Source organism: Arachis ipaensis, chromosome B9 (assembly GCF_059453495.1).
Source record: "Arachis ipaensis isolate K30076 ecotype BB chromosome B9, ASM5945349v1, whole genome shotgun sequence".
NCBI classification, from domain to species: domain Eukaryota; kingdom Viridiplantae; phylum Streptophyta; class Magnoliopsida; order Fabales; family Fabaceae; genus Arachis; species Arachis ipaensis.
In genome coordinates, this window is record NC_142444.1 from 19,172,026 (window position 1) to 19,244,114 (window position 72,089).

Sequence of the window (72,089 nt, forward strand, 5' to 3'; positions counted from 1 at the left end):
AAACCCAGGCTGATTCAGGTAACACAATCATCTTTAAATGCATTTTATTTACGTTAAAATAAATTTTAACCTATAATTGTGTACCTTTCATACCAGCCCACCAATGCTGCTCATTCAATCACATCTTCTGCGGCACCTGATCAACCAATTCTGCAACAATATCACGATCCGGGGCACTCCACCTCCCATGATTCAATTCAAGCTACAGGGTCTACTCAGCCACTCCGGACTATTTTTCCACCTCCTCATGTAACACCGGTGGTTGATCTGACAACAGATCCTTTGCAGTATTCTCCAATAGACACTCAAATACTTGAGTCACACTCACCAAATAATCAGGCTGCACTCTCTGCAGAAAATCAAGTGGTTCCAGACTCCGACTCTGCTTCTAGAGTTGCTGACACCATCTATTCAGATTTTTCTAGGTCTCGAGTCTTAGAGACCCCTCCAAAACTGCCTAGTCTTCCTCAACAGGCTGATTTTCAAACTCCCCCTAGACAAGGATCTGAAACACTAGATGCCTCCACTACTCCTACGAGTGCTACATTGGCCAGCCTGATCTCCGTTCTTGACCAAGTTATTTGAGAGGATGAAGTACCTGTACCAGTGCCAACACTCCCAAGGTCCACTACATCAAGACCTTTATTCGAATTAAGTGCTGACACTCGAGAACAACTTCGATCACTCATAAAGCTTTTGGATCATCCACCTGCCACCTGGGTTAATGATACAATCCTTAACCAACTCTTATCTGATCTTTTGAATTCCTCCTTTAAACTCCCGGCTACCTTGCCACATTCTGCTTCAATTCAGGAATTCAAACAACTTCTCAACGAGAGCGTAGCTTTTCAATTTCAACTCCAGAAAACTGAAACTGAAGAGGCTAAGATCAAATCTAATATAGAAGGATGTTTTGCAACCTTCGACCAATCCAAGCTTTTCGTGAGGAATTCGATTTGAGAATTTTTCATGCTATTTCCATTCAAGCTTTTTATGACCAAGAAGAAGCAAAAATTGAAACGGAATTGGCTCGAATCAATGAAAAACTTGCCAAAATTCGTCAGAGACAAGCTATCATAGCCAAACCTCTGGCCACTATCCAACAAGAGCAACAAAACCTCATCCAAGAACTTATTTCGATTGAGACTAAACGAGAAGAATACGAAAAATAACTCGAGAAAGTCCAATTCGACAAATTCAAAAAGCTGAAACGTTTTCAACTCTGGACAGCAGAAGGGCAAAGCTACGCTCTGATTTAGCACAACTATTGGCACCTTGAATTTCTTTTCATTTCAAATTTCTCTATGTATTTTTAATATCTTTCCTGGATTTGTGCATGTTAAACTCTAATTCTGCCAACAATAGAACCGCTTCAAGTATTTTCCATTGATCGAGTTAACTACTTTTTCTGACTCGATATCTTTAATCTGATAAGCATTTTCAGAATATATCTCTATTACTTGAAAAGGGCCCTCCCAAGCATGGGACCATTTGCTCAGAAATTTCAATTTCTTTTTCATTGGCAAAATAACTTTCAACACTAACTCACCTATACCAAAAGACTTCTCCTTAATTCGACGATTATAACTTCGAGCAATACTCTCTTTTTGTCGAACTATATTTTCAAGTGCCAAGATTCGCTCCGAATCTAATTCATTCAACTCATCAAACATCGCATTCCAGTAATCATTAACTGGCAAATCATTCTGCTTCAATATTCTTAAAGTATTTAGATTTATTTCTAATGGCAACACTGCGTCATGTCCATACACCAATTTGTATGGCGAAGTACCTATAGAACCCCTTGGTGAGTTTCGATAAGCCCACAATAATTGGCTTATAGTCTCATGCCACGTTCAGGTTTATTCCCGATATGCTTTTTGATCAATCTTATTAAAATTTCATTCGCTGCCTCTACTTTCCCATTAGCCTGCGCATAATAAGGAGTCGAAGTAACCATATTGATACTCCTTGAGGCTGCAAAATTTTTAATTCGCTGACCAGTAAACATTGTTCCTTGATCAGTACTCAGTGTTTGAGGAATTCCAAATCAATGGATAATATGCTCCTCAATAAAATCTATTATCTCACTTTGACTTACTTCTATCAGGGGAATCGCTTCGACCCATTTTGTGAAATAATCAATTGCTACCAGGATAAATTTGTGCTGTTTTGATGAAGGAGGGTGAATTAACCCAATTAAGTCTAAAGCCCAACCCATAAATGGCCATGGTTTTATTACCGAATGTAACTCCGATGCTGGGATTTGATGTATTGAACCATGCTTCTGGCATTCTTGACATGCTTTTGCATAATCAATGTAATCTTTTACCATAGATGGCCAATATACATGATTGTGATATAACACCCATCTCATTTTCTTTTCAGCCTGATGAGCACCGTATATCCCATTGTAGACTGCACCCAAGGTAATATTCTGGTCATTTTGGCCTAAACACCTCAATAAACTCCCATCGATACCTTTCTTATACAACTCATCAGCCATTAAGACAAAATTCATTGCCCGTAATTCATCTTTCTATCAACTGGAATATTAGGATCCTTTAAATACTGAGCAATAGGCTTCCTCCAATCAATATCTTCCCATTCATCCATGCACAAAACTTCTTTCTCACTCGCAGGTACTAGAATCTGATGAATACTAGCCAATTTCTCAAGAGTTCCTGGACCGATTTTATATTTCGAAGCAATTTGGGCTAATTCGTTAGCAATTTCATTGTGAATTCTTGGAATGTGAACCAAAGAAACTCTTCGAAAAGAAGTTAACAACTCCCAAGCAGTTGTCAAATACTCCTGCAACCTCTCATTATTGCACTTAAATTCCTTTGATAACTGCTTCAAAACCAATTAGGAGTCTCCTAATATTTAAACTTCCAAAACTCCCTTATTTATTAATATTTTAAGGCCCAAAATCAAAGCTTCATATTCTGCCTCATTATTCGAATAAGGATATTTTAATTCGAATAGAAATTTCGATGGATTTCCCTCTGGTGAAACAATTAGAATCCTAACTCCTGCACCATCTTTATGCTTCGATCCATCAAGATATAACTTCCAATAATCGATTTTCACCTCAACTACATTTGCCCCCTAGTCATTCAGATCTTTCGAATTATCCACAAGAAAGTCTACAATGACCTGACCTTTCATGGCCTTAGTCGGGACATAGTGTAGATCAAACTCTGTTAATGCTAGCATCCACTTACCTAATCGCCCACGTAACATTGGGAAGCTTAACATATATTTTATTAAATCGGTTTGTGCAATGACTTTTACCGATTTAGCCACCATATAACACTTCAATTTCATACAAGCATGATATAGAGACAAACACAATTTCTCTATCGGAGAATACCTTGTTTCGATATCAGTCAGAACTCGACTAAGGTAGTAAACTGCCCGCTCATGCCCGTCTTCATCATCTTGGGCTAACATGCACCCAATTGTGCTCTCAAATACTGCAATATATAGTTTCAAAGGCTCATGTGGACGAACATTTGCCATAATCGGAGCCTTAGACAAATAAGCCTTAATCGAATCAAACGCTAACTAATGCTCCTTTGTCCATTCAAACTGTGAATTATTTTTTAACTTTACCAAAGAAGCAAACACTCGAGCTCGATCTGAAAGGTTTGAAATGAATCTTCGAAGAAATTTACCTTACCCAAGAAAGACTGCACTTCTTTCTTCGATTTGGGTGCGGATAATGCCAATATTGCATCTGCCTTATTTTTATCAATTGTAATTCCTTTCTTATGAACGACAAAGCCTAAAAAATTTCCAGCCGATACGCCAAAAGCACATTTTAAAGGATTCATTTTTAATCCCTTCTTCCTCATGGTAACAAATGCCTGTCTCAAGTGGTCGATGTGTTGACTCACCGAAATCGATTTAACCATGACGTCATAAATATAAACTTCCATAAATTTTCCAATAAACTCATAGAAAATAGCATTCATTGCCCGCTGATACGTTGCACCAGCATTTTTCAAACCAAAAGGCATAACCACACATTCATAAGTACCTAACCCCCCAGGACAACGAAAAGTAGTTTTAGACACGTCATCTTCCGCAATGAAGATCTGGTTATATCCCAAATAACCGTCCATAAAATTAAGGATTTCATTTTCTGCTGCAAAATCAATTAACATATCTGCATTATTCAAATCTCGAAAATCAATGCATACTCTTAACTTGCCGTTTTTCTTCATTACTGGAACAATATTCGAAACCCATTCAACATATCGTGCAGTTCGAATAAACTTCACTTTAATCAAGCGTTCTATTTCTTCTTTAATTTTTTCATTGATTTGCGGAGAAAAACGTCTTGGAGTTTGCTTTACAGGTCTAGCATTCGGTTTTAATGCTAATCGATGTTCCACAAGTGAACGATCGAGACCAGGCATCTCATGATAACCCCAAGCAAAACAATCTTTAAACTCATGTAGAAGATTATAGAGTTCAGTTCGAAAAGGATCGACAAGACCTTTACATATATATGTAATTTGAACATCATCTGGAGTTCCCAGATTTACTTCCTCTAAAGGATCTTGAGATTCGAACCCTTTATAATGATCATCATCCTTTACCGAATATTTTTCGAAACCTAGTGGTTCTAAATCATAGATGCAATCGAAAGTGAAATCAATAATGTCATCAGAAATAGAAGGAACTGAATTATTTATTTTATTAACATTACTTCGATTTTCAACACAATGAGCTTCCGCTATCAAGTCATCCATTGGATTCGAAGCATTACTTTCATTACATATATTTGAAATATCTAAACCAAAACAAGACTCGACTGAAGAAATCGAGTTGATACAATGATAATTAGAAAAACGACTAACCCTGTGTGATTCAACTTCATCAGATGAACCATCTTTATTTTCTACAGAATAAGAATTACTTAAATAATTACTTAAAGTTACCAGGTAATCGGAAACTCCCTCAACCTGGTCCATAATCTAACCTTCAAAGGATCTTCAAGATAGACAGTCCCAACCAGTTGGTTCAAACCCCAACTCTGGGTAGCGCAACTTCACTGATAAGCCCTCTGAGGACAAGTAGCAACCTTCACAATTATAAGAATTTAGTGTCCGATCAACATTCAAAGGCTTCAATTTAGGATTGTACATCCTGAAATCAACGTGCAGTTGTTTGACATAAAGGTTCGAATCTGCCTTGATGACTTCAGGTTTGCCATCCTTTGTCCATAGAAAAACACTTTGATGCACAGTGGAGGGGACTGCACCTACACCATGAATCCAATCTCGCCCCAACAAAGTATTATAGCTTGCTCTCAATGGAACCCCCACAAACACAGTGTTGCGCTCAGATGAGCCAACTTTCACAGTCAAAGTAACCAGGCCTCTAGCTGGAGTCGAGGTTCCACTAAAATCTGTCACAGTAATATTCGTGGGGACCAAATCATCAGGATGTTTTCCCACTTTCAATAACATCCTCTCAGGCAAAAGACTAATTGTCGCACCACCATCAATCAAGACCTTGTTCACCTTGATCCCACTCAATGTAGTAGTGATATGAAGCGGGCGGAGATGTGACATTTGCTTTTCAGTAGGCCAAAGGAAATACCGTGGCTCATCTTCAATTCAAATGAAGGAAAAAGCTTCTTCATCCTCCATATCGTAATCTTCATCTGGGTCACCTTCATATTCCCCCAGATATTCAGTTGGAATGATTGAAATTGTCCCAATCATGTCATCATCTCCTTCATCAAAATACTCTTAATCAACATCAACCTCTTTGTTTTTATCAACTCCTAAAGTTTGAGCAAGTGCCTTGCCCTTTTCCATCTTTATGGGAGATGGAATTCCTTTTGGACAAGTCTCTCCATCAGACGGAAAGACAATTCGAGAATGCACAGAAGGCATTGTCCCCTTGTTCACTTCCACCTGAGGCTTCTTATGCTGATTAGAATTTCTTCTGCCTCCTCTGCCTCTCTGATACCCTCTCACCCGACCCTGAGAATAAGGGTACTGGTTTTGAGGAGGACCCCGATGCCCCCATTGCGGGTTACGTCGATACAAATGATCTCTTTTATGAAATTTCTGACAATTTTAAATCCACTGTACACCTATGGCCTGGGATCGGCTTAAAGGTGCAGCAGAACTTTGTTAAGGGGTCTTAGAACACTGACCCTCAATGCGCCGAATTGGTTGCCTCTGGCGCGCCTTCTCTTCTCTATGAGCTAATTCTTTTTTCATTTCTCTTTCTCAAAAATTGCCGCTACTTCGGCATCAAAAACAACATTACACCGCGGACACAGAGATACGTCCCGGTCTTTAATCTTTTGTTGAACCAGAAAATCCAACAAATCGTCCCCTGCCCTAGGATATATAGATCTTACATGTGACTCAAAATCATCTAGAGTCACGTCAAAATCATATGACATTCCAACCATATTCACTCAAAAACAAGGTTCTATAAAGCTAGCATCTGCTTCGAAGGGATCAGTATCAACCTTCATCTCCTTCTTGCCATCATCAAATTTCAACCGTCCTTCCATTATTGCTTCCTGAATTAAATCCCTGAAACGAACACAGCTGTTAGTTGAATGACTTGTTGCTTGGTAAAACTTACAATAAGGCTTTCCTTTCAAATCTTTCACCGAAAGTCAAGTTCTACCCTCAGGCAGAATTAACTGTTTATCTTTAAGCAACACATCGAAAATCTGATCAGACTTCAAAATATCAAAACTATATTTCTTTCCGCTTTTTAGTTTTGAATCATTCGACTTTTCATTTACAGGAAGCTTTTTGAGTAAAGAACAAACATATGGAGGGCCTTTCTTAAGTTCGGCCAAATCGACCTCTGTTTCAAAATCGATCTCTTCCTCTGAGGACTCCATAGTTACATAGGCAACTTTTTATTTTCGAGTAAAAGGTTTACTCTTCGATCGTTGCTCACTCCTATACTTTTCTTTCTCCTTTTTCATGAGTTCGGTCTGACAAACTTTCTCAGCCAAATGGGCTAAATCGGGGATATGCACATAAAGCATCTTTCTACGCATATAAAACCCTAGCCCCATAGTTGTTATTTTCACTATCTCGTTTTCGGGTAATGACACATAACACCTACTTCTACCGTTTTTGAAACGTATTAAATAATCATCGATGGTTTCACCATCTTCACGTTTCAAAGCCACTAAATCAGTAACTGCCACATTCATTTCCCCTCGATAAAACTGAGCGTGAAAAGCAGTTTCTAACTGATTCCATGTAGTTATTGAATTTGGCCTGAGATTAAAAAACCAAGTAAATACATTATTCGTTAACAAAGAAGGAAAAAACTTCATTTTCAAATTTTTATCATTGGCTAGATTTCCAATCTCAACCAAATATCGAGCCACATATTCAGTAGTTGATTCTCCGACTTCCCTAGCAAAATTTGTGACTATCTTTGGATTTTTTACTCCTCTTGGCACTTCAGCCATTTGAACAACCTGGGAAAAAGCAGACACAAAGTGGGGTTGATTCATGAAACCAACATTCAGGCCAACTTGATTCAACACTTCTTCCACAATTCTGGTGACTTGATAACGTTCACCGCCATGATTATTACATAATCTGGCTAGAAAGTCATCAGCATTTTGATTCCGGGGAACTACATGAGGAATTTCTCTATTAGCAACATCATTTTCATTTTGAAAAATATTTTTGAACCCCTCATTATTTTTCTTGGAATTATGCCTTTCACCTTCCTCATAATCCACGATTCGAGCAATACGTTCGACTTGCCTAGCAAGACGTTCGAATTTCGATTCGTGATCAGCCATCATTGGATTTAGAATTGTAGTTATTTGTTGAGTCAACAAATTGACTAAGTCATGATGACTTTCCTCTACTTGTTGTCGATAAACTGCCATTGAATTCGCAGCATTCGAAGTAGAGCTCACATTAAAATCACGAGAATACTCGGAATGCTGTTGTGGATTTTGAGAGTTACTCCCTCCATTTGTATTCCCAAAACGAATAGGTGGAACGAAACCACCCACTGGTGGGGTATAACCAGGAGGAAGACCATATGGAGGCCAACCAACGGTTAGTGGAGGCTGGAATGGTGGCAAAGTGTCACGTGGACGAGTATTACGCCCAGCATTTTCAGTTTGAACAGTTGTAACTGCTATACTCTCTGTTCCAATTGCACCTTCCGAACGTGACATCACGTTCGCTTGTTGCACAGACACTGGTATGCTATCATTGGTGGATAAACCACCATTCACATTTGACATTTCATCAGCCATGTGAATGATCTTTTCACTTCGTAATCTCATACACTAAATGACACCACAAAATGTTTATTTGACACACTTCGAAGTTTTAAAACTGTCCCACCGGACATGCCAATTTGTTTTGTCGATTTTTAGCAAATTGATGGTGGTTTGATATCTAGTGGTCTGGGAGCGAAACCTACTCCTCTTTGCAAGTACCAATTTTCTAAAAGTGCATCAAAGTGTCTTCGATTAGACTAGGATTGGGAATAAAAATAAATTAAAATTAATAATTCAAAAAAAGGAATGAAAAAGTAAAGCTTAAAGGGAAAATGCTGGAAATAGAAAGTTTGCATTGAAATTAAAGAAAACAGTAAAGTGGCTTTGACTGAGTCGAAGGGCTTTGACATGAAAATTTAAAGTGCAGGAATGTAAATCAACGATGAAGATAAAGAGAATTGAAAGATAAATTTGCTTGAAAAAATAAAGTTTGCAGAAAGATAAATTAAAAAGATAAAAACATGGAAGGAACCCTACAGAAAAAGAACTCGATCGCAGACTCAGGAATTGGCTGGGGATGTGAGTGTGTTTGAGTGTTTTCTGAGTTAAAGTTCCAACCCTAATTCTCTGGGCCCATTTGGGAAGTAGCAGAAGCTACTTTTTTTTACTTTTGGATTATGAAAAGTTATACTATACGTGTTTGGCACCACTTTAAAAAAAGCTTTTAACTTTTCGAAAAGTTAATGCATAACTTTTTGAAGAAGTAGAAATATATAACTTCTCTACTTCTCGATAAGTCATTCTACCACTTCCTTAAAAAAAATTAACTTCAAACAAAAAAAAATCTACTTTTCCTCCACCACCATTTTCACGTAAGGTCTGCTAGAAGCACTGGTCTTCCACCATCATTCTCACGTAATGTTCCATCAGCTGGAAGTAAGGGTCCTCCATCACCATTTTCATGTAATGATTCATCTGCTGGAAGTATTGATCTTCCACCACCATTTTCAGACAATATTCCATCTGAATAATCTACTGTATATATTTTTTCTAGGTATTTTTTATCATTTTATCACTCTATTTTTATTATTAAATTTGTATTTAATTATGGTATGAAATTTCAGTTTTAATTTTATTTTTTTTACATGTGCTTGCTATTATTTTCATAGTTAATTATAGCAAGTTCTTGACCTCAATAAAGGAGAAGGGAGTTCTAATAGGAGTATAAAAAAAATAAAAAACAACAACAAAATATATATTGACACACATTTTATATTTATTTTTTATTTTCACCTACCATATCATACACAATATTAGTGATTAGGTTATGTAAAATCAACATTCAATATTGGAAAGTATTTGTTATCATCGTTATCCCTTATTTTAATATTCATTCTCTTGTGTAAAAAAAATTGTATTTTTTGAGTTATTTATCCAAACGCTACAACTTTAAAATAAGTACTTTTATAACTAAAAATCCAAACACGAAATAACTTATTTATAAGTTACTATTAATAAAAGTCCTTATGCTTTAAATTTTTTTTTTCAAAAGAGCTTATTTAAGTTATTTACCCAAACTGGACCTAAGACTTCCAAGTATTTATAATCTATTTTCGGTAACTGACAGTTAATTACAATTAATTACAAATTTACAACTTTGATGCTTTCTCTTTAGTAACCGTTCCCGCCTTTTAATTGTACACATTTCTCATGATTTCCTCGCGTGATGAAAGCCTTTAACTTTTTTACTATTATAATTATTCGAATCACTTATTTGAATAACTTATTTCGATTGCCTAACTCGAATATCTTATTCGATCTGACTTACGAAAAATATTTTTCAATCAACACCGTATATAAATTTTTTTTTAGCACAGAGACTAATCAATTTCATAAAAATAAAGATCATAGACTAAATTAAATACTTTTTTTGTTTGATCTCGTAATTCTTTTAAAATAATTATCAAATACCAGATTGAGTATTAACTCTTTCGATTATATACCAAAAATAATCAATGCACATCTACGTATAATATCGAATTAGCGCATAGTCGGTGCAATGCGCAAGGCCACTAATTCATTGTTAATGCGATGGTTCCAAACAGGAATGGGTGCACAATCCACTTGTCAAATATATGGTAATTTCGAACTTCAAATTATAGTATTAGTACTTAATTTTTGTCCACTAATAATATAACACGTTATACACGGTTATCGAATTATTTTTTATCGCAATATCAATGTAAAATATAATTAATTATTGTTACATAATTAGATACACAATTAAAACTGTTCTAAACTAAGACCGTTATTAAATAAATATTCTATATTGGATCAAAACAATACTAACAAATTCTCACAAGAATCTACACAAATAAATTTATTTATCGACTTTATTATTAGGTAAATAATGATTTTTGTGAATAATATGAACAATAAATTTTAAAATTAGTCTAATAAAATAAAAACACACTACACCCTTAAATTATTTACCTAAATTTTAATAGGTTTAATTACTCTGCAGGTCCCTATAATTTTACCGAATTTTTAATTAGATCCCTATACTTTTTTTCTTTTCAATTGGGTCCCTATACGTTAATTTTTTTTTTCAATTAAGTCCCTGCCGTGAGAATACCGTCTAAGATAACAGAATATTCTGTTTAAAAAACGAATATTCTTCTGTTTGGATTAGGTATACTAACCAGATATATCTCTATTTTTTCAAAATACCCAAAAACCCTTTGACATTTTGTCCCAAAAGAAAAAAAAAACCCTAGCCAGCCCCCAATTTGCTCCCTGAAAATCGTGTGCGGTGCGTTCTCCTCCGTCGGTCCATCGTCTTCATCCATAGCTGTTGATCCGTCATCTTCATCCATAGCTTCTGTCGGTCTGTCGGTCTCTGAGGATCTGCACTGATTGATCCGTCGAAGCCCTGTCCGCCACTCGACGCGCCTCGCCTTATCTCGCCGCACCTTGCCTCACCTTGCTGCCTGCACACTCGATCTGCCAGAACAGGTAAGTTAGTTTCTTCATTTTTATTTCGTTTTGGTTGTTAAATGTATAAGATTTTGAATTTTATGCTGCTATTTGTTTGGTATCAAGTCATTCATGTCTTCATAGTTGTGTTTTATTTTTTGGCATTGATAATCTATTCACTGTAATTGCGTAATTCATGGGAAAGGTTTTAGACTAGTTACAAATGTGTATGGGAGCACTAAAGTATGGCTTCCTCAATTTTTTTTATGCCGTGTAACTGTATTAATTGTAGGCATTGTGGTTCTGTTATATTCACATTGAGTACCTAGTGTTTCGAAGCAAAAATGTTTCTCACCCTGGTGATTCTCTCAATTCAATTACTATATTGTTTTTATTTCTTGAGACAGATTGCGATTCTTGGAGTTGGAAGCCCGGCTCCGGGAGTGGTGTCCGAGGGTGCAAATACCATGGATGTAGGTAGGGCTGTGTTGGTTTAGATAGAGCCCAGGACTAGGTTGGATGCAGGGACTTGGGAGACTATAGGGGTTGGTCTCAGTGCAATTCGGCTGCAGTGGCTTGTCCAGATTGACTTGTTGTTGCAGTTGAAGGGAATTTTAGATTCGGATTTAGTGCCATTGAAGTTGAGGTATATACTGCTGAACCCATACTTATGTTTATCTATTTAATTGCCCTTTCATTGTGTTATGTAGATTGATACTCTTATCTTTAGTTGTATTTTTATCATCATATAATGGAATGATTTTTATTGTAGTCTATACATTATTGAAAAAATGATAACATTTTGAGAATGGGATCAGTCGGGATAAAACTAAGAAAATTTCACTTTGTTAGACCTAATAAACTCTTTCACTGCTTGCAATTTCACCATTCCAAGGGGAGATGTAGTAGTAGTTTTAATACCTTGAACATCTTCAATTGGATTATCACTGCTGAGGTATAATCTCTGATTTGCTTTTATATCTAGGCCTTCAACTATGGCAAACTCCTTCAATAAATGACCTACAAGCTAACATTATATGCAAACATACTTGTCTTATCACAAGCATCTTGGATGGCTAGGTATTGGATGCTTTGCTTAGTGGAGGTGGGTTCTGCAGTAGTAACCATTTGGATGTAAATTCTAATTGAATATAAGGTGCAAAAAATAAAAGGGTAATGCTTCAATATTGTTCATGCGAGATGAAGCTTAATATGTTTAGCAATAAATTCTGGTTCACATATTAAGTTTTATGCTTAGTAGGATTCATTCTTAAGGTACTTTAAGTCAATTCGATCAGAACCTAGGAACTGGAATATTTATTTATTTCCTTTGTGGTGCTTTGGAGTTGTAATTCGATATTTGGTTCTATTCCCTGTAAGGTTAGCATATTGCTTTTACCATATTTGCTTACATGTGATGCATCATATGGTATTACTAATGAAATGTTACTATTTGCCTAGCTAATTTTAGATGATACTTATCCTTATAGGGATATGCTTTGATGCTGACATTATCGAAAAGAAAAAAAAAGATTTAAAAGGACATGATTTAAATTAAAATTTGATGTAACATGTTTATGCCTATGTCAATTTTTTAGAAATATGGCATTAGTTGAATACCTAAGGGTTTTTGTACAGGAATTTTGTTCTTAGAAAGGACTTTCTCAAACGTAGAGACTTGCAAAGTGCAAGGTTTTATGTTCATGTGCAGCCGGTACTTGGTGGAACTTTCACATACATTGCAATGTGAATTTTCTGTCCATTCAATGGACCAACTACTCTTAAAATTGGAATGAAAAACATACCTTTTGAGAATTGGCTTTTAATTAAGATTTGGTGCTATTCATTTGATATTATTTGTTGTTGTTGATTTAGGTTTTCATTAAAATCTTAGTGTGTTTTCTGATGTTACAATTTATCATATCTTCTAGGAAAATATTTTGTTGTGGCAAAGACGGTGTGATGATGCGTTGTATTCCCTGCTCACTTTTGGTGTTCGACGGCCTGTGCGTCACTTGGCATTAGTTGCAATGGCAAAGATCATATTTAAGGGAGATGGAATATCGGTTTATGCTAGAGCAAGCAGCCTTTAGGGATTTCTTTCTGATGGTTCTTGTTACTATAAGGAAAATTCTTTTCTTCAATATACTTGTTTTTGAGTTTTTGTGAGCTAAATTGGTTCTCTTGTTTGAGGAACTATATAGAACTCAATTTTTGTAAACAATTTTAGTTATTATTCGATCAATGATTCTTGTTACCATATGCCATATGTAAGTTCTTTCATTATGTTGGTCATAATAAATACTTGAGTGATGAAAATTGAATTTTATATTATACTTATTACTACTATTTTTCTGTTTTATTTTATCCATTATTTTTTTTTGTATATTCTTAAGATAAGGTATTTTGAAAGTCAAAAAAATAAAAAAATGGTATTTTTGGTACAATTTGTATATAAATAAGAAAAAAATGATAGTGATAAAATAAAAGGGATTATAGAAATATTTTTTATGTCATAGAATTATTAAATATGGATTATAGGAATATCTTTCATTGAATATTTATAATTTCTCTAAATTTTCAATTAGGTACCTATACTTTTTTTCTTTTCAATTAAGTCCCTAGGGGTATACAAGTAATTTCACAATTCACTAACATTTTTTTAACGTTTAACGTTAACAAGGACTAAATTGAAAAAAAAAATGTATAGGGATCCAATTGAAAAGAAAAAAAGTATAGGGACCTAATTGAAAATTCAGTGAAACTATAGGGACCTGCAGAGTAATTAAACCATTTTAATATTAAGATAATTATCTACATACCTAATAAATTAAACATCTAATATACCTATTGAAAAAGTCTAGAAGGTCAGCAACTTTATTAAATTCTGGCCAGTATGTAACTATTAAAAGAAAAGTGAATAATTCTATACCATTAGATAAAATCTCATACCATTAAAAATATTATTGATGGCTACTTAATGACTACAAATCATAAAAATTATTAGCCCCTAATACTCCTCATATTTATTATTCACATTATTTAGTATTTTTATTGTCTACCTATATTTTTTCTTTTATCATTTTTTGAGGTGAATGTATCTATCTGAACTCTTGTGAGAATTTATTGGTGTTATCTTATCCAATATAAAATATGTTTTAATAGCCGCAAAAAACATTCCAAATTTCAGTTTTTAGTGCATCACAAATTCCTAAGATACCGTCTTAATTTTCTTGTAAACTTGTTTCTCTTTTCTGTGCATCAATTATTCTGGGCCTTAATCGAAAAAAGTATCATTGTTATCTCAATGGCGGCGTTCCGATAATAATTAGATGAATCTCAAAGCGGTATGCTAGTAAATGGGCGAATTCATGTAACTCCATTGTTATCTTGATGTATTTTCAAAGAGAAAAGAAAAATAACCGAATAATGATTAGAATTACATACGGGTTATGATAATTAGTGCCTTGCTGTGTGACTAGCTGTGGTAATAAGGGAGAATCTTGCACTACCGGAAAATGACCTTTTCATAGCAATTGGGCCCCTGAATACAGAATGCAAGAGATGTTTTCTCTTACAGCTGCAGGACTTACTGCTTCTTTGATCTCCACGAGATCTGTATCTGCTCTTTGATGACGAAGACGACGAGGAGAATGAGTGGGGGTCCATAGAAACTGACTTCCTGATAGTTTTATTAATGGACTGATCATCATCATGACCCCCTACTTGAAGTTGATCATCTCTTATTATATCAATTATTCTGTGCAGGCTGTTGTTATCAACGTTACCGTTATTATGTATGCTTTCTTCTTCTTCTTCTTCGGTAGTAGTGTCAGTTCCTGCAGGGAGAGGGAGGTCCTCCACCACCGCGTACGGCGGAGCTACGGGGGCAGTGGCACGACGACAAAGAGGGCAGCTGGAGTGAGATTTGAGCCATGTCTCAATGCAAAGAGGATGAAAAGCATGGGTGCAGTTCGGCAAAGCCCTAACACTGTCTCCCTCATCAAATTCATTCAAACAAACACAACAGCTATCGGCTCTGCTTTTGCCACTCTTGTACTTCCACACTGCCATCCACTTTAACGCATCCTCATCTAAGTCGCCGCCAATTCTGGTTGTGGTGGTTGTTGAGACGTAGTATTGATGCCACCAGGTTTCGGCTTCATGGACTGAGTCGTCATCGTCATCGTTGGGGTTCTCTCTGCGGCGGCTATAGTAGTAACTTGCAAGAATAAAAGCCGTGGCCAAGATCCCCGCCATGGCAATTATAAGAGGGGAAAAATTTGGCCTTGAATTAGGTGGTGCTGTTGACGGTGGAGGATACAATTTATGTTTGTGACACCACTCTAATGAACAATCTTTGCTGTTCATATATGAAATCCAACTTCTTGGATCTCCAAGAGAACCCATATCATCATATGGTGAATAATAGCACTTTTCAGGGGTATATATACACCCGGTGGAGTTTATGCTCAACATGTGGCTATATACAATCTTTATATGTTTCTACAACGCTTTATTTTTATTATTTTTATTAAGTATTATTAATAATAAATTAAGATTTTTGTTCTTAATATTTAGAGTAAATTTTATTTGTGTTTTTAATATTTAAATCGTCTTATTTTTATTTCTAACATTTAGGAATATAAATAAGATGATTTAAACGTTAAAAATACAAATAAAATTTATTCTAAAATTAGAGACAAAAATTATACTTTATTCTATTATTAAAGTAAGGTAGAGAAAATTGAGATTTTACGTGAAATCGAAAAAGTAAATAAAAAACGTAAAACGTAAAATCTTAATAAGATTTAAATCGTAAAATCATCAGATTTAGTACAAATTTCGTAAAATTGATAAACTCATTTAAAATCTTAATATCGAAAGATTTTAAGAGTTAAATCGAGATTCTACCTACAATCGATGTATAGCTATAGTTTGGCTTAACTCGACCTGTATAGCTATAGTTTGGCTTAACTCGACCCCACGTTGGAAATAAGTTAAACGCTCCTCCAACTACTTTGGTTTACCTCGACGAGGTGTGGTAAACATCCGTTGTTATCACATAGCCTTTTTTTTATAGATGACCAGTCATCATTCCATTATATAACTACTTTTAATACTTCAAATATTTTTCATCTAACTTACACATTAAAATTTTTACTAATTTAAACATCAAAATCTCTTGAAAGTATTTTTATCACCATTCAGACGAAGACGAAGGAACACTCACAAAATCGTTTGGATCGTGACGTCCAAGTCCATTTTCATTATATTTTGTTTTCAGATAACACTTCGGAACAATATAAATGTTATTATACTAAATTAAAAGCAGATACTTTTTAAACCTACTTAGTTTGTGTTTTGCTTTTTAATGATTTTTGTTTTTAAATTTTATGAAAAAAAATTGCAGCAAAATTTTTACATAATTTATACTAGGGGTGTGCATAGGCGGGGTGAAATCGGGTTTGATGTGACCCAAACCCGACCCGAAATATATACCGGATCTATTTGTTAGACCCGAACCCGACCCTAGACCCGATGAAACTTATACACTTTCGGGCCACAATTATACCGGGTAAAAACCGGGTGAAAACCGGGCCGTTAACATTATATTACCTTGATACCTTCTTGTAAGTTAGCATGTAAAAATATCTAAATTTCCAAGACTCCAATCATTATTTGACATGGTAAAATTCACTTAGAAAAATATAATAAGAACCAACTCTTCTCTAAAATTAAAGCATAACCATAATCAATACTAATATTATCTAATAACACCAAATATTTAAATCAATACAAATAATACAAGATTATGCATTAGTCTAAAGTCTTATGTATTTTAAACATAAAATATTAACTTATAGTCTTATATATAATGACTAATAACACAAAATATTAAGGTTTACAACACTTAAATTTCACATAATAATAGCCATCATCCATCACTAATAACACAAAATATTAATTATGTATGATGACCGGGCCACCGGGCCGATTTCGGGTGACCCGAGTTATGGCCCGGACCCGACCCGAAACAATAACCGGGTCTATTTTTGAGACTCATACCCGATCCTAGACCTGATGAAATCACACCAAATTAGCCTCTAAAGTGTTCGGGATCGGGCCGAATCTTCGGGCCGGGTCGGGCCATGCACACCCCTAATTTATACGAATGATAAATTTGCTAAATCAGCAGCTATTTTGATATTTTTAGTAGTGTACTTTTATCATTTTACGATTTTCTTTCCTCCATGAGTTATTTTTAACAACTTAGAAATAAATATAAAAAATAAAAACGCAAATCATACAGAACTAAACTTCATAGCTTTTTTTATTTCTAATTTTTTTTTTCCTTGGTTAAAAAATGCATTGTTTTCGTTGACGGAAGGACCAGTATTGATGTTGTTGGTTGTGAAATTTATTAATATAATTAGTAGACATAAGCCATTCATGAATTATGATGAACAAGTAGCTATATGCGGAGCAATAATTTGGCCATCAAGTTAGTTGTAGGTGGAGTGATGATGCTACAAAGTTGATAATGACCACTTTCCTCTTCAATATGTCCCACTTACTTAGGGAATGCATGATCCAAATATGATTTTATTTTGTGAAAATCATATGGTTCGTCTTGACAAGTCGTGAAAGTGCTCTTTAAATAAGTCACAGAAGAGAATAGTCAAAGGACGACGCTGGACTTTTGCTATATTCAATGAAGTATAGTGCTCCGATCCATTCTTATCTGTGCATCATAAACTTTTAATATTCTCTACATGGTTGTCTCTTTCTCTCCTCCCCACAACTTATATATATATATCGAATGGGAAAGTACGAGGAGTCAATGAAATATTTAAATGGAGGTTTAAAGAGTATTAAAAATATAATCATTAGTATTACCTTTTTCCATCAGCTCAAATTTATAAGTTTACCCATCTATCATAGATGGTTTATATGTTGATATTATTTCGAGTTAAAATAAAAAAGAAGGGAAAATGTTACATAGAAAGATCCAGTAAAGTTGATAATAGATATTCAACATCAAAAACTAACTACATGAAGGAGCTCCAATCCTAGAGGAAGAGTGCTTAATTTAAAGCTGTACAACTTGCTGGTCCATGACCTGATCAACAAAGTTAACATACGATAAAACCACCGGGTAGACTTGGCTATATAAATTAAAGGGTTAACCACCAAAAATGTCTCTAAATTATTTAAACGTTGACAAAAATGTAGCGACTTTTAGTTTTAAAAATATAAATATAAATAAGTTATAATTTATTTTATAAAATTAGAATTCCTTATTTTTAGAAAAATTATTTTTATTATCGGTAATTGAACTAATTTTATAATAATTTAAATTTAATCAAATCCATATTATTATTATTATTATTATTATTATTATTATTATTATAAACATTAGATATAATTGTCATGAGTATTATATGTATTATGAGTTTATATAGTTTTAAACCCTAGTATTATGTATTCATTATTGTTATTATATTCACTATGTTATTATTATTATTACTATTATTACTATTACTATTATTATTATTATTATTATATGATCATCATTGCTATTATTAGTATTATTATTACTATTATTAATTATAAAGGATGGAAATCAAAGGCGGTTTATATTTTGGATTAAGTTACATATATATTATCATTATCATTATGCATATATAATAATAATAATAATAATAATAATAATAATAATAAAAAAGAAAGCCAAGGCGGCTTATAAGCCTTCATAAATCATACGTGTATATATATATATATATATATATATATATATATGAACATCGTAAGGAAAAAAAAAGAGAGAGAGAATAGCGTAACGAAGAGAAAAAGAAATAACGTAAATCTCTTCGAATTTTCGGCTTCGATTTCTTGCAATCCGTAACTCCAATCAAAAATCTAATCCAGTAAGAGTATTCGTAACCTCATCCTCTATACGTTGGCACTATTTTTTATTAGTGGAAGTTGACAGTGACGTAGCTCCTTTATCTCTTGGGTTTGGCCAACGGAAATTTTAGGAGGCACAGACGATTCTGGACGTTTTCTTCTTCGATAGATCGGTCAGAAAGCTTCTCCGGAGCTTTGAATATTTTGATTCCGTACGAAGGTATGGTTTTGGTTTCTCGTAGTTAATGTTTAATGTCACGTGAAAACTTAGGCTAGAAGACCTTAAGATAGGAATGAAATGAATGAATAATTGATGGATTGTGTATATGGTATAAAATGTGAGGTTTAGCTGTTGTCAATAATTTGCTGTTGAAGTTGGTCGGTTTGGAAAAAGATTTAATGTTGGTATTTGTTTGATTTTGAAATAATTTGTTACTGGAAATGATTTGAAGGACTGAGAGGTGTTGGATTTGATAGTTGGGACCTTTGAAGGGGGGCAGAAATTCGAGCTTTAGAGGAGATACTGCCAAAACTTCTATAAGAATTGAAGTTTTGATTTGAGGTGGTATTTAAAAAAGAAAGAGATTATTATGTGGCTTGTGTATTTGAGACTATTTGTTGACCCTCTATCGCAAGATGTGACCGGGCACTTTAACTCCCCGGATTCCCCCATGGGCATGCATATATATGGATATTGAATATTATATTTGAGCTTGGAGTTCGAATCCATGGAATATTATATTGTTGAGCTTGGAGTTCGACTCCATGGAATACTATATTATTGAGCTTGGAGTGTGACTCCATGGAATATTATATTTGAGCTTGGAGACTGACTCCATGGAATATTATTGAGCTTGGGATGCGCGCACAGATGGATTGTCCAATGGTTAACTACCAGGACATGTCGGGTTGGTTGTATAACCGACAGATGAGACTCATCAGCTATAGGACAGGCATACATCATATGCATTTGTTTGCTTTATTTGAGTGTGCATTGTTTTAGTTTGCTTAACTGTTTAATTCTGCCTATCTGCTACTTGTTCTATTTGCTGTAAATACTTCTCTATCTGTGTTTCCTTGCTTGAATTGTATGTGTATGTTTTCTGAGAAACTCCTCTTGGCGGAGGAGTGAAGAGAGTTGTCCCACGGGTGATTCAGAGGATTAGAGGAGACAGAAAGTGGAATGTTAGGTTAAATTTAGATTCAGAACGTGAATATCTTAGATAACTTACCTAATTTCTGGTTTAGTCGAATCCTTAAGCTGAAATCTGAGTGTCGAAGTTCTAGGAATGCCTCTGGCTTTCCCGGGACCTTTTATATTAACTATGCGGGCACCTTTACCATATTGAGAACCTCCGGTTCTCATCCTATACTATGTTGTTGTTTTTCAGATGTAGGTCGAGAGACACCTCGTTGAGCGTCTGGATATCCTCCTTTCAAGCGAAGAACTACCTTTTTGACTGTCATATCTTGATTTTGGGCTATGTATACATGTTTATAGAATCTCCACATGTACATATTTGTGTTTTGTCCCTCCTAGAGGTTAACTTGGAGATACAGGTGTTTATTTTGTGGTTTGAGTTTTATTTTGGATTGTATATAGATATATATAATCATATACTCTGGCCGGCCTTAACTTCACAGGTCGAGTCTAGAGCTTGCTATCTGTATTTTGAAACTCTGATATGTATATATTTTCAGTTTTCTTTTGATCTTACCTATCCATTTTATGAATATCCATGCGAGAGTCACACGATTTTCTGTTTATCGTTCTTGTTTAGCTTATCCTTCAAGGCACCTAGATATAATTTCTTTCAACTATATTTATATGTCTTTTCTTTTAGAGGTCGTAATACCTTGTCACCTCTGCTTTACGACTTAAGCGTAAGGCTCTGTGTAATATGGTGTTACATTATGGTATTAGAGCAGTTCGTTCCTATAGAGCTTGAGGGATGGACTGATTATGCTTTTGGACATACTCTGGGTGTGTGTATGTGCTATTAGGATATCTGATTGATATATGTGGCATAAACATTCATGAGCATGCATTTGGAACTTGAAGCATTAGACTTGCGATATTGAGACTGATCAACTTAATATCACTTGTTTGGTGTGTGAAGAGTCCAGATGTCAACTCACGGACGCGGTCGCGGGCGAGGTAGAGGTAGGATAGGCACCATTACTCCTGGCCCGGCAGGGAATGATCCAGTAGACTTCATGGCTGCCCTGGGAAATATGGCTGCGGATATGTAGGCGACAGCCGAGGTACTGGGTAATCAGATAAACCAGGATAATCACGGGAACAATAATGATGAGGACGGTCCTATGACACTTGCTACATTTCTAAAAGTTCACCCTCCGACCTTCAGGGGAACCTCAAATCCCACTGATGCAGACAATTGGATTCAGGCTATGGAACAGGCACTGTAGGCTCAACAGATTCCTGAGGAGCAATGGGTTGAGTTTGGAACTTATCAGCTACAGGGGAGGCTCAGCATTGGTGGCAGGGGACACGACGCATCCTGCAGCCAGATGGCGCTGTGATTCCTTGGGAGATTTTCTGCAAGGTTGTCAAACTCACGAGTCTAGGTAAACTCGTGGAGCTGACCTAGACTCGACTTGTAAACTCGACTCGTAGACTCGTACGAGTTTACCTGTTATATATATATATATATATATATATATATATATATATATATATATATATATATATATATATATATATATATATCATGTATAATATATATGTTTACTCAAATATAGGCACTCAAACTTAACAATTTTAACATAAAAAAACATAATAAATTAACATAATACTACAATTATAACAAGTACTCTAGATCACACATTCAAATCCTTCACAAATCACAAATATGCATCTAGTTCAACATAAAACACACAATCACACAATCAAAACTTCATATAACACAACCAAAAAACAAAAGAAAATAACAAAGCAACAATTAAATGTTCTAATAAAGTAAAAGACTAAAACTGAAATCCTCCAACATCTTCATCTTCCATGGCATCAACATCATCACCTTCACCATCTTCATCAGACATTTTGTATTTTTGTCCCTAAATCAACATTCAGATTCAGTTGCAAAGTTATCAAAGTTGATAAAATGAATAAAAGATAAATAACAAATTCAGATTTCAGGATTCAATTGCCAAGTTATCCACTAATCCACTATCAAAGTTGATAAATTTATAACCAACACAGCTATTAAAAATAAACTACACTACAAATTAAATATAATACAATTGATGTTAGCTGAAACTATCTCATTTCTTTTAAGTATTGTAATATAATACAATTCATGTTAGCTTCCTTCCAATCATTAACTACCAACAATTGATGCTTATATGGATTAGCATCTGCATCTATGTGAGGCATGTGCACTGACAACCTGCAATACAAGCATAGCATAGCATATCAATTCACAAGAAAAAAGAAAAGAGAAGCTTCAAAAATAAATAAATCCCATAACAGAAGGAACAAAGTCATATAAAACTTGGTATATTTTTAAGGTAGAAACTTACAAACAGTTATTTTCATGTGAAATTAATAGTTGAGAACCAGTAAATAAAAATTTAGTTAAACTTGTCAAATTATCTAACAATTCTTAGTTATGAATTTTATATGAAAATAAATGCACGTGAGCCTTCATATTTTAGTATGCTTTTGTAAAACTGATTCTACGTAGAATCAGTTATATGAGTTACACAAACATGCTTTGATTGGGAATGAGTAATGACAAGTAAAAAGATTGAGCAACTGTACTTAAAGCAAACTGGCATCTAAACTCTAAACACGAATCTATGCATCCTCCAAATAAAGTTCTTCTTTCCACCTCATTTTCCATAAAAGCAAAGCAAATTCAGCAACTAGAAGCATGATGAGTGCAATGATAAGGAATATGAGACAAACATTATCTAAGAACTCAACCAATTGGATTTGGAAGGACTATTGTGCAAGCACAGTCAAATTTGCACACCCCAACAAGGTTAAGAGCTAATAAACAAGTTAAAATATTGAAAAGCTCAAAGCTTTCAAAATTATGAGCCAACTTTACAACATGAACATCAAAAAACAAGTAACAAATTACAAATTACAAGAAGCAGCTATTAAAAACAAACTAAACTAACTCTAACATTTCATAGTTTCAGTATTTCAGTTTCAAATATTCATATTTATCAACAAAAAATAACTAATTAAATAACTAACAATCTAAGTATCTAACACTAATTAAACTATTAAAGCATCAGTTTAATTTTTGATACATTATTAACTTATTAAAGCATGTTTAATTTTTTTTCCATCAAATTTCAATAACCAATTTCATCATTCATCACACCAGATGACCAGAATTTAAACTAAAAAAAATTAAACTATTAATATCAGAAGTCAGAACCAAAATGGAAGAACCGAAATTATTGATATTTAAATTTAGGAAAAAAATTACCTTGGAGAAGGAAGCTCAGGTAGAACCAAAGAAGAAGAGAGGCAGCTCAGGCAACCTTCAGCTCAGGCAGAATCACAGAAGTGCAGAACAGAGGGCGAGGAACGCAAACCAAAGGTGAGGAAAGAGGGGAAGAACAGAAGTGCCGTGAAGCGTCGAGGAACCTTCAGCGTCGCCGTCAGCCTTCAGCTTCACCAACGAAGTGAGGACTGAGGAGTGGACATGAACGACGGTGGCAGCGCTGCACCACGAGGAAGAAGATAGCGCGGGATCCGTCCAGCCTCCGGCATGGTGGCGCAGACAACGGTGGATGGCAGCACGATGGGCTTGAAGAAGAGAATGAGGGCTTGGAGTCTTAGAGAAGAGAGTGTTTCTCTGTTCTATGTGTTAGCGTGGTTTGGCCGTTTGGGATTAGGGTTTCTTACATGAACGAAGCCCTTTTCCTTTTTCTTTTCTTTTTTTTTTTTGGCCCAGAACGACGCCGTTTTGGCGAAAATGGGCTCCCAAATCAAACTCGCTGACTCGCCCTCAAACTCGCGAGTTTGATCGATTCTGTCCGAGTCTAGCCGAGTCTACCCGAGTCTACCCAAAAACAAGTTTGTGTCCGAGTTAACTCAATTCTACTACCTAAACTTGTAAACTCGTACGAGTTTACGAGTCAACTCACGAGTTTGACAACCATGGTTTTTTGAACAGAGTTCTATAAGAAATACTTTCTTAATTCAGCCAGAATTGCCAAGGAACTTGAACTAATGCGGTTAAAGTAGGGACAGATGACTGTTACTGAGTATACTAGCAGGTTTGAGGAGTTATGCCGCTTTTCTCGTATCTGTCAAGGTGCGCCTGAAGATTTTGCTGAGTAGAAATGTATTAAGTGTGAGGGAGGTCTTCGAAGCGATATTCTGAGCTTTGTTGCCCCAATGGAGATCAGAGTGTTTTCTGAATTGGTGAATAAGAGTAGGGTGGCTGAGGATTGTCTGAGGAAGGCGACATCAGATAAGGGTGATCAGCGAGTTTTTGTTAGGAGAGATTAGGGAAGAAACTTCGCCCCTAGAGGAAAAGATTTTAAGCGAGGCGGTTATACTCCACAACCACATTTGGGTCAGAATAACTTCCAGAGATTCAGTAATAACAACAGCCGGGAAAGAGGCAAAGGAAAGCAAGCTCAGACCCCACCGAATAATCTAACTTGTAGGAGGTGTGGAAAGTACCACCTTACTCTGTGCAGAGCTGGTTTAGGTGTATGCTATTACTGTGGTGAAGCTGGACATTTATCTTAGAATTGTCCGAAAAAGAAGAAGAATCAAGAGGCTGGAAAGGCACAACATCAGGGACGCGTATTCACTATGACAGCGGATGGTGCTGGAAGCGCAGATACTCTGATTAGAGGTAATCACGAACTAGTAATAGAAATTTTCGACTGCCTTGCATAGTAAATAACACGTAGCATTCATTGTAGTACATTACCGAGTTGTGAGTATTGTGATTTTCAACTGAGCGATCGACTAATGACCTCCGAATAATGAGACAGAACGATAGTTGGTCAACCTAGAAAAGTGACTAAATTCTTGGAGAATAATAATAAGAGTGGCGCAGCAGTAGTAGGTTGAACTATTTTGAGTATACAACTTAAGTTATACATAAGGAGCCGGAAATGTTGAGAGCTGTGCGGGATAGTTACCTGAAACCCAGAGATGGTAAGTTACGAGGAAGAGACATGACATAGATTGAATCCGTAATTGATAATCGGTTAGGTGTCAAGAGAAAGAGTAAGTTGTGATAGATTTAGTGTCAGAGGCTGAACCAATTTTGATTGTATTACGAAAGGTGACACCATTAGAATCGGTAGAACTTAGGATCTAGATGAAGCGAGTATTAGGGACAGTAAACCCGTCGTTCTAATACCAGCCTACCTTATAACCTTTTTGCATCAAGTCTATCTTGTATCTTCCGCTTTGCGTAGACTTTTAAGCCATATCCTGGATTTGCAAACTAAGCGTGTCAAATCTTTCTATTTTTCTTTGACATGTTCAAGAAGGGAAGTTACGTTAGTATGAATCTTTTTCATTTTATATCAATTTTCGAGGACGAAAATTGTTATAAGGTGGGTAAAATGTAGCGATCCTCAGTTTTAAAAATATAAATATAAATAAGTTATAATTTATTTTATAAAATTAGAATTCCTTATTTTTAAAAAATTTATTTTTATTATCGGTAATTGAACTAATTTTATAATAATTTAAATTTAATCAAATCTATATTATTATTATTATTATTATTATTATTATTATTATTATTATTATTATTATTATTATTATTATTATTATTATTATTATTATATAATTGCCGTAAGTATTAAATTGCATTATAAATTTATATATATTATATTCATTGCATTATTATTATTATTATTATTATTATTATTATTATTATTATTATTATTATTATTATAAACATTAGATACAATTGTCATGAGTATTATATGTATTATGAGTTTATATAGTTTTAAACCCTAGTATTATGTATTCATTATTGTTATTATATTCACTACGTTTTTATTATTATTATTATTATTATTATTATTATTATTATTAGGGAAAGTATGAGGAGCCAATGGAATATTTATACAATGTGTACAATGGAAGTTTAGAGAGTATTAGAGATATAATCATTAGTGTTACCCTTTCCTATCAGCTGAAGCTTTTGGGATGAGTGGTATTATGCATGGTATTAAAGCGCTAGATCCGAAAGGTCAAGAATTCGAGCCTTGGTGAATCTCAAAATCAATTTAAGCTTTTGGGAAGATGTTTATTATCGCTAGTATTCGGATGGTTATTCTAGATAGTATGAGAGATGTTCATTTTGTAACTCAATAGCCCATTGTACACATTGTACAAATAGTCCATTATCTCCCTAGCGGGATCCTTCTTATTATTATTATTATTATTATTATTATTATTATTATTATTATTATTATTATTATTATTATTATTATTATTATTATTATTATTATTATTATTATTATTATTATTACATGATCATCATTGCTATTGCTAGTATTATTATTACTATTATTAATTAAAAAGGATGAAAATCAAAGGCGGTTTATATTTTGGATTAAGTTACATATATATATTATCACTATCATTATGCATATATACATACATATAAATATATAATAATAATAATAAAGAAAGCTAAGGCGGCTTATAAGCCTTCATAAGTCATACCTATATATATGAACATCGTAAGAAAAAAAAAAGAGAAAGAATAGCGTAATGAAGAGAAAAAGAAATAACGTAAATCCCTTCGAATTTTCGGCTTTGATTTCTTGCAATCCGTAACTCCAATCAAAAATCTAATCCGGTAAGAGTATTCGTAACCTCCTCCTCTACACGTTGGCAATATTTTTGATTAGTGAAAGTTGACAGTGACGTAGCTCCTTTATCTCTTGAGTTTGGCCAATGGAAATTTTAGGAGGTACAGACGATTCTTGACGTTTTCTTCTTCGATAGATCGGTCAGAAAGCTTCTCCGGAGCTTTGAATATGTTGATTATGTACAAAGGTATGGTTTTAGTTTTTCGTAGTTAATATTTAATGTCACATGAAAACTTAGGCTAGAAGACCTTAAAATAGGAATGAAATGAATGAATAATTGATGGATTGTGTATATGGTATAAAATGTGAGGTTTAGCTGTTGTCAATAATTTGCTGTTGAAGTTGGTCGGTTTGGAAAAAGATTTAATATTGGTATTTGTTTGATTTTGAAATAATTTATTACCGGAAATGATTTGAAGGACTGAGAGGTGTTGGATTTGATAGTTGGGACCCTTGAAGGGGGCAGAAATTCGAGCTTTAGAGGAGATACTGCCAAAACTGCTATAAGAATTGAAGTTTTGATTTGAGGTGGTATTTAAAAAAGAAAGAGATTATTATGTGGCTTGTGTATTTGAGACTATTTGTTGACCCTCTGTCGCAAGATGTGACCGGGCACTTTAACTCCCCGGATTCCCCCATGGGCATGCATATATATGAATGGTTTAATTATTCTGTTGGTCCCTATAGTTTCGCAAAATTTTCAATTAGGTCCCTATACTTTTTTCCTTTCAATTGGGTCCCTATACGTTATTTTTTTTTCAATTTAGTCCTTGCCGTGACAAAATCGTTTGAGATAACGGAATATTCTGTTTGAAAATAGAATATTCTCCTAATTAGATTAGAATTACTAATTAAATTCAACCCCATCTTTTTTAAATACCAAAACTAACCCTTAGCATTTTGTACTAAAAATGGAGAACCCTAGCGTCTACTCTGCTCTGCTTCGCGTTGGTGGTGTCTCGCTTCCGTTGCGTTTTTTTGCCGTGGATCGCCGTGCCGCGCATCGCGTCGCCACACTACGCCTCGCCTGACCGCACCTCACCTTGCTGCTCTGCTCTTCGGGTGTCGATGCTGATGGTAGAATATTCAAGAAACGCCCTATTCTAATCTCAGGTTCAGTGGAGAGCTATGGAGCTTATTTGGCTGATGGGTCAGAGAACAGGTGAGATCTTCAAAGGACTAATATCAAGTATTTAAGAATTAGCTGTGATAGCTCTTTACTTGTGGTGTTTGTTATATTTTCTTATCTTCTGTAGCCAGTTAATTCATCAACATAGTTAATGATATTTTAGATATGATGATATTCCAACCTTTCTTCTTCATCTTGGTGTCCCATTTTAATCTCTTGGTTTTTGAGGAAGAATTGATTGACTGAGATTGGGAATAAGGAGAAGCTAAATGTTTTAGGGGTGTTCTATTCATATTGTGTTGTTTTTTTTTTTTCAATTTTTTTAGTTGTTTTCAGTTTATGTCTCTCAAGCTGTGAATTCTTAAGTTGTGTAAATTTGTAGTTTAGTTTTATTTTTACTTAATTGTTTGCAACTTCTGTTTGTTTCTCAAATTATATTCTAAATTTATATTCTAAATTTTGTTGATGGCTATGATCCATGGATTCTTCAAAATTAAGGATGTATTGTATTGCACTCGTATTTTTCAAAGAGTATTTGAGCCAAGAAAATTGGAGTTCTTGGGTTTACACATTTTCATTTTAGAAATCTTAACTAGTATCAGTGTCCATGGATCTTGATAGCAACATCTTATTTATTTATTTTTTAAGTTTGATCGATTGCTTACAAGTAACTAATTTGGTTGATCATTTCATTCCTCTTGTTCTTGCTCGAATTTATTACTGTGTTGGGTCACGGTAGTTAATTAAGGTCTGTATTTGAAATTATTATTGCTTTGGCTGCTGATAATTTGCAATCATTTGTACTAATTATAATCCATTTAAACCTGCAACATATAATACTTTGATATGTTCTTCAGCTTCATCTTTTTCGGTCTTGAAAACACTATCCAATTCTACTTTCAATGTAGTTAGTGTGTATGATTATTATTCATAATTGGAGGTATGACATGTGCGACTGTGAAAGGCATTTTGAGAGATCTTCCAGAAGTCAAGAGGGTTGTAGTGGCTTTTGCTATTTTGTTGATTGGAATATTGTCTTTGATCCTGAAGTTCCTAGATACTTAGTTGATGGGATTGAAGGGGGAAGCAATGAAAAATTTAAATTACGTGTTAGAAACCCTTATATAAGGATGGCTTCTAAAGATGTTGAGGATAGCTCAACTATGTTTTGACTCTTCATATCTAGCTTGCTTCTTAGTGTGAGTATTTTTAATTCTTCCTTTGATAATTTGTGTGTATGCTTCCAATAGTTACACTCTACTTACATTTTCTTTATTTCTTTTAATCCAATGTGAATTCACTTGTTAGATCATGACCGTGTTTATTGGATGGCTACTCATTTTAAGTGCAAACAGGTCTCTCTTTTTTATTTTTCAAAGAAAAAAAGTCAGATTATCTTTGTGAAAATACATATAAAGATTCAAACCAAGATTTGATATTATTTCTCAAACAAAAAAATCTTGATTTTCTTAAAAAGTGTATGTTATTTTACAGATTATAATGTTGCACAGCACAATACGAGGGCACATGTAATTGCAGGTTGTTACTGCCAATTGAAGTGGTGTATTGATTATTGTTCATAGCAAACTTTTTCAAGTTGAAAATGAGGGTAATGTGTTGTGTCTGCAGGAACAATAACTGACATTTCGATTGCTGGGACATTTGGAATTGGAGCAGGTATCTAGTACTTGAAGAAAGTGAGAGCTAAAGCATCAGTAACATGTGGAGTCCAAAACAATGAGAACATACTCTTCCGTCTGATATATAATTCTTTCTTTAGAAAAAGTTACGTTAATAAATTCTTTATCTTGTTGTATTGTATAAAATTTGATTTGTTATATTTTTTGGGATAATTTTGACAATTCATTATATATATATATATATATATATATATATATATATATATATATATATATATATATATATATATATATATATATATTTATTACTATTATTTCTGTTTCATTTTATCCAATCCTTTTTTTAGTATGTTCTTAAGATAAGATATTTTGAAAGTTAAAAAAAAAAAGAGAAAATATTTTTGGTATAATTTATATATAAATAAGCAAAAAAATGATAGTGACAAAATAAAAAGGATTATAGGAATATCTTTTTTGTTGTAGAATCATTGAATAGGGATTATAGGAATATCTTTCATTGAATATTTATAGTTGTAGCGAAATTTTCAATTAGGTCCCTATACTTTTTTTCTTTTCAATTGGGTCCCTAAGGGTATACAAGTAATTTCACAATTCACTAACATTTTTTTGATGTTTAACGTTAATAAGGACTAAATTGAAAAAAAAATAACGTATAGGGACCCAATTGAAAGGAAAAAAAGTATAGGGACCTAATTGAAAATTTCGCGAAACTATAGGGACCAATAGAGTAATTAAACCTATATGAATATTGAATATTATATTTGAGCTTGGAGTTCGACTCCATGGAATACTATATTGTTGAGCTTGGAGTTCAACTCCATGGAATACTATATTATTGAGCTTGGAGTGTGACTCCATGGAATATTATATTTGAGCTTGGAAACTGACTCCATGGAATATTATTGAGCTTGGGGATGCGCGCACAAATGGATTGTCCAATGGTTAACTACCAGGACATGTCGGGTTGGCTGTATAACCGACAGATGAGATTCATCAGCTATAGGACAGGCATACATCATATGCATTTGTTTCCTTTGTTTGAGTGTGCATTGTTTTAGTTTGCTTAACTGTTTAATTCCGCTTATCTGCTACTTGTTCTATTTGCTGTAAATGCTTCTCTATTTGTGTTTTCTTGCTTGAATTGTATGTGTATGTTTTCTGAGAAACTCCTCTTGGAGGAGGAGTGAAGAGAGTTGTCCCACGGGTGATTCAGAGGATTAGAGGAGACAGAAAGTGGAATGTTAGGTTAAACTTAGATTCAAAACGTGAATATCTTAGATAACTTACTTAATTTCTGGTTTAGTCGAATCCTTAAGCTGAAATCTGAGTGTCGAAGTTCTAGGAATGCCTCTGGCTTTCCCGGGACCTTTTATATTAACTATGCGGGCACCTTTACCATACTGAGAACCTCCGGTTCTCATCCCATACTATGTTATTGTTTTTCAGATGCAGGTCGAGAGACACCTCGTTGAGCGTTTGGATATCCTCCTTTCAAGCGAAGAACTACCTTTTTTACTGTCATATCTTGATTTTGGGCTATGTATACATGTTTATAGAATCTCCACATGTACATATTTGTGTTTTGTCCCTCCTAGAGGTTAACTTGGAGATACAGGTGTTTATTTTGTGGTTTGAGTTTTATTTTAGATTGTATATAGATATATATAATCATATACTCTGGCCGGCCTTAGCTTCGCAGGTCGAGTCTAGAGCTTGCTATCTGTATTTTGAAACTTTGATATGTATATATTTTCAGTTTCCTTTTGATCTTACCTATCCATTTTATGAATATCCATGCGAGAGTCACACGATTTTCTGTTTATCGTTCTTGTTTAGCTTATCCTTCAAGGCTCCTAGATATAATTTCTTTCAACTATATTTATATGTCTTTTCTTTTAGAGGTCATAATACCTTGTCACCTCTGCTTTACGACTTAAGCGTAAGGCTCTGTGTAGTAGGGTGTTACAAAAAATGCACACGAATTTTATTATCGACAAAAATGTCTTTAAATAATTTAAAAACACAATAACAATACCCAACAATAAATATATATTTTCAAAAAATACCTTAAAGATTGAATTTGATGAAATTTTTTGCAAGTATGAGTATAAAAATAAGATATTAGTATACATAAAAATTAGTAATTTTTTGTTAAGCATATATTTTTTTATAATTTTTTTGTTAACAACCAATAATACTTTTAAAAAATCACAAAATAATATATACCTAACAAAAAAACACCAAATTTTAAGAATAATATTATCTTATTTTTCTAATCATGCTTGTAAAAAATCGCATCAAAATTCAATCTCTAATGTATTTTTTGAGAAATACATATTTAATGTTAGTTTTTTTATAAGATTATCTAACATTAAATATGTATTTCTCAAAAAATACATTAGAGATTGAATTTTGATACAATTTTTTGCAAACATGATTAAAAAAATGAGATATTATTATTCTTAAAATTTGGTGAGTTTTCGTTGAGTATATATTTTTTTCGTAATTTTTTTGTTAACAACTAATAATACTTTTAAAAAATCACAAAAAATATATACTTAGAAAAAAATTACCAAATTTTAAGAATAATAATATCTCATTTTTTTATTATACTTATAAAAAATTACATCAAAATTCAATCTCTAAGATATTTTTTAAAAATATATATTTACTATTGGATATTATTATTGTGTTTTTAAATTATTTAAAGACATTTTTTATTTTTTATTCATAATAAAATTCGGGTGCATTTTTGTCAGCGTTTAAATAATTCGAGAACATTTTTTGTGGTTAACCCTAAATTAAATAGTGTCATTGTTTGTTTATCATATGTTATGTTTATAATAAAATCAATATATATATATATATATATATATATATATATATATATATATATATATTACTACATTATTATTTTTTTTTGAATTTTCATCACATTATTATTTTTTTATCTTCTATTTATTCTCTTTAAATGTTTTATATTGATCTTCTTCCCATATATCTAGATTACATAGAATAAATTTTTTTACTATTTTTTGAACAAGAAGTAATATTTCCACTTTTTCTCTATTATATTATCATTTTTTAGTCTATCCATATATATTTAGCTACTTATCTATCTATCAATAAGATTATTTTTAACAATTTTTTTAACTGGCTTCTTACGATAAATATTATAAGACACGTGATGGTTTCAGTGGCTAAGAGAAGGGGGGTTGAATCTTAGCCCCTTTTTTTTGCTAACACTTGCTGGATTCAGAGGAGACTTTTCTGTTTTTAGCTCGTCCCTAGCCACGAGACATTTTCATTTTGTCTCGTCACTTGGCACGAGACATTTTTTGTTTTTGCTCCTGTGCAGTAGAAAACAGAAATGAAGTAGGAGAGGAAGAAAATCACACCAAGATATATCCTGGTTCGGCTGCTAAGTGCAGTGCAGCCTACATCCAGTCTCCATCACAACAATGATGGAATTTCACTATAATCAAACAGATTACAACTTGTAAAGTGCTAACCCAACTTACAAGGGGATTCCCACAGAATCATGAAACACAACATAGATGAACAAAGGAACTCTAAGACACCTATGGCTTTTTCTTTTAATTTTGCACTCTCTGCCTTTTTCCGCTCTATGGCTTTTTCATTACAAACCTCACTGTTTGCCTTTTACCATGAGACTCAAGACATGACAGAATTAAACAGAAAAATACAAAACTGAATACATTGAAGGAGAAGAGAAAACTGTTAGCTCAGGTAGCTCTGAGAACTCTGTGCCTTGCACTCTCAATTTTTTCTCCTTGCTTCAAACAATGGCTGTCCACCCTTAATATAGAAGAGGGGAGCCTCCACTTATTGAAGCCAAAACTGAACCAACTTCTTCCTCCTTCAACAAACCGGTTCGGCCACATAGAGAGAGAAGAGATAACCATGCATTAACCAACATGCAATTACCTCTAGTCCTTTCTTGATCATCACCCTTCATCAATCCGAGCTCTCCATCCTTGGCTTGCTCTCCAAGATGGAATTCTGGCCCTTGATGCTTCATGATGATGATGACTTCATCTGCTTCAATCTCTGCCTTCAACCATCACTTCGCCACTCTAGCTACTTCCTGTGGTGGTTGAGCAGAATCGAAGACAAGCCATGCTTCAAGAATCTCCTCTAGCTGGCCGAATCTTCTTCTTCCATTTTGAGCATGAAAGACTCAAGATAACCTCACCAAATCTAACCACATTTGGTGAATATCTTAGCCACAGCTCATTTTTATTTTAGTATGTTTTCTTGCCATCATTGTGATGGTCTTTAGGCTTGCTTTCTCTTCATCTCGGTAGCTTACTTTTGCTTCCATGGCTGCCAATATTTTCTGAGTAAAGACCGAAGAGAGAAAGAGTTGTGAGAGAGAAGAAAGAGAAAATATTCAATGGGTTTGAACAATAATCAATGAACAAAGAGAGAGAATGTAAAAGTTAATTCAAGTTTCCCACTTCCCTTTGTTGAGTAGCGTGTAGTGTCATAATAGCTATCAAATCAATCTTCTCTCTTTTTCTTATGTTTCCAATGTATTAATTAAATTTGAAATCCTTCAAAATAATGAAGTGGAATCCGTTGGAAGCATTTAGGCATTTCATTTGCTTCATGGATTCGAATAAGGCATGGAAACATTCATCAACATTGGGCTTGGTAGCAACAATATTTGATCTTGGCCCATTAATAACATTTGCTTTCCTGATAAAATTTGGAACATGCATAAAGCAAGTGGAAAGCATGTAACCCACTTGGGCTTAGATCAGAAAATTATTTGGGCCCAAGTAACATTAAAACAGCCACATTTATTTTTGTTATTAAAACCAAGGCTGAGTGTAAATTGGGCTTAGCACAATACATTTATTTCCGGCCCATGATTAAACCTGCAGCAAAATTATAATCATCAATGTATTGAATAAAAATTCAGATCAAATAATTTTGCAATTAATTAATTTTAATAATGTTTAGTCATCACACATATTAATTTAGAGTTTTCCAAACTCATCAATCTCCCCCTTGATGACAAACAATATTAAAATTGAAATGGAAAGAAATTTAAAATTGAGTAAGAGTACTCCCTTTAAATTTGTATTTCTCCCCCTTTCAAATTGTCACATTGCTCCCCCTTAATATATGCTGTTTTTACCAAGGGAAGCACTAACCTGTAACACTTTAATCAAGCTTCTAATGACAATGTTATTTAGCACATTTTAAGATGCTAAATGCTTGATTTATGAGCAGTTTTAATTGATAATCAAATCTCTTTTGATATCATAAACTGATTTACTGCTCAAACATACACATATCAACAGAACACAAACCAGTGTTGTTCAGAAAATTTCCAAATATTTTCCAGTCCAGATATCAGAGCAATGTCATTCAAAATAAGGAAAATATTTTTGAAACACATATTAGCACATCAAAACATGGCAGTTGTTAAATAACACAGCTTAAAGGAACTGCCAAATGTAAATTTTCAAACCAACAGGTTTATCAAAGATGAACCATCAGCCAGGCATCAATATATCAAACATCATAGTAAACCAAATGCCAAATGCAGTACATACAGCAGGAAATATAATAGAAACATGCTTTCTTTGAATAAGGGTAATCATGAATTTTCAATTTGAAAATTTCAACCCTTATCCCCTGTTTTTCAGCCCCTGTTATCCCCTGTTTTTCAGCCCCTGTTTTATTCCAATTTCAATTTTGGAATCTAAATTTCCTCCCCCTTTTGGCATCAAGGGGCATAAAAACCTGCAACAAGAGACATGAGCAATACATAATATTTGTAACAAAGCAGTAATTGTTCAGAGTATCATACGGCAGGGAGTATCAAGTCATGCCTTTACAAAAAACAAAAGAAGGATTGAGCCTATTGTTGCCAATATCAAATAAAAGTAGAGGAATAGTCACTAATCATCAGAAACATTGAACTCAGAACCAGAATCATCTTCAGAATCTCCTGTTCCCATTTCATCATCAAAGGTTTGAATCATGAAACCGACCCTTTCATAGCACTTCCTCCAGGCTTTCTCATTTGCATACGCCAGTTTCCGGGCAGCCTTGCTTGACTTAAGCATTAATTTGGACATATTGCGGAATTCACTGAGAGTCTCCCTGATGGATGCCGACACCTTTGAGGGTTCAGGGTGGCTTTCCAAATCGCTTAGAGAGGGTTCGGAGGCAACAGATTTCTTGCTTTTCTTGTTCGAAACTCCTCCTCCTTTAATCTGTGACACTTTGTTCTCAACAGATTCATTAGACAAATCAACCTTAAAATATTCAAATATACATGTAAGAAACATGCCATAAGGAAGATTAGCCTTTTTTGTGCTTCTTACTGCTTCCCACATATGACGTGTCATAATATAAGCAAATGAAATTGGAGTGGAAGTAATAAGAGCAAAGAGGATGATAGAGTCAGAAACTGTTACTCTATGATGAGAACCACTTTGAGGAGTGATGATATGAGTGATGATACGGTGTAACAGAGAGTTCTCTGGGCCGAGGGATTTGTGAGTTGGGATTAATCCATCAAGCCCGGACAGGTTGGCACAGATGTGTTGCATTACAGTTTGTTGAGTAATTCCCACTTGATCATCCCATTTATCAACCATATAAACCTTTGGTCCCTCATCTTCATACCCAAGGGCAGCACCAATGGTTTGAGGAGTGAGGGTTATGTAAACACGCTTGACATAAGAGTGGATTGACCCACCAATCAGGCGCATGTTTGCATAAAATTCCCGGACCAGCCCCGGGTATACCAATTTCTGAATGTGAGTCAGAGGAGTCCATTTCAGAGCATCAAACAAAGACGAAAAGTTCATTCCTTTGGTGGCAAGATTTGGAAGGTTCACCAAGTAAGAGGGGCAGAGATTGCGCTGCAGAAGAACGTCTTTGTGAAATTCATAGAAGGCACATGAGTGGAAGCGGGAAGGATCAAAATGTGAATGAGTTTTGTGGAATTTGTTTTTGAACTCTAGAGATTCCAGATTGGGAGGTTCGCTTGTGTCATGCAGAGTAAAGGTTTTCTGTTTCTTGTGAGAGCTTTTCGCATGAGAGGTAGATCTTTTTGGTGGTGATGGAGGTGGAGTAGTCTGAGATGCTTCTTCATCTTCTTCAACATTTGGTTGCTTGTTCTTCCCTGTCTTGCCTCTCCCTGAGGTTTTCTGAGCAATAACCTTTCGGCGCATGGTTTCGGTTTTCTTGGAGGGTGGTGACTGAGAAGAGGATGAGGTAGAATGGAGATGGATATGTGTATGGGTTGGAGGTGATGAGAAAGGTGGGTTTTTTGGAATGGGGGTTCGGCTACTTCGCCTAACAGCGGTTTTCTTTTTCATGGTGGATGAATGAGGGGTTGAATATGAAGGGGTGATGGCCGAATGAGAGGAGGATGAAAGGAGGTTAGAGGTGCAATAAATGAGGATTGGAGAGAGATGATGGGAGGTTAATGACCATAATGGCACGGTTATTATCCAAATGGGAGTTTCAAAAAGTGATAAAGAGGGAGTTTTTCCTTGAATCAAGGGATTTAGTTGGAAGGAGAAGATATGATTTGACAACATGTATCTTCCAACTAGATTTGAAAAGACAATCTAAAAAATTTTGTGACTTTATTTTTTCAAGGAAGGAATAACTAACTAAACTGCCATGGTGGGGTCAGAATTTATTAGGTGGGGCCCAGAAGAATTTAAATTTGTGTTGCCTCCCCCTGAACAGAGCTCCTCCATCAAGCTTGCGTTTTTTATCTCGTCCAAACCTACGAGACAAAACTGAACAGAATCAAATATTCACAAATTTTCAATAAAACTTAAATCAAACATTCCCAATCTTTTTCTCAAGGTGCAGAATCTGTCTTCACAGAGGGGTTTTGTAAAAATATCAGCAATTTGGTCTTCTGATTTTACAAATTGAATATCAATAGTACCCTTTTGCACATGTTCCCTAATAAAATGATATTTTATCTCAATGTGCTTAGTTCTTGAGTGCAAAACAGGATTTTTTGAAATATTTATTGCACTCATATTATCACAAAATAGGGGTATACTATTGATTTTTAATTTGTAATCTTCCAATTGTGTTTTTAACCAAATTAATTGAGTGCAACATGCAGATGCGGAAATATATTCTGCTTCAGCGGTGGATAAAGCCACTGTGGCTTGTTTCTTGCTTGACCACATGTTGAGAGAGCTTCCAAGGAAGCAACACATGCCTGACGTGCTTCTTCTATCCACTCTATCTCCCGCATAATCTGCATCACAAAACCCTACTGTACAAAATTCATCAGATTTAGGATACCACAAGCCATAATCACAAGTTCCCTTAATGTATCTAATGATGCGTTTAACAGCCGTAAGATGGGATTCTTTTGGGTGAGATTGAAATCTTGAACATACACCCACACTTTGAACAATATCTGGTCTAGAGGAGGTAAGGTACATGAGTGAACCTATCATTCCTCTATACCTTGTTTCATCCACATCTTGACCATCATCATCCTTTTCAAGTTTTGTGTTGGGATGCATTGGTGTACTCATTGCTTTGGAATTTTCTAGGCCAAACTTTTTGATAAGTTCTTTTGCATACTTTCCTTGGTAAATAAAAGTACCACTAGGAGTTTGTTTAATTTGGAGGCCAAGAAAGAAGGTAAGCTCTCCCATTAAACTTATTTCAAACTCACTAGTCATGAGTTTTCCAAACTCTTCACACAAAGAAATGTTGGCCGATCCAAATACAATGTCATCAACATAAACTTGAACAAGAAGTATGTCATCATTAGATGCTTTAATAAATAAAGTAGTGTCGGTGGTACCCCTTTGAAATTGATTTTCCAACAAGAAGGCACTAAGCCTTTCATACCAAGCTCTTGGAGCTTGTCTAAGCCCATAAAGAGCCTTAGATAATTTAAGAACATGATTTGGAAACTCTTTATGTTCAAAACCGGGGGGTTGTGCCACATACACTTCTCTATCAATAAAGCCATTAAGGAAAGCACACTTAACATCCATTTGAAACATTTTGAAACCTTTATGGGCGGCATAGGCAAGAAGCAACCGAATTGCTTCCATTCTAGCTACCGGAGCAAAAGACTCATCAAAATCTATACCCTCTTCTTGATCGTAACCTTGGGCCACTAATCTAGCCTTGTTACGAACAACTTGTCCATCCTCACCAAGTTTATTTTTAAAGACCCACTTAGTACCCGTTACCTTCATACCATCCGAATAAGGTACTAATGTCCAAACCTCATTCTTGTCAAATTGAGCTAGCTCCTCTTGCATGGCTTTGACCCATGATGGATCTTCAAGAGCTTGTTTGACATTGTTGGGCTCCATTTGTGACAAGAGAGCTAAGTTGCTAGGTTCGGTTTGCCTTTTGGTGGAGGATCTTGTTGTTACACCATGAGAGGGATCACCAATGATGAAGTCATGAGGATAACCCCTCATAGACTTCCATTCTCTAGGTTTTCGGCCAGGTGTTGAACTTTGATGAACTTCTGGTGGTCTCACTGTTTCAGTTTCTCGTGTCTGCTCAGGAGATAAATTGGAAGTTTCTCCTACAATCTGACGAGATAAAACCGGGCTGACAGATTCTTCATTTTGTACAGATTTGGGATTTTCTTTACTTGTTGCAGCCTCTTCACAATCTGAATCAATATCCTTCACAATACTGGGAATTAAGTTAGAATCACAAAAGGTAACATGTATGGATTCCTCTATTGTCCTATGCTCCTTGAGATAAACTCTATAGGCCTTGCTTGTGGTGGAATATCCAACAAACATTCCTTCATAGGATTTTGGATCAAACTTTCCAAGGTTTTCTTTATTATTAAGCACAAAACATTTGCATCCAAAAATATGAAAATACTTAAGATTTGGAGGGGTTCCTTTCCATAGCTCATAAGGTGTTTTCTTTAACCCTTTTCTAATGATTGTTCTATTCAAAATATAACATGCTGTGTTCACAGCTTCAGCCCATAAGAATTTAGGAATTTCACTCTCACACAACATAGCCCTAGTCATTTCTTGAAGGCTTCTATTCCTTCTTTCAACCACTCCATTTTGTTGGGGGGTTCTAGGACATGAAAAATTGTGAGAGATCCCTAAGTCATTACAGAATTTTTCAAAATCTTGATTTTCAAATTCTCTTCCATGATCACTTCTTAAATGGGCAATTTTCAAATCCTTTTCATTTTGAATTTTCTTACAAAGGGTGGAAAAAGCATAAAAGGCATCATTCTTATGAGCAAGGAAAAGTACCCAACCAAATCTAGAGTAATCATCTACCACCACAAGACCATAATGTTTACCTCCTAAACTTTGAGTTCTAGTAGGACCAAAAAGATCAATATGTAACATTTCCAATGGCCGTTTGGTTGATATTCCATCTTTTGATTTAAAAGAGGATTTTACTTGTTTGCCCAATTGACAAGCGTCACAAGTAAGATCCTTATCAAACTTGATGTTTGGAATCCCTCTAACCAAATTTCTTTTAACTAGCTTAGAGATTTGATACATGCTAGCATGTCCCAACTTTCTATGCCAAAGCCATTTTTCAGATTCAAAAGATGTGAAGCATGTTACATTTTGTTCCTTTAAATCCTCAAGAGTTAATCCATACACATTGTTGCATCTTTTAGCTTCAAAAAGAACATTCCCAGTTTTTTCACACACAACTAAACAAACAGATTTCTTAAAAATAACTTCAAAACCCAAATCACAAAGTTGACTAACACTAAGCAAATTATGTTTCAAGCCATGTACAAGGAGAACATCATTTATACAAGAAGAAAAGTTTTTACCAACTTTCCCAACAGCCACAATTTTTCCTTTTGCATCATCACCGAAAGTGACAAGTCCTCCATCATAGTCATCAAGCTTTATGAAGAAGGTTGCCTTTCCGGTCATATGCCTAGAGCATCCGCTGTCCATATACCACACATTTTCCTTCCTTTTGGATGCTAGGCACACCTACAAAACAATGCTTAAGTAACCTTAGGTATCCAAATCTTTTTGGATCCTTTTACGTTAAACCATCTTCTATGTCCTAAGCCATTGTAATCAAAAACAATTTTATAAACTTTGTCACCAACCATTCTTTCACCAAAAAAGCATTGAATGGGAAAGTGTCCATTCCGATTGCATAGTCTACAAAACCTTGGAGTTGCCTTTTTGTTAAAGTAGGTGGGATCTTGAAATCTTGTGTCATTAGAAGATGAAGCAATATTTTCAAAATGTGAATTTTCAGATTTATGAAACCCCAACCCAGCCTTATCGTAAAGAGGTTTTTGACTAGCCAAGATGTGATTTAAACTTTCAGAACTTTGTGTAAATTTGGCCAAGTCTTCCTCAAGTCTTTTAACCTTTTTAAGCAACTCTTTATTTTGTTTAAAACAGTCCACATATGCAAGAACACAATGGTTACTTTCACAGCTCCTAACTTGGGCTCTTAACTGCTTATTTTCTTCAACAAGATCACAAGCAGTTTCGGCCTCTCTCACTTTTTCTTTTAGAAAACTGTTTTCGGCCTTAAGAATGGTAATTTGCTGTTCAAGTTCTTGATTTTCCAGCAGAAAACATCTTATTTTTTCAGAAAGGTGGTCTATCATAAGATGGAGATCTTCAGTGTTAGGGTTATGAAAGACTACCTGATCTATGTGGTCTGCCATGAGACATGTTTGTGACTTGGTCTCGGTTTCTTCATCATCATCATCAGAATCATTCTCCAAGTCTTCCCATGTGGCCATCAGTCCTTTCTTCTTTCCTCTTTTTGGCTTTTCCTCCTTCTTCAGCTTGGGACAATCAGATTTGAAATGCCCCATTTCCTTGCAATTGTAGCAAGTTACCTTGCTGAGGTCTTTCTTCACTTTCCTTGTGCTGCTGCCTTTGCCTCTGAGCTTAGCCATTTTCCTGAATTTTTTTGCAAATAAAACAAACTCATTTTCAGAAGAGTTATCACTGGATTCATCATCCAGGGGGTTAGTCACAGAAGAAAATGCAATTCCTTTCTTTTTTGTATCTTTTTTCAAATAGGTATTTTCAAAAGCAAGAAGATTTCCTCTCAAATCATCAAGTGTTATGGAGTCTAGGCTACTACTCTCAGAAATAATTAAAGCTTTAGTCTCCCACTCTTTTGTGAGACATCTCAACACTCTTCTCACTAGCACAGAATCAGAATGTGTAATTCCCAGAGCATCTAAGCCAACAATGATAGCATTGAAACGTTCAAAGAGTTCATCAATGGACTCTCCTTCCTTCATTGCAAACGTTTCATATTCTCTGTTTAGCATATCTGCCCGAGTCTTCTTGACAATGGTGGTTCCTTCATGGGTGATTTGCAATTTGTCCCAGATTTCCTTTGCCGTTGTGCATCTTGATACCCGTCGGTACTCCTCAAAGCTGATAGCACAATTGAGCAGATTTATTGCCTTGGCATTTAACTCCACCTTCTTCCTATCTTCCTCGGTCCATCTTGCTTCTGGTTTGATAGAAACAACTCCTTCTGCACTTGTGGTAGTTGGAAATTTAGGCCCTTCGAGGATAATCTTCCAAAGTCTGTAATCCACTGCTTGTACGAATATCTTCATCCTCTCCTTCCAATAGGTATAGTTTTTCCCATTGAAAAGAGGGGGTCTGTTGCTTGATTGTCCTTCAGTTAGATTATAAGACACCACATTTGCGCCACTGTTTTCTGCCATGAGGATCTTTACTCCAAGCTGCAAAGCTTGATCTCTTTGAGACCAAGCTCTGATACCAATTGATGGTTTCAGTGGCTAAGAGAAGGGGGGGTTGAATCTTAGCCCCTTTTTTTTGCTAACACTTGCTGGATTCAGAGGAGACTTTTCTGTTTTTAGCTCGTCCCTAGCCACGAGACATTTTCATTTTGTCTCGTCACTTGGCACGAGACATTTTTTGTTTTTGCTCCTGTGCAGTAGAAAACAGAAATGAAGTAGGAGAGGAAGAAAATCACACCAAGATATATCCTGGTTCGGCTGCTAAGTGCAGTGCAGCCTACATCCAGTCTCCATCACAACAATGATGGAATTTCACTATAATCAAACAGATTACAACTTGTAAAGTGCTAACCCAACTTACAAGGGGATTCCCACAGAATCATGAAACACAACATAGATGAACAAAGGAACTCTAAGACACCTATGGCTTTTTCTTTTAATTTTGCACTCTCTGCCTTTTTCCGCTCTATGGCTTTTTCATTACAAACCTCACTGTTTGCCTTTTACCATGAGACTCAAGACATGACAGAATTAAACAGAAAAATACAAAACTGAATACATTGAAGGAGAAGAGAAAACTGTTAGCTCAGGTAGCTCTGAGAACTCTGTGCCTTGCACTCTCAATTTTTTCTCCTTGCTTCAAACAATGGCTGTCCACCCTTAATATAGAAGAGGGGAGCCTCCACTTATTGAAGCCAAAACTGAACCAACTTCTTCCTCCTTCAACAAACCGGTTCGGCCACATAGAGAGAGAAGAGATAACCATGCATTAACCAACATGCAATTACCTCTAGTCCTTTCTTGATCATCACCCTTCATCAATCCGAGCTCTCCATCCTTGGCTTGCTCTCCAAGATGGAATTCTGGCCCTTGATGCTTCATGATGATGATGACTTCATCTGCTTCAATCTCTGCCTTCAACCATCACTTCGCCACTCTAGCTACTTCCTGTGGTGGTTGAGCAGAATCGAAGACAAGCCATGCTTCAAGAATCTCCTCTAGCTGGCCGAATCTTCTTCTTCCATTTTGAGCATGAAAGACTCAAGATAACCTCACCAAATCTAACCACATTTGGTGAATATCTTAGCCACAGCTCATTTTTATTTTAGTATGTTTTCTTGCCATCATTGTGATGGTCTTTAGGCTTGCTTTCTCTTCATCTCGGTAGCTTACTTTTGCTTCCATGGCTGCCAATATTTTCTGAGTAAAGACCGAAGAGAGAAAGAGTTGTGAGAGAGAAGAAAGAGAAAATATTCAATGGGTTTGAACAATAATCAATGAACAAAGAGAGAGAATGTAAAAGTTAATTCAAGTTTCCCACTTCCCTTTGTTGAGTAGCGTGTAGTGTCATAATAGCTATCAAATCAATCTTCTCTCTTTTTCTTATGTTTCCAATGTATTAATTAAATTTGAAATCCTTCAAAATAATGAAGTGGAATCCGTTGGAAGCATTTAGGCATTTCATTTGCTTCATGGATTCGAATAAGGCATGGAAACATTCATCAACATTGGGCTTGGTAGCAACAATATTTGATCTTGGCCCATTAATAACATTTGCTTTCCTGATAAAATTTGGAACATGCATAAAGCAAGTGGAAAGCATGTAACCCACTTGGGCTTAGATCAGAAAATTATTTGGGCCCAAGTAACATTAAAACAGCCACATTTATTTTTGTTATTAAAACCAAGGCTGAGTGTAAATTGGGCTTAGCACAATACATTTATTTCCGGCCCATGATTAAACCTGCAGCAAAATTATAATCATCAATGTATTGAATAAAAATTCAGATCAAATAATTTTGCAATTAATTAATTTTAATAATGTTTAGTCATCACACATATTAATTTAGAGTTTTCCAAACTCATCAACACGTATTAAAGTTTGATGAGTTTAAAAGTAGAAGATGAAGAAGAGCTTTACAAGAAATAATAATGGAGCTGAAAGTATTCATAGGAATAGAATATCCAATACAAAAATAATAAGATTTTATATAAAAAATTTAAACAATAACATAATAACTTCTTTTAAAATGATACAGGAATACCACAACGAACTAGAATACATAGCAATGAACAAAGTAGAAAATATGATAATAAAGAGGAGAATAGACATGATGATAAAATTGTAGAAAAAAACACTACGAAAATAAAAAATGACATGGTGAGAGTAATGGAGGAGTGACAATGCGGTGAGATCGGAGAGTGACGAGAGAGTAGCTGTAGAGAGGTTGGATGGAGTATGAACGACGTTAATAGGGATCTATGAATTGAAGAAGGGATATATATATATATATATGTGTGTGTGTGAAATGACTAAAAAACATATATGAGAACTAAACTATTAAAAACAATTAAGTAAATTTATGAATTTCGGAATTAGCGAGATGGGGTGGAGATCCCACTCGGGTCCCTGCATGCGCCAGCCTCGTGAGAATTTTGTCCCCCGTCTCCATCTCCACGAAAAAAATTTTTCACAGTAGGATCTCCATTCGAGACAGTCCCCACAGGGATCCTGCATCTCAGAAAATTTTGTCATCCCTAACTTCAAGCACTTTCACTATCCTCTTTGATCTCTTTCGTCATAGCCACCCCCTTGTTTTACCAAAGATAGGGAGACTTAACCCGCAACCTCTAAATGAGTATGGGGAGACTATGCCATTTGAGTTATAGCTCGTTGGCTTCGTCTAGCCCATTTACACACAACCAAAAATGTGTATTTTATAAGAACCGAAAATAAAAAAATGTATATTTTGATTTCTTATTAAAAACACATGTTTTTGGACGAAAAAAATATGTCTAATTAATCATATAATTTTTTTTAATAATAACATACTTATATATTACGAAATTTATCAATGTTAAATTATTATTAAAAAATATATATATAATTAAAATTAACATCTTAAAAATATTTTATAAAAGCACTTGTATGTAAATGATATATGAAAAAATAGAACTGAAATTAGTGTATCTAAAGATATTGAAAATTTTGAATTTTTAACAAAAAATGAGAAAAAACTTGTTAAGGGACTAATTTGGTACACGACATTCAATTTCAGGGATTAAAATGAGTTATTTAATGCAAAATCAGAGACTAATTTAGTGTATATACATTGATGACATAGTAGATGACACGAGGATAAATTCTATTGCGATATGTGGCACAAACTGACACGTAGTCAAATAGCATTGTGACACGTGGTACAACCATCCACGTTAGTATGCCACGTGTCATTGATCATCATATCATCATACCATTACACGCAGCTAAATAATAGAATGACACATGTTACTAACAATCTATGTCATCAAGCTATATTATCATGTTATTAATAAAAAAATGGGTCAAAAATTAATATGGTATACTTTTATCAATTTCATGAATATTATTAATGCAATTAGAATCTTAAAAATAATTTTAATGCACAATACCAATCTTAGAGAATATTTTAAAGTTTAACTCGATACAAAACACATATATTTCATGAATATATATAATAATAGTGAGAGACATATATTTAGTGTTCATAAATAAAATTTAATTATACTGACGAAAAATAATTTGATAAGCCTTTTTAAAAAAATGTAAAAGATTCAATTATTTTAGTAATTAATTATTTTATTAAAAAATATATAATAACTAATTGTTTGTATTCATATTTTTGGACTTCAAAATAAAAGGGAACGGGGCTTCAACCTATGAGTCTAGTCATCTTGTGGTCCACAAATATGCACTTCATCGACGATCATTATTTTGTTTATCTTCCCCTCTTTACTGCATGCAACTTCAAGAATAATATCCCAAATCAATTTCTGTGAAATTTATAGTTAGACAATTTAATTTTTAATAAATTTTGATTACCAAACTAGTTTTTAACTTTGATTTTGTTAATCAAACATGTCTTTACGATAAATTTTGATAAAAAATTAGATAAATTAGTTTCTGTTGTTATTTAATAAAAACATAATGGTTTTTAACAATTTTAAAATTATCAAATCAATTACTCTATATAAATGAACAATTTGATGTAAGGATTAATTTGTCTAACAAAATAAAAAATTAAAGATTAATTTAATAATTAAAATTTATTAAAAATAAAGTGTCTCACTAAAATTTTTTTATGGATCGATTTATTTTTTAATATATAAATGGCCCACCTTCAGTGGAAGAGAGCGGACCTCCAGATTTTAAGTATACTAGATGTATTATACAAGATAAAAAAAATCGAAGAGAAAGTAAAACATAAAATTCAAGTAAATTGGTTAAAGTTGGCAAAGTGCGTTAAGTTTATATGTGATAAACAAGTACTTTTAAAACTTAAGAATAAAATTTTATTACACTACTATTAAACCAATTATGTTATGTGGAGTGAAATGTTGGAGGACAAAAAATAGACATAAACATAAGTTTAGTATGACAGAGATGATGATGCTTAGACGAACAAGGAGTCAAATACGTATGGACAAAATAAAAGGCGAAAATATAAGAGAAAAAATTAGAATAGCGCCTGTTGTTGAAAAGATGATAGAATTTCGTCTTAAGTAGTTTGGACATATAGAGAAAAAATTAGCAGAGTATCCAATTTGAATGATAGATTAAATGGAAGAAAAATAAATATAGAAAAACCCAAAAAGTCTATACAAGAAGTAGTCAAAGGAAATGTACATGTAAATAATTTCACTAAATATGATACATAATAAGGTACAATGAAGACATATACTTCATGTAGTCAATCTCATCTAGAGGATAAGACTTTGTTATTGTTATTACAAATGTGAATCAAATTTAATTATGTTGTTTATAATATTTCATTGTATATATGAATTAAATTTGGTTTTAAAGGTAAACAAGCGATTAATACCTAAAACAATAATGTCACTCCTCTATAATATGTTATTCCTAAACAATAATGTCACTTTGTGAAAAATTACTATAACGATGCAAGATAATTTGTAAAAATCATATAGCGATATCAAATTTGAAGACTAGAAAATGCAATATTTCAAACAGACATAGTAGTTTGCACTAATGGAGAGTGCAGTGCTATTTGTTCTGCGCTTACGATTTTGTAAAGCCACTTATCAGAATATTACCATTAAAGCTCTATTTGGACAATTGGACTCCTTTGGTTGTAGAAACATAGATGAAGAAAAAAATTGCATGTTATGTACTTAAAATTGGAGACAAAATATTTATCGTTGTCATCTTTCCATGTCTGTATTTCTATCTAAAGAAGTAGCATTAAATGCAACCGACCAAGGTAACAATATTACTTGCTTTACAGTTCGTGGCTTGAATAATTATGAAACTTTACAACTAACCATATTGATATCGTAAATGGTTTGGATGCAGCATAATTAAGCGTCCATGGAATACTTTATTTCTAATTCACCAAGAATAGAAATTGTATTCCATTGCAAAAGATCACTAAGTGAATAATGATTGCAGTTATGGTGCTTCCAATTGATCATGATAACCCTGCTCTTCTTTGCCACTATCAGTATCAGCTTCTTCAATGGTCTTTCGGCTAAATTTTAGGCGAACCGCTCGCCCCATTAATTCCTGCATCAAACACCGAAGCATGAACTAATTTTCCTTCAACAGAAATTTTATACAATTGTAATGATGAAGTTAGCAACATAAGCCAAACAAAAAGCTTAAAAGATAAAGGAACAAGGAACACAGAAACTCTTAAGTTCCATGGACCAAAATATTAAGAGCTTAATTGAGAAGAAAGAACTCAAACAAGCAAGAGACATTAGTTAGGTAGTATTCAATCATAACAGTTTAGTATTTATTAGCCAATTCCGCATACATATCCTGTTTAATTCAATCTCCAACATCAAGAGAGATATTACAATCTCATTCACTTTGTTCGGTTTCATCATTCTTCTTCCAGTTAGTAGTTCTACGTACATAACCAAAGACGCCATAGGACTCCAACATGTCCCTCTGTGACTGTTATCTAAAATCAAATCTAATAATCATTGTATTCTAGCTTTTTTCAAAGGAGTAGATCCCTTGATGGCACAATGTGACAATGTACACATTCCAAATTCTACTTGATGCTCAGACTTAGGTGTTTCACCACAAAGCCCTTTAAGAGGTGCATTGACAGAAAGTTGGCAACAGGAAAAATACATCGGTAAAGATAAATTCATGGAAATTGTTGGACGTTGCACACACCCCATCCCATGTGTCCCATGTAGAGGGCGGTGTGTCAAACAATTTCAGATTTAAGATATTTTCTACAGTTTTTTTTCCCCCGATAAATCGATAATAATGCATATCAAAGATTAATATATTAAACACAACTATAAGTCTATAATCACCTTCCCATCCAAAGAAGAAATGGCATCCTCTGCTTCCTCCTTTGTAACAAAAGAAACAAATCCATACCCAGCACATCTTCCAGAAGAACTATCGAACACAACTCTGGCTGAAACTGGTTCTCTAAAATTCTCAGTGACGAATTCTCTGAGATGGCCAGATCTTACTTTCCAAGCAAGATTGGATGCATAAATTTTATGACGCGTCTCTCCGGCAGGAGGACCTGGAGGACGGGGTTTCTTAAATCTCTTTGCAAGCTCTACTTTAATTGTCCGGCCTGATATTTGCTGCATAGAATAATTTGAGTCAACAACATTGTTTGCAAAACTTTTAGATTTACTTATCATTCACCTTTGATGTGAGAAGAGAACTAGAAGAGTCATCGGCCATGAGAAAAGAAGACCAATAGATGCTCTAGTTATTTGATTGGATCAAACTGAAGCATATACAATTAAAACAAGAGGAAACTGAAGAAAAACTATTAGGAGAAACCAACAAATACCTGAATTAAAAAATTTTTCCTATTATTATTGGAAATCTGGGTTTTGAAAAATCACTAACAAATAACTTAACCTAAATGGATATTTGTAATATGGCTTTTGATAGAGCTCAAATAGATCATATGACACATGTAACCAAATTCCTCTAGATTTATAAGACTTGTTTTCACTATGTTGTATTTATCTATCATTAACCTCAGACATGTATTTGTATATGCAAAAGCATTACCCAACGATATTTTAGAATTTATTTGGATTGCGTTTCAATTTTCTGTATTCAATTTTACATAACACACTTCTTTTTTATTCATAAAAATCCTGAAAATACAAAACTATGAAAATGAAAATAGAAAATAAAGCAACAAACTATGATAAGTTTGGTTCACGTCTTCATTTTCTGTTTTCATTTTCAATATTTTATGTTTTCAGGTTTTTCTTTTCTTCCAAAAATTCTGAAAACAGAAAAGCAAACCAAACCTACCCTAAACATACCTGTAGCATGTTCAAAGGACTTTGCCAAAGCAAGGATATGTGAGTCCAAGGCTTTTTCAAATTTGATATGGTTATGGGTGAAATCTAAGCCCTAATTGGGAAGTTCGCATAACACTACGACACTGATAATACAGATACAAAATTTCGGAGGCAGCATTTACAGAAGATAGTCTCTACAATCAAAGCAACTTACAAGAGAGTGGAATTTATGAATAGCAGCCTGAGCCTCTTGGGCAGAAGACATGGTAATGAAGGCGAAGCCAGTCAATCCACCATCCTTGTTCTTTATCATCTACATAACAAAAGCAATTAAAATAAAATAAAACAAGGAGAGAATGAGAAATTGAAAGCATATGAAGTTAAAAGAAGAGAACCTCAACATCGGTAACCGTTCCGCATTGAGAAAAGAGAGCCTTGACGTCGGCGGGGGAGAGTGACCAGGGCAAGTTAGAGGCGTAAAGCTTCTTGAGGTTTGTGGTGTGCTGGAGAAGTTCATGTTGGAAATGCAAAGGGGTAGGGGTAGTGGCAGTGGAAGTGGGAGTGGAAGAAGCAACAGAGGTGCAGACACGTGTGCGGAGGAGCCTTATAGATATGGTTTGGGGTGCTTTTCTGTTGTTGGGACACCAAGAAGGATGAACTCCTACTAACACTCTCAAACTTGATTCTAAAGCCGCCATTTTCACTCCTTTCTCGCGCGGCAGGGTTGAATTCCTTTGGATAACAGAACAGGGCATGGCAGGGCAGCGTGGATTTTATTTGAGGTTTTTATAATTTAATTTAATTCCATTATTAATTACTAAGGATTGGTTTCGATAAATAGTTTAGTTAAATTTTTTAAAGAAAAATTAAAATATAAAAATTTATATTAAAAATAGTTTATAAATAAATTATTTTATATTTAATTTTTAATTATAAAAATATTTATTTTAACAAGAGAGTGATAGAAAATTTTCATTATAAAAAATCACTTTTTTTTATTTTATAAACAATTTAAATAATTTTTTCAAAAAGTTACACTGTAATTTTAAAGATGATATCAAATATTAATATTATAATTTTTGTAAGTTAAAAATAAAAAAATTACTTTTGTACTCTTTTAAATGAAGTCTAACTTTTTTTTCGATACTTTTAAAATAGTATTTTTAATCGATTTGAATTGATCTAGTAGTCAACATACTCGTCTATTTAAATAAGTGTAAATAGTTTGAATTATGGTTTGTATAGATATGAATTTATTGTTTAGTCATAAATTTTTAAATGAAGTTCAGATATATAATAAATTAATTTTTGATTTATTAAATTATAGATATTATGGATAAAATAAATTGTATTTTTAATATAGATGGATATATTTTATACCGAGATAGCGATAATATATTTTTTTTCTGAATCATATTTTTAATATTGATGGTGTTACGATCCAATTTTTATGTTGGGCCTAAGAATATTCATCCAATTGTTATCCATATTTTTTTGAGTTGTTGTATATGCGTGTCGGACACATTTTGAACACGACACTCATCGACATTCGTTCGATATGCGTGTCTGTTGTGTTCAACCGTGTTTTAATAAAAAATAAATGTTTGGACACACCTAAATACTATCATGTGTCGGTGTGTCCAGTCTTATTCTTAATATATATTCTTGAAATAAATTTAGATATAGTATATATTATTATTTATTAAAATAAAAAAATATTTTTAATACTTGATATAATTAAAATAACATATTAAAAATAATTAAAAAATTAATTTATATTTTAATATCAATAAAATATCAAAATATCGTTACGATTTATCTAAAAAATACTTTATATTTTATATGTATGCGTGTCTCTGTGTCTTATCTATCTATTCTATTATATAAAAATTGGATTTTTACACTTAATAATGGAGCTGACGTGACATGCTTCTAAGAGTATTTTTCGATTTATTTCTTTTAACTCATTAAATACAATTCATTACGGTGAATTAATTATAGCAACTAATTTATTTATTAGATATTTAAATATCACACAATTTATTATAATTTATATCAAGCAATTAATTGTTAAAAGTATTTCCTAATTTATTTCTTTTAACTCATTAAATACAATTCATTAGAGTGAATTAATTATATCAACTAATTGATTTTATTAGATATTTAAATATCTCAAAATTTATTATAATTTATATCAATTAATTAATTATAATTCATTATATCAATTATTTAATTTATTAATTTATAAGTTGCATATTAAAATAGATAATTTATTATTTATTTTAATTGAATATAATAAACACAGATTAATTTAGTTAAAAAATTATTGTCTCCTAAAAAAGTGTTTCTCTATTTTCCTTTTTAATTCATTAAATTCAATAAACTATTTCTTGATTTACTTTTTTGAATTCAATAAAATAAATTAAATTAAATCAATTATACTAATTATTTGTATCAACTAATTGATTTAATTAATTCTTAAAAATATTTTTATTTATTTTGTTTTATTTATTTAAATATATTAATTATAACTAATCAATTATTTAATTTTATTAGGATAAATATCAAATTCTATTTCTAATATAAAAATACAAAATTTTATTTTTTTATTTTTATTTTATCATTATAAAAGACCATATATACTAGAAGAGGATCTCATTTTTTTTTATCAATTAATCTTTCATTGGGTAGTTTTTACAACAATTTTTTTCTTCCTATAAGACGTCGTGGCAAGAAAGGCAACTATCAACTTATCGTGGATATAAGCCACTACACCCTCCAACTCCCACTCGGAGCTATATATAATATGTTAACCATGAAGTATTTATGGATCATGGTTGACAAGTTCTCAAGTTGAAATTTATGAAAAGCCTGCCCCTGACGATTTTAACATGGACTATGAACACTGAAAACGTGTTGGGATGAGAATTCAATGGTCAAGTGTTTGAAATGTCATGGATATGAGATCAGTCTACGGAGGGTAAGAAAAATTACTTTTGAAATGTTAATCCAAATTATATAAGATTGTTGTTGTCACTACCTTTGTTTTATAACTATTTTTTGGTCTCCAGGTTTGCTGCATCTATAAAAGATTTGAATATTTGGGTTATGAATGTGATTTGTTCTAGACCATAGTTATTAAACTCGGCTCGACCTGGCCGGTTCTACCAGAAATTCGGTCACTCGGTCACTTGACCGGGCTAAGCCACTCGTTGAACCGCCCATGCAATAGACCCCGTCAAACCGGTTTGATCCGACGGGTTTCATGCGAACCCGATGACCCGGCCGGTTAATCAAACCCGGTCTGGGTCATGTTTATTAATTTTTTTATTTTTTTCCTAAAACGACGTCATTTCAGACCTTCACATCCCCCTCTTTGAATGAAGGAACACTAACTCCCTAAGCCTTGTCTCTGAGTGGAACCAACCCTCCTCCCCAGCCAGCCTCGTGCCCTCGTCTCTCTGTCTCTGCTCTCTTGAGCTCGGCGTCGGCAGCGGGCAACCCCTCACCCTCACCTCATCACTCTCTCGAGCTCGGCACCGGCAGCCTCTCATCCTCACCTCGTCTCTCCCCTCATCGTCAGTTCGTCACTCCCTCGGCGTCGTCAGTTCGTCACTCTCAGTCTCTGGGTCTCTCACCTCATCGTTCTCTCGATCTCTCACCGTGAGTCCGTGACCCTGCGTTCGCTTCGTCGGAACCAATGAAGTAGCATATGCTCCCTCGGGTGGTGGTGGTGGTCGTCTTCTCAACCAGGTTAGCTCCAGTATTTGACCCTGTTCTTTCTCTAGTTTACTGTTGATTTCGGTGAATCTGGTGGTTGTTATTTTATTTAGTTTTTAGAGTTGTTGTTTCTGTTATTTCTCTAGTTCGATGTTAATTTCGGTGAACCTGAGCAAATTTTAGAGTTGTCGCTATTCTTTCTGTTTGTTGAATGTTGGTTTTTTAGAGTTGTTGTTGCTGTTCTTTCTCTGATTCGATGTTAATTTTGGTGAACCTGAGCAAATTTTAGAGTTGTTGCTGTTCTTTCTGTTTGTTAAATGTTGGTATTTTAGAGTTGTTGTTGCTGTTCTTTCTCTGATTCGATGTTAATTTTCGTGAACCTGAGAAAATTTTAGAGTTGTTGCTATTCTTTCTGTTTGTTGAATGTTAGTTTTTTAGAGTTGTTGTTACTATTCTTTCTCTGGTTTGATGTAAATTTTAGTTAGAGTTACTGTTGAATCTGGCAGTTGCTGCTGTTGTATGGTTTTTTAGAGTTATTGTTGAACTTGAGAAAATTTTAGTGAACTTCGGTTGAATAGTTAAATTTGTTGTTGATTATCATTAGTGAACTTTGGTGGTTGTTGATTATCATTAGTTGTTGCTGTGTTTCTTTTGCTTGAATGAAAAGGCTTTCCAACTAGTCATTGTACCTGAGATTGTGAAAAGTCCTTCCTCTTCTTTGGAGCTTATTCTTGGTCCCCGGGAAAATAGGTGACAAAGAACAGCTTGCTTCTCCAATGGATCATTGCTCAATTCGATGGGTAATTTCTACTGGTTTGCTCGGGAAGCTCTTGCTTGTTTTTCCTTCAAGAGTTGGTTAGTGGCATGGACACCTAGCCCTTTCTTATTTTTGGAATTTCTGACAATCATAAAGTTTATAATAATAGAGGGAAGAATGATTCTACTTGGGGTCATTGTAAATAAATTGTGGATTTACCGTTTGTATTATCTTTCATTCACCTTTGTTGATTTAAATTAAAAAAAAAAAAGTATTTTGTACTAGAGACTAATATATTATCTTTTTTTAGATCATTAGTTATGTTTAAAAATTAATATTGAATTATTAATGTTTATAAAGATTTATATTTTAAATTTTAAGATATTATTTTAATTTTATTCATATAATTTTAATTTTTTTTAGTTATGACCGGGTTAACCGGGTGAATCCGTGATCCACTGGTTGAACCAGTGATCCGGTGATCCGGTCATATGACCAGGTTGATTACCGGTTCGGTTCTGATAACTATGCTCCAGACACACTTCCTATTATATATGAACGAGGTCTTTTTGGCATTTATTATAATTGGTGTAAATCGTTTAGCACTTATCCTAGGTCCTACAATCTCCTCCATGCAGATTATATGTTTTCAAGACCCAAGAAAAAGTGTGTATAATTATTTCATTTCACATTCATCACCACTAATGGTTTGTCAAATCATATTAACTGACAATAATTATATGTGTCATTTTGCTAATATATTTATTAGTCTCTTAGGTGCAATTTTCAAGTTGTTGTGGCTGAGGTTGATCGGATTCTGAAGTCCAAAAGAATGCTTACTGTTCGAGATGTAACACCCTACCACACTGAGCTTTATGCTTAAGCTGTAAAGCAGAGGTGGTGTGGTATTACGACCTCTAAAATAAAATATTTACATATAATAGCAGAAAAATTATAATATACTAGGAGCCTTGAAGAATAGATGAAATAAAAATCGCGAAATAAAAACGCAACGCTTAAGAAACGAATGAACTTACGTGCTAAGAAAAACTATAACTATCAAGCACAAGATAACAAAAGTAGGAATAGACACAACACACACACATCCAAAATCCAAATTTAAATAAACAAAAATCCTGTCTCTCCATAAGCCTTTAAGAGGATAAAAAAGAACAAGTTATGCAGAGAGAAAACTAAGTACATGTATATGTATGACTATACAATCCAAAAAGTGACCCGACAACCACTTCGCTTCAGAAGCTCAGATGCCTAAGGAGGTGCCTCTCGACCTGCATATGAAAAATAACAACATAGTATGGGGTGAGAACCAGAGGTTCTCAGTATGGTAAAGGTGACGCACATATAAGATATAAGGTCTTAGAAATGCCAGAGGCAACCCTAGAACGCCGACACTCAGATTGTAGAGCTTAAAGTATTAAATAGAAGCCATAAAAGGTGGTTTACTAAGAGTATCTAGGCCTAACTTAATCTTGAATCTAAGTCCTACTGCCTTTCCTCCATACCTCCATCTCTGACAACATTTCATAGACAAATAAGCAGATAAAAGCAAACACAAGAAGGTTACAAGTACTACAGGTTGTGAATTCACATTTAACATAGCAAATGCACTTAGGCACACCCAGTTAATGCACAAACAAGTAATTTAAGTAATATGCACATGATGCATGCCTGTCCTATGGCTGATGAGTCTCATCTATCGATTATCAAGCCAACCCGACAAGTCCGGTTTTCTAAACCTTTGGACTGTCCCCCGACGCGCATCCCCATGAGTCTATATATATATATATATATATATCAAATTGCTCAATGGGGGTACCATTCCCGGGAATTTATAAGTGTCCGGTCACCCTTACGTCGTAGGGTCAACAAAGTATCGAGTTTTCGACCTGGTACACGTGGTGGCAAGCCACGGTACTTTACCCAGGGAATCTCGTCTCTCAAATCATTTAATTATTCAAGCCAAATATTATACATAATCATTCATAGCATTTTCATATTCAATTCATCACTTTTTCAACTTTACTTCACCTCCAAGTTATCCTCTTTTCCAAACTTCATCTGACTGTTAGGTTTAATACTATTATTTATGACTAAAGGAATGAAAATAGAGGTGTAGAAGTTTAAAATAGAGTTTAAAACTCATAGAAATCATGTTTGCTGAAAAGGGGGCCACGCGTACATGTGGGAGTGTAAAAATGCAGCTCGTGCGTGCGTCCTCTTGTCATGCGTACGCGTAGGTGAATACTTCATGTCACGCGTTCGCGTGGGTCATGCGTACGCGTGGACATGCTTGCTTGCTCTTTACGTGTACGCAAAGGCCCAGTCGCGTACGCATTGCCAAAAATTCCATGCCACGCGTACGCGTAGACGTACATTTTTTAAAGAAAAATCAGATTCACTAGCAAAGCTGCAGAATTGAAAGAAAACAGTTTTTGGTTATACTCTTCCAACACCTATAACTTCTTCGATTTAAAATATTCTTCACCCGTTCTTCAAATGGCATAAACTTCATGAACCCAATTTTTACTTCAAAACAAGTTGGAAGCCAATTGAGGGTCCGGAAGCCAAGTTATGCCTCGCCGAAGTTTGGCCAAAAACCAACTTGTTGCAAACTTTCAAAACCTCATTTTCAACCAAGACAAGTCCTATGCCAATAATCACCAAACCTGCACTTTCCAACACTTCTTCATTAACACATCAACCACCATAACAATTATGCTTCATACCAACAATAATGCTCATACATTTCCCCAAATTCCATCATTCAAAACTATAAGTCACAACTTCTAAATTTATTTGCTTATATCCTCAACTCATTAAACCATAATCGATCAATCATCACCAACCAACCAACAAGCAACAAACCACAATAATTCATCAAATCGCCAATTATCCAACAAGCACCAAATCAAACATGTTCATCATCAAGATACTAAATATTAAATATACACCTGCATTCCAAGTTATCCTATGGTCATCTAGCCTAAGTTTTCACAGAACATTATATATTAAATGCAAGAAACCTAAACCATACCTTGGCCAGTTTTCTCATAGTGATCAAGGCAATTTATTAAAACAAACGCAGCCCCAACAACCTCAACAAAATACTAGTGTTCAGCTTCCTCCAAGTTCCAATATCCACAATTTCAAGCTCCAATTATTTATTCACAACCTAATACATATTCATAACACATATATACCCAATTTAATACCCAAAGCACAAATTTAAATATTTAGATAGAATTATAATATCCTCACCTTACCCAAACTTCACGTAAGCAAGACTGAACATTTTCTCTAACTAATTGGATCCTAAAACATCAAAAACAAGGAAATTCAACACCTCCACATGATTTTTTTGAAAATTGGGGAAGAAGAGGCTGAGAGTGGATAAGCGAATTACTTATAAAATTGTTCCAGTAGAATTGTAGAGCTCGACGCGGAGGTCGCGTGGCCACAAATAGTGCGGCGATCAGAGCTCGGACGGAGGAGTTATGGGATTTTGAGACTAGCGTAAGGGCTGGAAATGTTCTTCGTTTCTCCTTTCCCCTTATTGTTCAACGCAGCTTCTGTTGCATTTTAGGGAAAAAATGAGCTTTGGCTTATTTAAAGGTTGGGTTGTTTGGGCCCAGTTCAACCGGTTCGGCCCGTTCGGTCCAATCTTGGGCCGAATTCTTTGAAATTAGTGTCAAAATTTTCGTTTCGATGAGCTCTATCCTAATTTAATATAATATTCGCATTTCTAATTTTCTTTATTAAAAACTAATTTATTGATTAATTGTTTATTAATTTAACGGGATTTACATCCTACCCACCTAACAAAGAATTTTGCCCTCAAAATTCAAATTTAGTTACCTGAAAAGAGATGTGGATAGTCCTTCCGCATATCCGATTCGAGTTCCCAAGTATGTTCCTCAATACTAGCTCGACTCCAAGCTACTTTTACCAGTGATACTTCCTTCCCGCGTAACTGTTTAACGCTGGTGTCATCAATTCTCACCGGAATTACTGGAAGTGTTAGATCTTCTCTCACTTGAATCGATTCCGGTTCCAGAACATGACTTACGTCAGGAGTATACTTCCGGAGCTGTGACACATGAAACACGTCGTGCAAGTTCGAAAGATACGGCGGTAAGGCAATTTTATAAGCCACCGGCCCAATTCTTTTCAGGATCCCAAACGGTCCAATATAACGGGGATTCAGTTTCTTAGTCTTAATGGCTCTTCCCACTCCGGTGGTTGGTGTAACATTTAGAAAGACATGCTCTCCTTCTTCAAACTCCAAAGGCTTTCACCTTTGATCAGTATAGCTCTTCTGACGGCTTTGGGCTATAAGCATTCGGCTACGAGTCTTCTTTATCTGTTCAGTAGTTTTAGCTATCATCTCAGGCCCTAATAAGCTTCTTTCTCCAGTTTCATACCAACATAGCGGAGATTGACATTTCCTGCCATACAAAGCCTCATACGGAGCCCTTTCGATGCTTGCATGGTAGCTATTGTTATAAGCAAATTTCACTAGTGGCATATACCGATCACAGCTCGCCGGCTGGTCCAAGACACAAGCCCTTAGTATATCCTCCAAGGTTTGGATAGTTCTCTCTGACTGACCATCTGTCTGAGGGTGATATGCAGTACTCAAACTTAACTGAGTCCCAAATGCACACCGAAAGACTCCCCAAAACCTTGATGTGAAACGAGGATCTCTGTTAGATATAATGGTAGAAGGCACGCCATGCAATCTGACAATCTCTTTGATGTACATTCGAGCCAATTCTTCCATTGTGCAACTTATTCGGATGGGGAGAAAGTGAGCTGATTTTGTCAGTTGGTCCACAGCCACCCAAATAGCGTCATAACCAGTTCGAGTCCTAGGCAAACCTGTCAAAAAATCCATTGCGATACTCTTCTATTTCCATTGTGGAATCTCTAAAGGCTGAAGGGTTCCTGATGGTCTCTGATGTTCGGTTTTAATTTTCTGACATGTTAAACATTCGGATACATACAACACCACATCATTCTTCATTCCTGGCTAGCAGAACATCACTTTCAGATATTGATACATTTTGGTGCTTCCTGGATGAATTGAAAACCCGCTCTTATGAGCTTCCTTCAAGATACTTTGTCGCAGGTCTCCGATGTTTGGCACAATAATTCAGTTCTTGAACCTCCATAAACCATCCTTATCTTTTGACACTCTCCACTATTTTTCTTACTCCATCGTCGGCAATACTTTATGTAACGCTTCACCATCTTGATGAGCCTTCAGAAGTTCCGATTTAAAATCACTTGAAATTTGCAACTGACTCAAACACAAAATTCCGAATTCTTCCCTAACTCCCAATTTCAAACCTTGACTTTAGTAACTCTTCTTCTTGTAGCATCATCCAAGCTGGATATAAAGATTTTAGACTTAAGGCGTCCGCCACAACATTCGCTTTTCTAGGATGGTAATTCAATTCAAAATCATAGTCCTTCAGAAGCTCCATCCACCTCCTCTGACGCATATTCAACTCTTTCTGCTCAAAGAGATACTTCAAACTCTTATATTCTGAGAAAACGTAGAATTTAACGCCATAGAGATAGTGCCTCCAGATTTTTAGAGCAAACATAACAGCAGCAAGTTCTAAGTCGTGAGTCGGATAGTTCATCTCATGCGGCCTTAATTGCCGTGAGGCGTATGCTACATTTCGGTGCTGCGTCAGAACGCACCCCAAACCCTTTAATGATGCATCACAGTACACTTCAAACGGTTCACTTGGCTCAGGTAATATCAACACGGGTGCAGTAGTCAACCTTTGCTTCAATACTTGAAAACTCTCCTCACACTCTGAAGTCCAGATAAAAGGCGTATCCTTCCTAGTTAACTTAGTGTTAAAGGTATGGCGAGTTGTGAAAATCCCTTAATGAATCTCCGATAATTCCCTGCCAAACCTAGGAAACTCATGATCTCTGTCACTGAAGTTGGTCGCTCCCAATTCATTAGTGCTTCTACCTTAGTAGGATCCACAACTATTCCTTGCTTGCTTACTACGTGACCGAGAAATTTCACCTCACTCTTTCAGAACTCGCATTTAGATAACTTAGCATATAACTTCCTGTCTTTCAGAATTTGCAGCACAATTCGCAAGTGATCAGCATGTTCTTCTTCAGTCTTAGAGTAAACAAGAATATCATCAATAAAGACAATAACAAACTTGTCCAGATACGGCCGAAAAATCATGTTCATATAATCCCTGAATACTGTCGGAGCATTGGTTAACCTAAAAGACATCACCGTATACTCATAATGACCATAACGCATTCTAAAAGCAGTTTTCAGAATATCTTCATCTCTAACCCTTATCTGATGATACTCGGATCGCAGATCAATCTTAAAAAATACACTGGCACCCTGTAACTGATCCATTAGGTCGTCGATTCTAGGTAGCAGATATTTATTCTTCATAGTAATCTTATTCAATTGCCGATAATCGACACACAAGCGCATACTTCCATCCTTCTTCTTTACCAGTAACACTGGCGCTCCCCACGGAGAAACACTTGGTCGGATAAAATATTTACCCAACAGATCTTCCAGCTGAGCTTTCAGTTCAACCATTTCTAAAGGTGACATCCTGTAAGTAGTAATCAAAATCAAACCAGCTCTAGGCACCAACTCAATTGCGAATTCAACCTCTCAGTTAGGTGGAAATTCATTAATATCATCCAGAAATACGTCTGAAAATTCACATACAACCGGAATCTGCTCTAAACTCTGATCATTACCTGATACTCCCGTAGTTAATAACATAATACCCTAACATTCAGTTCCAGAACAATTTACTATCATAGAGTTCAAATAGTAACTATTCACCACAACCGGCGCTTTTGACCCTTCCAATCCCAAGATGAGATCAAGACCAGTCATCGGCAAACAAATCAAATCATACACAAATTCACGTTGTTGTACTCGAAATGGAACTTGTGGACATCCTAATCTAGTCACCATAGTTTCATGAGTAGCGTTATGCGCTTTCAAATCATAACCTAAAACCACCATCCTTAATCCTGATTCATTAGCCTTTTCAAATGCAATAAATGAATGAGTTGCTCTTGAATCAAATAAAGCATTTAAGATTTTACCAGCTATTTTACAATTACCTCTAATCAGTGTCTCAGATCGCTCAACACCTGCTGCAGAAGTGGTATACACTCTCCCTGGCTATTGTACCCTACCAGTCTCATACTTCTTCTTCTCTGGACAATTACTAGCCAAGTGCCCGGTCTGTTCACAAAAATAGCATACCCCAAGTACTGATTTGCATAGAACTCCAGGATGATACTTCCCGCACCTCTGACAGTTCAAATCCTGTTGTGGCTACTTCCCAAACCTCCTTCCTTGATTAACATTAGTATTCGGCCTTCTATAATTATCTTGGCCTTGATTCTGCTGTGGTACAAAGCCTCCACGCTTGAAATTCCTACCTCTCGGAGCAAAGTTTCTTCCTGAAGTCCTTTGAAAAGGTATCCTCAAACTTCCTTTCTCTGTTGCCGCCTTTCTCACACATTCCTCAACTACCCTACTTTTATTCACCAATTTAGAGAATACTCTTATCTCCATTGGGGCAACGAAGCTCAGAATATCACTCCGAAGACCTCCCTCATATTTAATACATTTTCACTCAGCAAAACCTTCAGGCGCACCTTGACAGATACGAGAAAAGCGACATAACTCCTCAAACCTGCTAGTGTACTCAGTAACAGTCATCTGGCCTTGCTTTAATTGCATCAATTCAAGTTCTTTGGCATTTCTGACTGAATTGGGAAAGTATTTCTTATAGAACTCTGTTTGGAAAACCTTCCAAGGAATCATAGCGCCATCTGGCTGCAGGATACGTCGTGTTCCCTACCACCAATACTGAGCCTCACCTTGCAACTGATAAGTTCCAAACTTAACCCATTACTCCTCAGGAACCTGTTGAGCCTGCAACGCCCGTTCCATAGCCTGAATCCAATTGTCTGTATTAGTGGGATTTGAGGTTCCCCTGAAGGTCGGAGGGTGAACTTTCAGAAATGTTGCAAGTGTCATAGGGCCCTCTTCGTCATTATTATTTCCATGATTACCCTGGTTTATTTGATTACCCAGTGCCTCGGCTGTCGCCTGCATAGCTGCAGCTATATTTCCCAGGGCAACCATAAAGTCTACTGGATCATTCCCTGCCAGGCCAGGGGTAACGGTGCCTATCCTATCTCTACCTCGCCCGCGACCGCGTCTGCGAGTCGACATCTGGTCCCTATATACACAAACAAGTGATATTAAGTTGATCAGTCTCAATATCGCAGGTCTAATGCTCTAAGTTCCAAATGAATGCTCACAAATATTTATGCCATATATATCAGTCAGATATCGTAATAGCACATAAACACATGTACAGAGAATGCACAGAAGCATAGTCAATCCGTCTTTCAGGCTCTATAAGAATGAACCGCTCTGATACCAAAATGTAACACCCTACCACACTGAGCTTTACGCTTAAGCCGTAAAGCAGAGGTGGTGTGGTATTACGACCTCTAAATAAAATGTTTACATATAATAGCAGAAAAATTATAATATACTAGGAGCCTTGAAGAATAGATGAAATAAAAATTGCGAAATAAAAACGCAACGCTCAAGAAACGAGTTAACTTACGTGCTAAGAAAAACTATAACTATCAAGCACAAGATAACAAAAGTAGGAATAAAGGGCCAAAGATACAAAATATCAAGCTCCTAACTCAGCCCGCAAAGTCAAGACTGGCCGGAGAATATGTACACATATATATATATACATATCCAAAATCCAAATTTACATAAGCAAAAATCCTGTCTCTCCATAATCCTTTAAGAGGATAAAAAAGAACAAGTTATACGGAGAGAAAACTAAGTACATGTATATGTATGACTATACAATCCAAAAAGTGACCCGACAACCACTTCGCTTCAGAAGCTAAGACGCCTAAAGAAGGTGCCTCTCGACCTGCATCTGAAAAACAACAACATAGTATGGGGTGAGAACCAGAGGTTCTCAGTATGGTAAAAGTGCCGCACATATAAGATATAAGGTCCTGGGAACACCAGAGGCAACCCTAGAACGCTGACACTCAGATTGTAGAGCTTAAAGTATTAAATAGAAGCCATAAAAGGTGGTTTACTAAGAGTATCTAGGCCTAACTTAACTTAATCTTGAATCTAAGTCCTACTGCCTTTCCTCCATACCTCCATCTCCGACAACATTTCATAGACAAATAAGCAGATAAAAGCAAACACAAGAAGGTTACAAGTACTGCAGGTTGTGAATATACATTTAACATAGAAAATGCACTTAGGCACACCCAGTTAATGCACAAACAAGTAATTCAAGTAATATGCACATGATGCATGCCTGTCCTATGGTTGATGAGTCTCATCTGTCGGTTATCAAGCCAACCCGACAAGTCTGGTTTGCTAAACATTTGGATTGTCCCTCGATGCGCATCCCCATGAGTCTATGCATAGCTTTTTCTCATATATATATATATATATATATATATATATATATATATATATATATCAAATCGCTCAATGGGGGTACCATTCCTGGGAATTTATAAGTGCCCGATCACCCTTACGTCGTAGGGTCAATAGAGTATCGAGTTGTCGACCTGGTATACGTGGTGGCAAGCCACGGTACTTTACCCAGGGAATCTTGTATCTCATATCATTTGATTATTCAAGCCAAATATCATATATTATCATTCATAGCATTTTCATATTCAATTCATCACTTTCTCAACTTTACTTCACCTCCAAGTTATCCTCCTTTCCTAACTTCATCTGACTATTAGGTTTAATACTATTATTTATGACTAAAGGAATGAAAATAGAGGTTTAGAAGTTTAAAATAGAGTTTAAAACTCAGAGAAATCTTGTTTGCCGAAAAAGGGGCCACGCGTACGCGTGGCTCACGCGTACGCGTGGGAGTGTTAAAATGCAGCTCGCGTGCGCGTCCCCTTATCAAGCGTACGCGTGGACATGCTTGCTAGCTCCTTAAACGTACGTATAGAACAAGTCGCATACGCATCGCCAAAAATTCCATTCCACGCGTACGCGTGGACGTACATTTAAAAAAAAAATCAGATTCAGTAGCAAAGCTGCAGAATTGAAAGAAAATAGTTTTTGGTTATACTCTTCCAACACCCATAACTTCTTCGATTTAAAATATTTTCACCCGTTCTTCAAATGGCATAAACTTCATGAATCCAATTTTTATTTTAAAACAAGTTGGAAGCCAATTGAGGTTCTGGAAGCCAAGTTATGCCTCGCCAAAGTTCAGCCAAAAGTTAACTTTTTGCAAACCTTCAAAACCTCATTTTCAACCAAGACAAGTCCTATGCCAATAATCACCAAACTTGCACTTTCCAACACTTCTTCATTAACACATCAACCACCATAACAATTATGCTTCATACCAACAATAATGCTCATACATTTCCCGAAATTCCATCATTCAAAACTATAAGTCACAACTTCTAAATTTATTTGCTTATATCCTCAACTCATTAAACCATAATCCATCAATCATCAGCAACTAACCAACAAGCAACAAACCACAATAATTCATCAAATTACCAATTATCCAACAAGTACCAAATCAAACATGTTCATCATCAAGATACTAAACATTAAATATACACCTGCATTCCAACTTATCCTATGGTCATCTAGCCTAAATTTTCACAGAACATTATATATTAAATGCAAGAAACCTAAACCATACCTTGACTGGTTTCCTCGTAGTGATCAAGGCAATTTATTAAAACCAACACAGCCTCAACAACCTCAACAAAATACTAGTGTTCAGCTTCCTCCAAGTTCCAATATCCACAATTTCAAGCTCCAATTATTTATTCACAACCTAATACACATTCATAACACATATATACCCAATTTAATACCCAAAGCACAAATTCAGAATATTTAGATAGAATTATAATATTCCCACCTTACCCAAGCTTCACATAAGTAAGAGTGAACAGTTTCCTCAAACTAATTGGATCCTAAAAAATAAAAAACAAGAAAATTCAACACTTCCACATGATTTTTTTGAAAATTGGGGAAGAAGAGGCTGAGAGTGGATAAGCGAGTTACCCATGAAATTGTTCTGGTAGAATCGTAGAGTTCGACACGGTGGTCGCGTGGCCGCAAACGGTGCGGCGATCGGAGCTCGGACGGAGGAGTTATGGGATTTTGAAACTAGCGTAAGGGTTGGAAATATTCTTCGTTTCTCCTTTCCCCTTACTGTTCAACGCAGCTTCTGTTGCATTTTAGGGAAAAAATGAGCTTTGGCTCATTTAAAGGTTGGCCGGTTGGGCCCACGTCTCCGGTTTGGGTTCGATTTGGCCCGTTCGGTCCAATCTTGAGCCGAATTTTTTGAAATTAGTGTCAAAATTATCGTTTCGATGAGTTCTATCCTAATTTAATATAATATTCGCATTTCTAATTTTCTTTATTAAAAACTAATTATTTACTAATTTAACGGGGTTTACACGAGACACTACCGAGGTAATTAATGAGCTTGAGAGCGTGGTGAAGTCTATGAACTTGAAGGTTTGCATGACTTACACTAAAGAAAATGAAGACTTTTTACGTGGTCAAAAGTCCATGTGGCGACTTACAGAGATTGTGACGCTCGAATATGTTGTTTGATTGACTGAATGGATGGGTGAAATTTTGGATTTTGGCTTAGAAAAATTCTTCTGTAATTATACTTCCACATTTATCTATGTATCATGGTAGTTAGACATTCATGTATTCAGCTTTTTTCTTTTTTTTTTTTCTTTTTCCATTTAGTTATTGATTTCGATTTCCATTTAGAGATTGGTATATTTTGTTGTAACATGGTGATATAGATAAAAAAAATTTCATCATATTCTTGAAAATGTAAAAATTCTTGACTTAGAAGCCAAATAATTAAAATTCTGAACTATTGTTTAACGAAGTTGATACTAGATAGTATTTATATAATTGAATATTTCTAAAAAAACAACATATTATTTGATTTCAAATATCAATCACTATTCATTGGTGTAGCTAAATAGTTATTTTTTTTAATATTCTTTATGCAAAAAATCCTAGAGATAACTTTTTTTATTAGTTTTTTTCCCTTCCAGGTTATTGTCTATATATAGAAGATTTAAATAAGATTATCTTTTCGTACATGTATAAACACTTTTGTAAAATTTTACTTGTGTTTTTAATTTTTTATTCATCATGCTACCAAACCAAAATCAATGTTGATTACATTTAAAATGTATCTAGCTGCGCTAAAATTAACATGCTACCACTTAAAAAATCATATTGAAAATGGCAATCAAAATTAAATATTAGCTCAAAATCTTTTTAAAGTAAAACTAAAGAAAAGAAATCAAATGGTTTTTATTCGGTCACGTCCAATTTTGTAATTCACGTTCTAAATATCTAATTCATAGCTACATAGCATGCTAGAGTTCTTGGTAACGTAACGTGTGTCTTTTATTATTTTTATTTCTAAAGGTCATAAAATATTGGATTTACTTAATATTAATGAACGAATAATTAATTTAATTAGATATCTAAATATCTCATAATTTAATATAATTTAATTTATATAGATATTTAATTTTTATTATTTATGTAACAAATCTTAAAGACCGTTTTTACAAGCTATAATATTTTTTATTTGTATATTCAATTTTTAATAATAATTTTTTATTTATAAATATATTATTTTCTACTATAGTATACATATTATGAATATTTAACTTTATAAGTTTGGATTATTCAATAAATATAATAAATATAATTAATATAATCTTATTTCTATTATTTGAGAATCATTAATTGTCTTATAAATTTTTTATTGTGTTATTTACTTTCACAAAAAAGAATATAATTTTATTTATAAAAATTTAAATTTGAGCACTTATTATGATTGAGCTCAATTTTTAAATTTTTTTGTCAAATTATATAAATATTAATCATATATTATGCACAAATTTTTAAAAAGAAAAATCTTATGAATCAACATGTAATTTTTTAATATTTTTTATTTTTTTCTAAAATTGTTCAAATTTATCAACATTTAAGTTGTTTATACATTATTCTTGAAATATTATGATTTCACAACTTATAATATATGATATTAGTTATTGTTATATATATAAAAAATGTGACTCTTAAGTCTTAACTATTATTTATCTTCAATTAATATTGTATAACAAGGATACATGTAATTTTATGATAATAATATTACCTATATTTTGGTTATCTAGAAACTTACTGAATGGTTGGAGTAACTCCATGTCACGAACCAATAAATAGTAGCAATAGGATGATTAAAAAACTAATTAAAACGGGTATTCGAGGGAATTAGTCACAATTTGGGACTAGATGGACCAATAAATTCTCCACGGGTGAGGACCTGCCTACATGAGATGAATAGAGATGAGAATATACCTACGTCCCATAGGTCCCATTAAATCTACGCAAATATTATCATAATTTATATATATAAATATATTTCTTGAATTTAATAATCTTAATTCTTTCCTTCAATTTGAGTCCCTCTTCTTTCTCTAAGACTCATCTTCAGCCTCAATTTTGCGTCTCTCTATCTCACTTTCTCTGCCTTTCAAGTCCATCACTACATCGCTTCAGTCTTACTCCAAAAAATTATATTATATCATTATGTTTTTGTATTTTTTGCTTTTGAAATATTATTTTTCATAATGGTTATGTTATGAACTATATTGAATTGATTATTTTATGACAGTTATATATTAAGCTTTTTTTGTTAATTTTTTTCAAAATTTTTTAAAGAATTTTCATAAATACCTGTAGGTATATGATTAAATAGAGACTTGCGACAAATATGAAGAAGGGACGATGAGCAATTTTTTAAAACTGGAGTGAGGGATGAAAAAGGGCCTGTCGCTCCTTCACAGGTACCTATTACCATTCCTAACTAGCAATGGAGATCCAATCTAAGCTGATTTGAAAAGAAACGTGTTGTTTTCATCTGCATTGGATTTTAAGGTAGTAAACCGACCCTGACAATGGGCCTATGTTGATCTTGCTTGCTTGGGAGCCCTATTTGATCCAAGTATATCTTGGATTAATATTTTGATTAATTGTTATAACAAATACTATACTATTAAATATTATAATGTTTAGTATATATAAAAATTAGATATAGTTACAAGGGAGTTTTTAATTCAAATTAAGAAAATTTTTTAATTATCTTCTTCCTTCTTCTAATTTTAAAAAATATTTACTAATATAATAAAAAATGAAATAAAAATAATCACTCATATTATTAAAATAGATCATCCTAATATATACATAAAACTACGTATATTAGAAATTATTATATATAATAAATATATTTTTTTGTAATGATCATATAATTAATTTATGTATAAATTAACTAATTTTTATAATATATAATTTATTGCATAATTTTTTTTACTTTTTAATATGGATAAATTAATGAATTTAAGATATAAGATGTTATTTATATTATTTAATATACGATATAAGCAACTTAAGCCATCATATAGGACAATAAATATAAATTAATGTATATGCTTACTTATTTATTAGTATAAAAAATATATAAATAGTATAAATCGATTTTTTTTGTATAAAAGTAATAATAAATACTATTAATTAAGTTAATTACATAATAAAAAATTATACATAATTTCTTAAATGATAAAAAAATATCACTATTTTTACATAATATAATGTTTATAAAATAAATTTTGGACAATAAATCAACTCTCAATAAACTATATATTAGTCCTATCAAAAAAATATATTATTATTTATGTACTAATATATATATATATATATATATATATATATATATATATATATATATATATATATTATCGATTATTAAGTTATAATTAATTTCTAACTCAATTTTTGGTAATTGAAATTTAAGTGATTGAAATATTTAAATGCTAAATATTTTGTACGTAATTAATTTTGTTTTTATTATTGAAATTAAAAAGGGTGAGTTGTTAATCATTTTAAAAATTAAATTTAAATTTGAGTAAGAAAATAAAAAAAATAATTTTATCTCACTAACTAAAATTAGTTTTAAAACAAAAAATTATTTTATATATTATATTGTAAGGTAATGTGGTCTTTTTTTCTAATAACAACTATTGTCAAATAAAATGATGTCAGAAATTGGAGAAAAATATATTTATCAATTTAGGAGATAATAATTTATTTTTTAATAGAATAAATTATTGAATAACAACAGTTGTAACAATTTCGATCTCTTCACACAAATTAATACTTAGCGATGATGTACAAGTAATGTTATCAATGAATATTAACCAATCTAATAGCTTTTGTGATAACATAAGTCTATAAGTTTGCAAGCTTAAAAATCAAGTCATAAAATATAAAGTTTTAACAGGTAATAACGTTGATCATATTGTCTTGATTTCAAGAATCAATACAAATACTAGTGAGACTCTCTAACATAAGTTTATAAGTTTGCAAGCTTAGAAATCAAGTCATAAAATATAAAGTTTTAACAGGTAATAACGTTGATAATATTGTCTTGATTTCAAGAATCAATAATAACGTTGATAATATTGTCTTGATTTCAAGAATCAATACAAATACTAGTGACTGCTTAGTATCGTCTCAAAAATTTATGATATGTTATTGTGATAGAATATGTTTTTATATTTTTTTAAATGTTATTAATTAAGTTAATTACATAATTAAAAAATTATTTATGAAAAATGAGATCACTATTTTCACATACTAAAAAGTTTATAAATAATATTTTGGACAATAAATTAACCCTCAGTAAATTATACATTAGTTCTGCCAAAAAAAAGTGGTTAATATGTTAGATATTATTATTTACGTACTAATATAATATATTATATATATTATCGATTATTAAGTTATAATTAATTTCTAACCCAATTTTTGGTAACTGAAATTTAAATGATTGAAATCACTAAATACTAAATATTTTGCATTTAATTAATTTTATTTTTGTTATTGAAATTAAAAAAGAATGAGTTATTAATAAATTCTAAATTCAAAATTAAATTTGGGTAAGAAAATAAAAAAATATTTTAAATTTTATCTCACTAACCAAAATTAATTTTAAAATAAGAAATTACTTTGTACATCATATTGTAGAATAGTGTAGTTATTTACTTTTTTTAATAGTAAATATTGTTAAATAAAAATATTGTAAAAAATTGAAAAAAGTGTATTTACCAATTCAGAAAATACTAATTTATTTTTTAATAGAATAAATTATATATTGAATAATAAAAGTTGTTATTGATTTCTCTTCACATTAACTAATACTCAACGACGGTGTTTCGATAATGTTACCAAAAAATATTAATCAATATAATAGCTTTTATAATATCATAAGTCTATATTTTGAAAATTTGAAAATCATATCATAAAATGTAAAGTTTTAACAAGTAACAATGTTGATAATATTGTTTTGATTTTAAGAATGAATACAATACCAATAAATAAAATTGTCCCAGATAAATTTTAACAAAGATAAATCTTCATAAGTATTGGTACCAATAAGAAATTGTTCTATTTTAAAGACAAATACTATTTTCTTTTTTTTACGAATTTTATAACTCAGCAGGCCAAGGACTGATCCACCACGTATTGATGCGCTATTTATTGCCGTTAGCTAATGAATTGCTACATACACAAAGTGTAATTCAAACTCCAAATACCTCACCAACGCAAGTTGGCACAGATGAATGAGGGTCTGTGTCCCTTAACCATCTCTCCCGGGTTCGATACTCACTGGAGGATGGGGATGGGCTTGCTTGCTTGGGAGGGTCGCCCACTTTGTGTGCCTCTGCAGTACCCGAGGGATTAGTCATTGGGCTTCCGGCCTGATGGATACCCTGGTGCAAACAAAAAAAAAACTCCAAATACCTCCTTAAGCATACGAATGAGATAATCACTCAACTAACTCAAATTGATTAAGATAAATATTAATTTTTTAAATATTTTTAATTTTTTAATAATTTTTTTATATAATTTTATATATTTTTCCGTGCAGGACACGGGAATATACACTAGTAACATCTTAAAATTCGTGTGTCGGCGTGTCCCATGTTGTATTGTATTCCGTGTTCGTGTCCATACATCATAAGTATAAAGTGTGATCTCTAATTTTTTATTGTTCTCTCTCATATTTATTTTTGGTTCTACTTACAAAATTAATGATAAGAAATCATACTTTATTTTTTCAATTATTAAAAAAAATTGAGAGGATGTATTGCCCTGTAAATACTTGTTCTTAGAGGTTTTTTCTTCAGTCCTAATATTTGTATTGTATTTTTTGGATCTCAAATTTTCTTGGTCGTCAGAGTCAAAATATACCACTCTCATCTGATTCCGAAGTGACACCTATTGGTGGCTCATCATTCAATTTATCATCCACTACTATGAGTAATTCTTGATCAAAATATGACAAGCTCAGAGCATACTTTATGGCACTGGATTGAGAAAGAAGGAAATAATACTAGCTAAACTTTTAGAGAGAGAAGAAAAATTTAGAACATTTTATGAGATAGAAAGAGTGGGTATATTACAATGTTTCTTGAGATCTGATCACAACTGAGGTGAGCACCTCCTTTTATAGAGGTCTCTAGATAGAAGCAATATCTGGACAAACCTATCATACAATGCCAGA

General features: G+C 33.9%; 3 protein-coding genes and 1 long non-coding RNA gene across 4 annotated transcripts; 1 reads left to right on the forward strand and 3 right to left on the reverse strand.

The window, feature by feature from the left end:
* Window positions 1-11,020: 11,020 nt before the first annotated feature.
* LOC110267040 (uncharacterized) lies at window positions 11,021-13,362 on the forward strand. Its single transcript, XR_002354348.2, has 4 exons — window positions 11,021-11,269; window positions 11,638-11,876; window positions 12,216-12,335; window positions 13,162-13,362. It is a non-coding gene; the product is annotated as an uncharacterized LOC110267040 (long non-coding RNA).
* A 1,243-nt stretch (window positions 13,363-14,605) lies between these two features.
* LOC107616926 (putative RING-H2 finger protein ATL53) lies at window positions 14,606-15,665 on the reverse strand. Its single transcript, XM_016318799.3, has one exon. It carries the CDS (start codon window positions 15,638-15,640, stop codon window positions 14,690-14,692), a length of 951 nt encoding a protein of 316 aa, XP_016174285.2. The 5' UTR covers window positions 15,641-15,665; the 3' UTR covers window positions 14,606-14,689.
* A 25,119-nt stretch (window positions 15,666-40,784) lies between these two features.
* Window positions 40,785-42,497, reverse strand: LOC148543928 (uncharacterized). Its single transcript, XM_088500339.1, has one exon. The coding sequence runs from the start codon at window positions 42,495-42,497 to the stop codon at window positions 40,785-40,787; it is 1,713 nt and encodes a 570-aa protein (XP_088356465.1).
* A 5,181-nt stretch (window positions 42,498-47,678) lies between these two features.
* On the reverse strand, window positions 47,679-50,608 carry LOC107619496 (28 kDa ribonucleoprotein, chloroplastic). Its single transcript, XM_016321794.3, has 4 exons — window positions 50,231-50,608; window positions 50,050-50,148; window positions 48,867-49,151; window positions 47,679-48,096 (listed from the first exon to the last, which is right to left on the reverse strand). Exons 1-4 carry the CDS (start codon window positions 50,588-50,590, stop codon window positions 47,983-47,985), a joined length of 858 nt encoding a protein of 285 aa, XP_016177280.3. The 5' UTR covers window positions 50,591-50,608; the 3' UTR covers window positions 47,679-47,982.
* Window positions 50,609-72,089: the final 21,481 nt, after the last annotated feature.

Bases quoted from the DNA above. Each gene is read 5' to 3' on its own strand.
- LOC107616926 (XM_016318799.3), bottom strand. From the start codon at position 15,640: ATGGGTTCTCTTGGAGATCCAAGAAGTTGGATTTCATATATGAACAGC.
- LOC148543928 (XM_088500339.1), bottom strand. From the start codon at position 42,497: ATGGCAGAAAACAGTGGCGCAAATGTGGTGTCTTATAATCTAACTGAA.
- LOC107619496 (XM_016321794.3), bottom strand. From the start codon at position 50,590: ATGCCCTGTTCTGTTATCCAAAGGAATTCAACCCTGCCGCGCGAGAAA. The intron at 49,152-50,049 runs GTAAGTTGCTTT...TATTCTATGCAG, and splicing joins TTCATAAATTCCACTCTCTT to CAAATATCAGGCCGGACAAT. The intron at 48,097-48,866 runs GTGATTATAGAC...TGTTTGATGCAG, and splicing joins TTTCTTCTTTGGATGGGAAG to GAATTAATGGGGCGAGCGGT.